This window comes from Daphnia magna, linkage group LG9 (genome assembly GCF_020631705.1).
Source record: "Daphnia magna isolate NIES linkage group LG9, ASM2063170v1.1, whole genome shotgun sequence".
NCBI classification, from domain to species: domain Eukaryota; kingdom Metazoa; phylum Arthropoda; class Branchiopoda; order Diplostraca; family Daphniidae; genus Daphnia; species Daphnia magna.
Window position 1 is genome coordinate 4,934,576 of NC_059190.1, and position 71,310 is coordinate 5,005,885.

A 71,310-nucleotide genomic window follows, 5' to 3' on the forward strand; every position below is an offset into this window, starting at 1 on the left:
ACGTTATTATTAGAAAGAAAATCTGATTCTAAGATACAATCCTCATTTAAATTTTTCATTACATAAAAGTAATGGTTAATTGTGTGATTGTTATTTATGGTGATACAAAATTCGTAGTGCCCTACTGATTGGAGTAGTTGTCCAGATACTGTTCTGAATATTGGGGCATTGTTATTTTTTGTTTGTTTCAGTTTTTGTGGTTTAAGCTACATAATATGTCAGCTGATATTAAGCTAGCAGTTGCTCCTGTGTCTACTAAAGCATTCGTTACTACATGGGATATTTTATTGGGAATACGTATAAGTTTGGGTATTGTAATTGTGGGGCTAGAAGTGTGGTTTTGGGAATTGGAAAGTGAATTGGTTACGTTGGTCGACGGAATGGACGATTGATATGTGCCATATTGGTTCAGCATTCTCTTGCTATATGGCCTTTTTTGTTGCACTTGTGGCAAATGATTTCCCTATTTCCTGGTGTCCTTTCATTTTTGGATGATTGCTGGGGTGTTGGTTGAAAGTTGTTTGCTTGATTTTGCCAGGGTGGTTGTGGTTGATTTTGATATCTGGGAGTTGCATTGGGTTGGTGGTAAGGCCTGTACGCCTAATGGTGGGTCGGGCCCTGGTTTTGTGGTCGTACACTATACCGTCTTGATCTGTCTGTGATAACTCGGTAGAGCAAGGGGTGTGACCGTATTAGATTTTCAATCTCTGAAAACATGTAAACTCTCTCGAGCACAAAATATCACCAATTCTGAGAAACAAAGAACATGTTAGAAACATGAGGAAGGGGAATAGAGTTTACGGCTTTTCCTGAGGTTAACTCAATATTGGGTGAGTCTGTCAAATCGACTAATGGGTCTCAAGTGAGATCAACGGGAACAATACTTTTTACAACCGAAATCCCTGCATAAATGCCATCGGGTCAGGAAGACACACAAAATCATGCATTATAAAGAAGAATTACCACGAGGGAAAATAAAAACAGGATCAATTGGGCTCATGCCCAGCTCACGCCACAGTTCAGATCAGTCATGGGTAAGACAATGCAAACATTCTGAATAAAATACATAGACAATAAATACAAGATCCATACACTATTCTATAATACAAGTTACCAAACGAATCACTGACGAGAAGTCGGGTAAATTCCAATTGACAATGTGAAAAAAAAGACTGACAAACGCCGGCTATTAGGCCCACAGACGACAATTAAATGAAAGGGTAATGAAAAAACACCAATTAGGACTAAACAGTAGTGATCTGCGCCACCTATATAAAATTATTGTTAATCCGACGGACCAGTCTGGGTAGGCAGTGAAATGGTTTCTTGACGTTGGGCCTTCTCGGAGGTATGGTGCGTGGTTGTAATTTCCTCCGTATGGGCTGCCGTCTCTGCTCCTTGAGAAACTAGCTTCTCGGCTACGCGAATAATTTGATTCTCTGCTGTTGTCTCGGCTTTGTTGGAATCGTACTCTTGAGTATGGTGATCTGGCTTGCCGTTCATTGCTATGTGGCTCTCTGGTTTGGTATCGGTTTGTTGCTGCTGTTGTCGCAGAATTTTCCTGGGATAGTTCACGACTTTTATTAGCGCATTCCAATTCCAAAATGTTTTTTCTTAATTTTTCTATTTCAGTCTTTTGTTAAGATAGTTCGTTGTCTTGTTGTTGTTCGTGGTGCGTGATTCCTGCTATGACGGCAGTGATTTCTTTTTCTTTGTTGTTTTCCTTGTTTGGTAAAATTTGTTCAGATATGAACAATTTTTTACAAAGAGCATCAAAGTCGTTAGGATCTTCAGGCATTCTTAAATACCGTTCAGCTTTTATCTTCGGTAGAATCCCATGCAGAAGAATTTTGATTTTTGTTCCGTCTCTCATCTTCTTTACTTTACTCAGTAGTTTGTCTTCCACGATGGTTGTTTTATCTTTTGTCTTCTTTTCCTTCGATGCTGTCGTATAGGCTATTCAATCTGGACACGAATGCTCGGCAATTCTCTTCTGGTTTTTGTTTAAGTTTCAAGAATTTTTTCTTGAGGTAGCTAAGTCGAAAGCGTACTGGAATCTTTCGATGATTGCTTCTCTCCAATCTCAACAGTTAAGTTCTTCACCTTACTCTTCACTATATTCTTCGTACCACTCAATGGCTTCTCCTTTTAGCCGATCTGAGAAAAACCGTAATTTTTGGTTGTCATCCCAGTCATTGTTCCTGGCAACGTGTTCCGCTCCTTTCCGCCATTCCGTGATGAGTTTATCTGTTCTCTTTCCTTTGAAAGGTAGGATGGATTTTTTTTCTTCTCTGGAAAAAAACTCTCACAAAACTTTAACAGTTGGTTGAGTTAGGCTAGTCACCATAGCTTGTTCGTCAGTTGTTGCTTTGCTGCTTGTCGAAGCTTCGTTCCCAGCGTTGGCGTCATCGGTCATACTGCTGGCGTCGTGAGTGATTCCCATCTTAAGATTTTGATTCAGGTTCCATTTTCCTTTTGAAGATGATCTATGTCGTTGTTTTGCAACTCTATTTGTTTTTTAGAGTATCTATCACTTGTTGTAGTTCAGAAACTTGTTCAGCTTCTAGTTAAAAATGTAAGGATTTCTCTCCCATTCCCGTTAGAGATGTTTAGTCATTAATCTGGTTTATTAGTTCCGTTACTTCTTCAATTTTTTCTTCCCGTGTTGAATCGTCTGTTCCTTCAGCCTTCAGAAAATTAAATTCTCGTTGTTTATATTCTGCTATGCGACTCTCCAGATACGATATTTTATCTTGCTGCTTGGTGGTGTATGCTTGGACTTCTAGTAGTTCTTTTTCGATGTCTCTGGTCTTCACGGTTATATCTGTCAGATTTTTTTTTCTGTCTGGGTCTCGTTAAAGGCTTTTTTCGTTTCTCTGATCTCGTTTTCTAACTGCTGGATCCTTTCTGAAGTGTTTCTAACCTCTTTCTTGGTGGCATCTAGTTTTTCTATCAGCAATTTTTTTCTTTCTCAGGCTAGTTAATGGTCTCCTGGCTCTCTTTTTCAATGTCTGCGATAACGTCTTCTTGTTTCTTCAGCAAACTTTTAAGGTAAGTTTTTGGGGTAGTACTTTCTTGATTCTCTAATTCTTTAATTAGTTTTTATTAATCTAATCTAATTGTTTCTTTATTAATCTTCTCTAATTCTTTAATTCGGGTGTAGGCTTTCTCAAGCGATTTTGTAAGGGTGTTATTGTTTTCTTGTAATTGTTCAAGGGAGCTACTTAATGTGTATTTGGAACTTTTAGCTTTCTTTTTTATATTGTCAAGCTGTTTATTCAAATTAGAATTTTCCAATTTTAATTCTGCTAATATTTTTTTTCACTAATCTGTTGGATAAGTACTTCTTTTTGTAGTACAGTAATTGTACCAGATAGAAATTCTTATTCTTTACCATGAATAAATTTTACTTGTTGTAAAAGATCATCTACTTTACTTTGTTCTCCACCACGCCGTGCTATTTCAGATTCTTAGGGTATTAGCTGTCTCAGTTACTATGTTAGGTGTGATATTGTCTGGGGTCTCCAAAGTTTTCTTTAATATAGAGTGCGTATAAAGTTGAAGTGTGTTGTTAGTTTTTCTGTGGATGTCTTGTTTTTTTTCCTCTATTTGCTTTAAGTTAAGTGTCGTTGAGATGGTTTGGTGGTGTTTACTTTTTTCGTTAAAATAATCGTACTCGCTCTACGAGCTCTTTCCAATGTGCGATAAACTGTTCTCTAATTTGGTGTGTTTCGGACTCAGGGTCTTGGGTGTCAAGGGTATCTAGAGTAGGATATAGGGAGGGTAGGTGCTGGTGAGTTAAGTCGCGGTAAAGTGGATTAGTGTTGAGAGCAGTCTCTGGTGAGTTTTTAGAAATGCTATTCATTCGCTTACCTCTGATGTTGTAGGTTCTGACGCACCTTGTAGCCTCACTAGCACATGCACTTTTCCATACTTAATACAATATCCAACAGATCTTTTTACTCACTTTACAGTCTTAAGCTTTTTCAGTCTCGTTGGGACCTCCAAATGTAAGATCTGCTTTTAATATTGTATTTTGTCCTCGGTGCATAGTACAACGTTTTACTGAGAGTACAAAACAGCTCTGGAAATACAAGAGACTGCAACGAGTTTATATACTCCTAGAAGGCAGCTTACACCGGATGAAGCATCCACCGGTAGGGGCATCCACCGGGAGTAACATCCAAAGGTAGTAACATCCGCCTGTAGAGACATCAGCCGGTGGTGAATCCTCCGGATGCAACATCAGCTGGTGCTCACGTCGACCGTGACGCACGTCAGTCGTGATATACATCAACCGTGACGTACCTTGACCATGACGTACGTCAACCGTAACAAGATGAGGTGGGAGAGGCTTAGCTGAGCGACATATACTATGCGCCACTCCAACTCCCGTTCAAGGATAATGGAAATGTAGTATAGTAGAAGCGGTTCGTTACATAATGGTACATCTTGAATATTCGTTTGATTCACAGTTTAGATCTTAAATTAAGTCATGATAATTTTATTCAAACCAATAACAAGTACTGAACATTGTGTGTTTTATTCCACTTATTCATAAAATGACAGTGACTTCAGGGATTAAGTTTGAACAGAAATATAAATCATCCAAAACAAGTTTCCGTTTGTAGTATAAGCAAGGTTGACTCTCATGTCGTAAAATGGTACCTCTTGAATTTTCTTTTGTTTCACAGTTCAGATCTTAAATTAAGTCATGATATTTTTATTCAAAACAGATAACAAGTACTGAACATTGTGTGTTTTTTTCCACTGATTTATAAAATGACAGTGATTTTCTAGTTGAAAGGTAAACAGATATATAAATCAACAAAAACAAGTTTCCGTTTGTAGTATGAGCAAGGATGACTCTCCTAGCGTTTAATGGTACCTCTTGAATTTTAGTTTGAATCACAGTTTAGATATTAAATTAGGCCATGATATTTATTTTCAAAACCAATAACAAGAACTCAACATTGTGTGTTTTATTCCACTGATTTATAAAATTACAGTGATTTTCAGGATGAAGGGTAAACATAAATATAAATCAACAAAAACAAGTTTCCGTTTGTAGTATAAGCAAGGATGACTCACATGTCGTGTAATGGTTTGTCTTGAATTTTCATTTGATTCACAGTTATGATTTTAAATTAAGTTATGATATTTTTATTCAAAACCCATATCAAGTACTGAGCATTGTGTGTTTTATTCCACTGATTCATAAAATGACAGGGATTTTCGAGTAAAAGGGTAAAAATAAATATGAATCCACAAAAATAAGTTTCCGTTTGTAGTATAAGCAAGGATGACTCTCTTGTCGTGAAATGGTACCTCTTGAATTTTCGTTTTATTCACAGTTTAGATCTTAAATTAAGTCATGATATATTCATTCAAAACCAATAAGAAGTACTGAACATTGTGTGTTTTATTCAACTGCTTCATAAAATGACAGTGATTTTTGGAATGAAGGGTAAACATCAATATAAATCAACAAAAAAAGTTTCTGTTTGTGGTATAAGCAAGGATGACGCTCCCAGCGTGTAGTGGTTCCTCTTAGTTTTCGTTTTATTCACAGTTTAGATCTTAAATTAAGTTATGATATTTTTATTCAGAACCAATAACAAGTACTGAAAATTGTGGTTTTTATTCCACTGACTCATAAAATGACAGTGATTTTCGAGTTAAAGGGTAAACATAAATATAAATCAACAAAAAAAAGTTTCCGTTTGTTGCAGAAGCAAGGATTATTCTCCTAGCGTGTAATGGTACCTTTTGAATTTTCGTTTGATTCACAATGTAAATCATAAATTAAGTCATGATATTTTTATTCAAAACCAATAAGGAGTACTGAACATTGTGTTTTTTATTCCACAGATTCATAAAATGACAGTTATTTTTGAGTTGAAGACATAAATATAAACCAAGAAAAACATGCTTCTGTTTGTAGTATAAGCAATGATGACTCTCTTGTCGTGTAATCGTACCTCTTCAATTTTTGTTTGATTCACATTTTAAATCTTAAATTATGTCGTTATATTTTTATTCAAAACGAAAAACAAGTACTGAACATTATGTGTTTTATTCGACTGATTCATAAAATGACAGTAATTTTTAGAATGAAGGTTAAACATCAATATAAATCAACAAAAACAAGTTTCCGTTTGTAGTATAAGCAAGTATGACTCTCCTAGCGTGTAATGGTACCTCTAAAATTTTCGTTTGATTCACAATTTAGATCGGAAATTAGGTCATGATTTGTTTATTCAAAACCAATTACAAGTACTTAACATTGTGGGTTTTATTCCACTGATTCATAAAATTACAGCGATTTTTGACATGAAGGGTAAATATAAATTTAAATTTAAAAACACCACTTTCCGTTTGTAGTATAAGCAAGTTTGATTTTTCTAGCGTGAAATGGTACCTCTTGAATTTTAGTTTGATTCACAGTTTAGATATTAAATTTAGTCATTATATCTTATTCAAAACCAATTACAAGTACTGAACATTCTGTGTTTTATTCCACTGACAATTAAATTGCGCGTTGCAAGACGACAATATTTGATCCAACTATTTTGCGCCGTAACAACTCTCCTAGCGTGCTATGGTACCTCTTGAATTTAAATTTGATTCACAGTTTAGATCTTAAATTAAGTCATGATATTTTTATTCAAAACCAAAAACCAAGTACTGAACATTGTTTGTTTTATTCCACTGATTCATAAAATGACAGTGATATTCGAGTTGAAAGGTAAACATAAACATAAATCAACAAAAAAAGTTTTCGTTTGTAGTATAAGCAAGGATGACTCTCCTGTCGTGTAATGGTACCTTTTAAACTTTCATTTGATTCACAGTTTAGATCTTAGTTTAAGTTAGGAAAATTCTGTTCAAAACCAATAACAAGTACTGCACATTGTGTCTTTTATTCCAGTTATTCATAAAATGACAGTGATTTTCCAGTTGAAGGGTAGACATAAATATAAATCAACAAAAACTAGATTCCGTTTGTACTTGCAGTAAGGATGACTCTCCTGTCGTGTAATGGTACCTCTTGAATTTTCGTTTGATTCACAGTTTAGATCTGAAATTAAGTCATGATAATTTTATTCAAAACCAATAACAAGTACTGAACATTGTGTATTTTATTCAACTTATTCATAAAATGACAACGATTTTCGGGAAGAAGGGTAAACAAAAATATAAATAAACAAAAACAAGTATCCGTTTGTAGTATAAGTGTAATGGCTTACACGCGCGTGGAACGTGTAAACTATCACAAGATTTTAAAGTAAAAAAGAATCGTTTTTTGACTTTACCGCATGTTGTATTTGTAAGCACAGTAGGGCTGGGACAGCCGGGACAGACAGGAACAACTAGCGAGAATACTAACAGAAGACTGAACAGGCAAGCGAATTCTAGTTCTATTTATTAGTTCTTCAGGAAGCAGTTTTTCCTTGGTTGGCGTGGGAGTCACGGTAGCGTCCTTTCCAACGGTCAACTTGACCTTCTTCTTTGTTCGAAAACAAGGTGGCTTTTTCCGCAACGGTCAACTCCCGGTATTGCATGGGGCGCCAGAGGGGTGACTTTTTAGAAAGTCGAAGGCTATTGTTTCTCTGTTGTCAGAGATCTCGATTATTTACATCACCCCCCCTCCTCAATTGTTGCGCCCCGCAACTATCACTCCCAGCTTCTGAACGCAAATCGCAAGGGAATGCGACGGAAGAGCAAGATAGAACAGGAGGAGGCACTATAGGAATGAAAAATGGAAAGTAACAGCAAAGTAACTGCGGCAATTTTATGGATACGGAAGTAGAGAGAGCAAACGCGCACATAGAAAAGACATTGTGGCAAAATTATGTGAAAAATGAATAGCGCAAACAATGGCCACACGATAAAAAAGAAAAAAATGGAAAAGAACAGAGCGATGATTACTGCTGGAAGAGTGAGAGTGAAAAGCATTACGATAAGAATTAATAAGGCACACTGTGACTAAGTTATACGTAGAATAAGAGGAGGGAAATGAAACAGCAATGGGGAAAAAAAGGAAACGACACTATGGCGACTACTAAAGGAAATGATAGTATAAGGGGACGACATTAAGAACTGAGAAAAAGGGAACACTGTGGCAAAATTATAAGGTAAAAGGAAATGTGCTAGCGATGAAAAACGACACTATGGCAATTTTATTCGACTCTTCGTGGCTGTGATCGTGGTCTCCATGGTAAGAATGCTTCGCCAATACTGACAACGCACCAAATCCCGAGACTGCTCCGAAATTCTTTACCCATCCACCGATCTTAGCGACGAAATCAATATTCGTTGCGTCGCTGTGATGAATGAGTACGTTTGATGTCAATAATTGGCGTGAGTTATCTTCTGCGTAATGCTCATGAATAGAAGCCAAGATGTCAGCCATCACCGACGCGTGACTCAACGGCCTGTTTTGCATCGCGGAATTCATTTGCAAAAAATTTTGTAGAGAATTATCAGCTTCATACGTCGCCAATCCGACCAGGCGTCTGCCGTTTCTTGGAACTGTTGTGATTACCGGAACCCACCCACCATCCGCGTGGATGTGAGTTTTCCCATTAAAGTTGACGTAGCTAGTTTCATGCCAATAACATGGGTGGTATGGAACAAGTTGCCATCCGTTATGGGCTATTGTGAAGTTCATAAAACGAGGCTGATTTCCACATTTCGTCCGCTCGGCACCGAAGGATACATTAAAAGGTGCGCAACGTGCTACCTCAACCTGCGCTCCATTAGGGTGTTTCATTTAAACAAAATGTTTGATTTTCACTGGGGCATCTTGATTCCGTGATGTAAAAGTATATGATTAGTAAGCAGATTTTTTTTTGCTATGTTTGACCCTACCGCAGCACGATTGTTAGAAAAATAGGGCAAAAAACTACACTACAAATTGTTTTTTTTTCAATTCACTAATTTTTTTTACGGCCTGTTGATTTTTTGAAAAATAAGTCTTTTTTTTCCTTACTCAATAGTTTTGAAAAAATCGGATACATCCTTGGGGTACCGCAACCGGACGCAACCGAAAAAATCTTACCCAATTAGGTTTATTCTGTGTTTTTTATGAATATCAATTAGATTGAGGATAGTACACAGGCTACATTTTATCACTTCGATTGAATGAGATTATTCATTGTTGATTTGGTAAGCTTCGGCATGTTTTGTCGGTGAGCCTCGACGACTTGAAGCACAGATTGCAATTGAATAGGGTCTTTGGTGACGTTGATGAAATCAGCTACTAATTTTACCCCTCGCTCGGCGCAGTCGTTTACAACTTCAAGGGATTTGACGAAGGCGGAAATTTTCCTGTATCCAGACATTTGATTCCAAACATCCACGGGGGCGTACATTCAGTCCAGTTATTCCTCTGTTTTCCCCAGTAGTGAAAACAGATGCCACGATCACGTTTCGATACAAGCTACTAGGCTAATAGAAAGTTCGATGGAACTTTTTTCTTTGAATACAGCCAATGGAAATTTTGGTTTGCTAGGTTTGAAGATTTGTTTCTCGTTGCGGAAGAAAAGCAGTTTTTCAATCATCGCCTTTCATGTTGGACTTGCTAGAGTGTCATCAAAAAGAGCCAAAATTACGAGCTCTTCTGTCACGTACCAGAGATGGTTGAAAACAGACTTTAAAGCTGTTTTCGCTATTTCTGAGTCCTCTTCCTTATAGTCTTGCAATAAGGAAAGATACTTAACATCAAGAGACGGGGCAGCTGAAGCAAGTCTTGAACGCAAAAATGCTTCACTATGGATTAAAGCAGCAAATTTAGAAAGACGATTCACTTGCTTTCGTTCGTTTTGGGTAAGATGGAAGCGTTCCGACATCATTTCAATTTTTATGATGTAAATTTTGTAGGCCATGAATCTAGCTGTATGGTGTGCTCCTGGCTTGTGTAGTTTAAAGCCCCTTGGTACTACTCCTCCGAGGAAAACGACGGTTATTTCAACTAGTTCACGGTAATCTTCACGTGGAAAGGTGTTGTCGGCAAGGCACAATTCTCCCCAATCCAAAACAGACTGGGCTTGTTTGCGTAGAGGCTCACTTAGTGTTGACCAGTCATAAAGGACCAAATGAGCAACAGATTGGTCCAGTGCAGGAAATTCTGTTTGAAAACAAACAAATATTCTTTCGGATGGGCCATTTCTCGAACCCAAAATTTTTTCTCCGACATGTTTTACATGCACTTCGAAGATATGATGTCTACAAGCCAGCCACAATACTGCGTAATTAAGTTTTTTTTCAATTATAGTCCCTGCCCCTTCGCAGCACCCAGTAGGGCTAGCCGTAGTGTCAAAAACTATGCCCACGACTTTCGTGATCTTCCATTCTTCTAATAAATCGAGAACAGCTTTGTAGTGAGCTTCACCAGTCGAATTGGGTATTATTGGCGCACCCAAAAATTTAGGTTGTCGCAAGCCAAATCCACTAACGAGTATTGCTACTCTTTCGCTTCCTTCACCACTATTATCCCTGTTAAATTATGTGATTTGGTTTCAGTTACGACGTTACGCGGAAATATTTTTATTTTAAATATTTTTACTCGGTGAATTTGGAGTCCCAGTGAAGGACAACATGATCCGGCTCTACCCAGTTAGATTTTATTATAGCATGTTCTTCCGTTTGAGCAGACCTATTACTTCGCCATGTTGAGGAAGTTGACAGAGTTAAGTCGTTTATATCTCCACCAGCTGTTTTAACAACAGAAGCAACCACGACAGTTGGATCTCTAACACTCAAACCTCGACTAACAGATACTTGACTGATTGCTTTAACAAGTGTTTTGGCAGGAACAGCTAGAGAAATAGTCGAGGGCCTTTTCCTTTTTCTTAGTCTAGAAAGCGTGAACTCTTTTTCTACTAGCACGTCGTCGTCGTTGCTGGAAGAACTGTCACTGATATCAATATCTTCTTCTTGCGTTATTCTTTGAATTTGAGCTCTTTTTGACTCTGCCAATTGGGCTGTCTTCTGCCTCTCAGCTCGTTTCTTCTCCTTTTCAGCAAGAGTTTTATCAACTCCGATCATATAACCAATCTGTGGGTATTGACGTTGGCCATTGAGAAACTTTAAATCTTCTTCCCAGCTTGACGAACGACGTCGACTATGGGATAGAATATTTTCTACATCAGGCGGAGAAAAGTCACTAAGCTTATTCAGTTCTGCTTGAAATTTTTCTATTTGAGCTAAACTAGCAATACTAGATCTTCTCTTTAATGGGATTTTCTTCAATGTGCTCCACTTTGTATATAGTTTCACGAGCTGGTCGATGCACGCTTTATCTGGCTTCATGGGAATATATGAACGATTCCAAAGTGGTTTTAGCTCATCAAAGAAAATCTGAGAACACAGTTCTCACGTAGCAGTGCTTTCACTGAGAGTTTGTCCGAGAGAAAACATTCGTCGTAGCACAATCGAGTTAAGTGGTAATTTGTTGGCACTCGATAAACTATCAGTGCAACCACGACCAATGAAAAAGTCATTTTTGTTGGCTTACAATTCTGATGCTTATATTGAACTGGTTTACACACTATAAAGAGGTAATAACCTAGTCTAGGGGTAAAAGGGAACTGACTAACATTTTTGAGACCAGCACGTGCGACTCCTGCGACCGTTGAACGCTCGGAGGTGACCCGTGGGACCGTAGGCACAAAAACACACAGAAAAAACAAAGATTTTTTCGGTTGCGGTACCCCGTGGATGTTTCCGTTTTCTTTCAAAATTATTGAGTAAGGAAAACAAAGACTTCTCTTTCGAAAAAATCAACATGCCGTAAAAAAAAATTAGCGAATTGAAAAAAAAAATTACATTTTAGTGTAGTTTTTTGCCCTATTTTTCTAACAATCGCGCTGCGGTAGGGTCAAACAAAGTAAAAAAAATAAACTGCTAGCTAATGCAATACTTTTACATCACGGAATCTAGAAGCCCCAGTGAAAATCAAAAATTTTGTTGAAATGTAACACCCTAGCGCTCCCTACACCGTTAATCTTGAACAACTAGGCAGTTGAAGTTGGGTAGCCGCGTACCACCCGTCGATCTTAGCACTCAAGAGGATACTAGTGCGCGTTGCTTTTCGGTTCTCACATTGGAGGCGTCTAATTTCATTCGCCAGTTGATTTACTTGGTCTAGTGCCAGATCTCCTAGTATATTGATGATGAGCCGCCTGCTTGATCTCTGCTGCTAATGACGCAGGAATCTTACGCTCTGTGGTATTCTGGGAATCGATGCTGTCGTAAGACCCGTTTTTGTGCACTTCGACTTACAACGGAGTGGCTAGTGGTTCTGTAGCGTTCCTAAGAACCCGAGGTATATAAGGTATACAGTTCCGGCGTTGGTATGATAATGACAATCAGGATTTTTCCATTCCATTAATGCTGAACAAGGTGGATTTGCCACACCGTTCTAATTCCTTCGTAACATCAACGAAGTAGTCTGTTTGACTGATCCGGTCCTGTAAGCACCGCATTTTTGGATCGTGAGTCTTGTACAACAGGCCGTCGTTTACCGATTTGCCTGCAATTTTGAGATCACAGGGTTTTTTTTCTTTGTACGCGTCTTCCCAAATAAGCGTTTGAAGATTTCTGGTTACGAAACCGTTATAGGGGAATTCGATTGTACCGACAGGGGAGTTGATAGTGCAATTGTCGCACTCACTTTCCAGCGCGACCTCCGCGATTTTACAATGGAATGTGACGGCCCAACGTTTTGTCATCCAAACCGGCTGTACCGAGGGCATCACGTCTTAGTTTTACTTGTGACTGCCTTTCGCGTACATTGTCTTGTTTTTGCATTTCCTTAGATCCCGCATCTCTTCACAGTCGGAAGTGGATACTAGAACGGCCGATTTACTTTCAGAAGTGTAATTCCAACCGAAGAAGTCGGTAAAGATAGATCGAGTGACCACCCACATGCGACAAACGTGTCCTGGGAATCGTTTAACTTCTGGTAAATGGGAGTACAGGGTGTACGTAACATTTTTTTGGGGTGCAGGATCTTCCGATCCAAGGAGGCAGTCTTCATCGTCAAAGGCGATGAACCCATCCTTTCGCTCGTTACTACAGTCACATACAGTAGTCATGATGGCCCCTGTCGTGTGTAGACTGGCGAGGAGAACTAACACGAAATAACTAGAGAAGGAGACAAATTGAGTCGGATATACCGAAATAACATGTTGAATGGGCAATCAACAACAAAAAAATTTACGGAACAAGACGAGTATAAAACGGTAGAGAAAGATGGGAGTGGGGCTGGGTGTTTATCGCTAATCTAATAGGAAGTCTCGGAACCTGTCCGGAGGACTAGTAGCTCTTTTTGGGCGTGCAATTGTGTTACTTCCTTCCAGGGGTGCTAGAGGTACTCTAAGGGGGGTTAGCGGAGGGGGGAGGTTTGACCAGTCATCTCGACTTGGCTGTCGAGAATAATTGACTCTGTTTCTATCTTGTATTAAAGAGAGAATACAGTTAGATTAAGTAGTGACGATAATGAGTGATAAGAGGGGGAGAGAGTCTGAGAGAGAGTCAGCAAGAGCTGTCTTTCGTCGTCGTGGTCTTGTTCTGCACTAGCTGCCCCGACTCGCCAAGGGCGCGAAGGGGGTAAAACGACCTAGACAAAAAGGAGGGATGGGAAAATGAACAGTGTTGACAAATTCAGGTGATAATTTTCGACATATTCTTGGCCGGAAGTATTTATTCTTGCGCTTCGTCCCTGATCCATTTTTCGGCAGTGATGGCTGCTTTTCGTCGGGGTCTCGTTGGTAGAGAAGTGTCGGAATTGGGAGAAATTTGAGCGCGTGGAGAAGAATCAATTGTTGCGGGAACTTCCAGCGGAACAATTTCGAAACAGGACGGTTTGTTTTTCCTTTTGCGGTGCGGATGTTGGCTGCTTGAATTTCTCCATCCGGGCTGGTGATGAGGCTATCAATCACAGCTAGCTTCCAGTCAATTCTGGGTCCTTCGTTATGAACTAGGACTATGTCGCCGACCTTGATGCTGGGTTTGAAACCATTCTTGCTGGTGATGTGTCGTTCCCGGAGGCTGGTTAAGTGCTCTCTTTGCCAACGGGACCAGAAGGCTTTAAGGATTCGTTGGCGACGGCTAAACATGGCAAGGAGGTGAGAAAGCTTTTTACCGAAGGTGGGGTCTAGCAGTTCCTCTTCGACGGCTAGATCGTATGGGAGTGGAGTGAGACGACCATCGTACAGTAGATGAAACGGGGTAAGAGCTTGAGGGTCGTTCAAGTCGGACGACACATACGTGAGCGGGCGGTCGTTCAAAATGGCCTCGATTTCTGTGACCATCGTGCGGAACTCATTGAATTTGAGTTTTGTACGACCAAACATCTTCTTAAGGGCTTCTTTGGTCAGGCCGACAAGTCGTTCCCAGAAGCCTCATACCAAGGTGCACGCTTTGGGATAAAACGCAACTCGATTTGACGGTCGGAAAGATATTTGGTGACTTACGAGTTGTTGAATAGGGACTTGAGGGCAGGGCGGCAAGTTCGAAGGTTGTGGCATTGTCCGAAAGAATCATTGTTGGCGTGAAGTGATTGGAGATGAAACTTCTGAAGGCTAGTATAAAGTTATCCGCCGTGAGGTCCTCTACTAATTTCAGGTGGATGGCACGAGATGTAGTGCACGTAAAAAGGCATCTGTAAGCCTTTGGATCCGGCTGGCCAGGTAGACCACGGACTGGAAATGGGCCAGCAAAGTCGATGCCAGTCACGGCGAAGGCCTTGTCCCCACGGACGCGGAAACTGGGTAATGTAGCTGGATTGGGGGCTCTGTAAGGGGCCCCGTTTACCCGGCGGCAGCGAGTGCAGAGGCGCACGATGGATTTCACTTGTTGACGAATGGATGGGATCCAGAAGCGTTGTCGAATATGACAGATCGTGTCACTGACTCCGGAATGAAGGGAAAGCTCGTGATAATAGGAAATAATGAGACGCGTGATCTCGGAGGATTTTGGCAAGAGAATAGGGTTGCGAGCGGTTTTAGGAATGTCGGCATTGAGTAACCGACCTCTGCAGCGAATGAGAGAATCACTGTCGATACATAGATCCAATTGGGTTACCAAAGGTGGCCGGCGACCCTTCATGTCATGAAGGTACTCAATTTTGGCAGTGAAATTGCGGTGCTGAAACGAACGACTCCATTGGATTTCAGCATTAAGTAGCTCCTTTGTCGTGAGAGGTCCTGTAATCCAGCTTGGTGATCCCTGTAGAAAATTGGTTGACTGGCGTAAAACACGAGCTGTTGTTCGCTTGAGCGATGTCCAATTGAAACGAGTAATATCCATGACTTTTGAAATATCAATGGGCGGAGCAGGAGCCGGAGCTGGATCAGGGTGGATAGCGGACAGATGAAGAACTTGAGTGGAGTTCAAACCGGATGCTTCCCATTGTGGCAATGCGCTGCGATCGGATAGCCATTGTTGCGGATTGTCAAAGTCCACAGGAAGAGAGATTATCTAAATTTGGAAGGCCCGTCAGACGGCCTATTGTTTTTTACTTATAATATATGTTGTAATTGTAAACTTTGTGTAGGCCGCCAGGGGCGCTGTCAAGCAGAGACTTCTTGGTGGCCGATATCGGCAATAGCCGTAGTTAGAATTTTTCCCCGTGTAAAGGCAGACGCCATTTCTTGTGTCAAAAGTTAGTTTCAATAAACCAGTGGTAGAACCTGCCTAAGTTAAATTCACAAAGGTATTCAATCGCAGGTATTAGCGTTATTATTTAGATTTAATACTTTTCAGCCATGATGGGCCACTAATCCAGATAGAGGATGCCTGAAGCTGATGAAGGGTCACACCCCTAGTGACTAGGTCTGCAGAATTTGATGTAGTTGGGCAGTAATGCCAGTTGGCCGAGTAGTCGCCGTTTAAATCTTGTAGTGTAGAAATACGATTAGCGACAAACAAATTCTTGTTCCGATCGCTCTTTGAGAGCCAACACAAAACAATTTGACTGTCCGACCACATTGTTATCGACAATGAAATACCAAGCGCTTTGAAGGCAACGATAATGGATGAAGCGACGCGAATCCCGATGATTGCGGCCATAAGCTCTAGTTGTGGGAGAGTCAGTTGTGAGCGGTCATTTTTTAAAGGCACAGCCCTGGCTTTAGACATGACAAATGGAACTCTGTTAGCCATCGATGAGGTAGGCGACCGCACCGTACGCTTGCGGACTGGCGTCTACGAAGACGTGCAAAGAATGTACACGAGATCTGGAGCCGAGGTAGGAACGAGGGATCTTTGGAGTAGCACCACTCAGAGAGGCGGCAAGGACGATCCATCGATCATAGAAGTTTGGAGGCAGTGGTTCGTCCCAGCCTAGTTTTATCTTCCATATGTCTTGAAAAAATACGCGGGCAGGAATGGGAAGTGGTAAAATAAATCCTAGTGGGTCAAAAAGGGAGGAAATCCCGCGTAACACATCACGCTTGCTAGCTCCAGGTGCGCAAAAGGGTGATAAATTGACAACGGGTAAGAGTAGGGTGTCGGTCTCGCGATTCCAGAACAAACCTAGAACCTTTGTGAGAGGGGAGGTGTCCCCGACGTCAATCGAGAATCGTACGATCTTTTATTGAGGAATCGTTTGATGCCCAAGATTGGAGGGATAACGACGCCTGTTGAAGGATGGAGCGGGATGCGGAATAATACTCCATAGCTTCAGTTGTAGAATTGCACCCAGTTAATAAGTTGTCCACATAGATATTGGACTCAATGTCGGAACTGATGGTAGACGGATGACGTTGAAGATGTTTCTTGATGACACAATTCAGAATAAAAGGGCTGCAACTGGCTCCAAAGGGAATAACTTTAAAACGGTAGATATCAAAATCAAAATCAGGGTCTGAGTCGTCGCTGAGCCACAGAAAGCGGACAAATTCACGATCGGATTCGTGAAGCAATACCCTGTGGAAGGCTTTTTCAATATCGGATGAAATACCGATATGGTGAATCCGGAAGCGAAGAAGAATGTGCAGCATATCATTTTGAAGGGGGGTCCAGTCAAAAGACAGTCGTTGAGACTGATCCCGGAACGAGTTTTACAGGAGCAGTCATACACTATGCGGATGGGAGATGTTGCTGACTCTTTTATCACTGCAAAGTGTGGGATGTAATGGCAGCCCCGAGGTGTCGGAAGAGAGTGCGGAACCTCTTCGATGAAACCAGCCGTGAGTTGATCGCGGATGATCTTGCTGTAGAGTGGAAGTATTTGTGATTTCTTCAACAGGCTTTGAACTGTGTTTCGGGTCCGTTTTTGACAGATTAAGTAATTAGAAGGCAGCTCGGGATGAGTAGGTTTCCAAGGTAGATTCACTGTGTACTGGCTGTTTTGGAAAGAAATTGAGTTGGCCTGATAAATGGATGCATCGGTATCATTCTCGTCATCTGGGAATATTCCAATCGCTTCTAGTGACCATAAATGATCAACACCTTCAGGGTGACTGGCAGAAATGTGATAGGAAGATCTTTGACTTGAAGTGACGGCTCCAGGAAGGGGACCTGAGATAAGGTAACCAATGAGGCTGTTGACGGCCGTAGGGCCTTGACCGTGCACGTTCTCGTCGTTAACGATGGTCCAGTAACAGTCAGCACCAATCAAAATTTCGACGGAAAAATTAACGTTAGACGTTGGAGGGTGTGCCAAAACAATATTCTTCAGATGGGGTAGCGATAAGAGAGCAGTACGATAAGGATCTTCCAGTGATTCTACGATTATAGGGAGGACCACCGCTTGAATTTGGACGCGATCGCCACTTAAACCATTGAGCCAAAGGTTGACTACGTCATAATAGCTTGGTTCTGGAGAAAAGGCAGGAAAACCTTTGAATCCAGAGAGACACAGCAATGCTCGTCGAATGGGATGCAAATGAAGGATGTTTGCGAGTTGAGCGGTGATGAAGGTGAGCTGTGAACCATCGTCAATCAGTAGATTAGCCGAGTGAGAGGCATGATGAGAAGAAACATTGGCTATGGCCGTTTTGAGGAAGACGAAAGGGAGTACATCTGTTGATGTGGGATTCACGGTCTTGGGCGATGTTTTGGTCTGTAGGCAACCGGTGTGAGACGAAGTGGGCTTCGGGTGAGAGCCGGAAGCAGCCTTGTCGCTGTGGATACTCGTGTGGTGAGGTTGACTACACTGCAGACAACGAAAATGACTAGGACAATCTTTTAAATTCGTGTGTCCTGTATGAAGACAGTTGGAACATAGCTTCTTCATTTTGACGATCTTTGTCCGTTCTTCCGGTGTCTTAAAATCGGTGCATTTCGTCGGGAAGTGATCTCCAGAACAAAATGCACATGTTTTCTTTCTTGTTGTTTGGGGAGAGTGTTATGAATTGAAAAGAACTTGCTTTAAGACAGGACGAAGAGGTGCATGCAAATCACAAGTGTCTCCCATGATTTCAATCTCACGCTTGATGGCCGCTCTTAACTCAAGTTCAACCCGCGGTGCCTTGATGGCGTGTTAGATTTCGACGTACGTCGATGGCAAGTTTATCAATAAGAAAACAAACTAGAAGATCGCCGTAGAAGGCAGAAGCTGTACCAAGGGCTTCGAGACCCCGAATATGAAATTCGAGTTGATCGGCCAACGCGCGTAGACTGGAACGAGTAGCATTTGCGACGGATAGATTGATGAGTGCTTTCTAGTGAGCGGTTACCACCTTCTTGGGTTGACTGTAGCATTCACGAAGAATATTGTAGCAAAGCGTTGTATTCACGGTTAACAAGATTAAGACTGAGAGACGATACACGACTACGGGGGGGCTATATACGGGGGAAACACTGACGTCACACGTCCGGTAGTATTGAATACTAACCGGATCACATAACGTGGTCATGGACCACGTGACATCCCCCCCTCTAGTTGCATTCGTCCCCGAATGCATTACCAAAGAAAAACAACAAAAAACCGCAAACAACACAAAAAGATATAAACTACGTTGACGTATATAAGTCCTACTAGGTTTTAAATTGATAACATAACCTCCCGAAAGAAAACCGGAAACATTGTTACATGATACAGGGGACCCCCCCCCCCCCAAAAAAAAACATATCATCATTAGGCTAGATGCTCAATGGACGATTCCAGATCACGCAGTGTCGTCAAGCAAGTTTTCTCATGTGCTGTCATAATGTTGTCTATTTCGGTGTGACAATGCATGGTACTCCACCGCCGCGCACGTCGCTTCTTAGCTTCTTCTTCTACGAACTCCTCCACTATCAGTAGGCGTTCCCCTAATAACGGCCCTATTAACGTCTCCTTTTCTCCCGCGGCACCACTAGATGCTAAACACAGCCACACTGGCCATAAACAACGCTGCTCCCACACCCTATAGCTCGAATGGGAATGTATGATGTTCCGCCGCTCGTTTTTCCCTCTCCGAGTCGTCTACTGAGTCGTCAACTGACCGCAGTTGAGTAGATGGGAAAAGTTCCCCCATCCGCGGTCCCAGTAGTCCTAGCAGAAGGAGAAGAGCCCCAACTGCCACCTGCGGCATTTGTCCGTATCGTACCGGTGGCATCCGGGCTCGTGCTATCGACGCACCTGATCGTCCATTCTTTCATTTCGAGCTTCTTGCACCTCCTCGTCCAGGGGTATAGTCTCTCTAGTTTCAGTCTCTCGGTCACGGATGTCCTTTCCCCCGACCTCTATTGTCTGCTCTGCTGCCGTACACAGTCCTAGTTGGTCTCCGGGTCACGAAAAATAGTCGCCATATTCCACTAACACTTCTCGGATCTTTTCTCTGTCTGTCGACATTAATCCTTCTCCAATCCTGCTTTCAAATTCATGCTCCCGACGCGCTTACTTCTCTGCCCCTGCTGTCGCGACGGCTACTGGCGTGTCTCCCTCGTTGATTTCGGTCACTGGCTCGATTATTCCTAACACCGTCCCCTCTTCGATCCATTGTTTGTGGTCCGATAGGTGGGTTATCGCCATACGTCCGATTGTTCCCACGCCGCTAACCAGGACCTTACCCGTCGACACCCTTTTCGTCCTCTGCAATGCTTGGGATGGTTCCACCAGTGCACATTCGCCAAACCCTTTCAAATCTAGTGGTTGAGTTGCGACCACTTTCCTCGATCGGGGTGGGACCCAGCATCCATTCTGGACTACCAGTTTCTGTGCTTCCTCCATCATCTCTTCCACCAGTGCTCCGATGGCAATGTCTCAGATGAAGATCTCCGGTAACGCCCCAATCTTCATCCGCGTTCCAAGTTTTTCCAACATGTCCTTCCCCAGAAGTAAGTCGATGTCACCGTCCAGAACCAAAGCCTCCCCCTCGACGGTCATCCTCTCATCTGATACTGACAGCATTGCGGCTCCTCCTAGTTGAATCTCTTTGCCGTCAACTGATACTAGACGATTTGCGCGCCATGGTGTCACTTTTATCCCTAGTTCTCTCACTAATTTGGGCGAACACACGGACACTCCCGCCCCTGTATCTATCACGGCAGCCAACTGTTTTCCCGAGCAGAACACATCCAGTACTACCATCCTCTGGATGTCGATTTTCAGAATTGGCCTTGCTAGCACCTCCGGGTCTACATACTGTGTCCCTACTAGACCAATTACTTTCCTACCCTCTCCAGCGAATCGCACCTGCTGTTGCTGTTGTTGTTGTGGTGCCCCTCCTTCTCGCTAGGAGCTCGGGCAGTCGCGACGTATGTGTCCTATCCCTTCACACCCGTAGCATACGACCTGTCCGTCCGGCGTCCGACCCCTCAGGCCTCCCTGACCGTTTGTTCTTGTTGGACACTCTCTCCCGATGTGTCCCTCCGTCTTACATCTGCTGCAGATAGGTTCCCCATCCGAAGTCCATTTCAGTATCCGACCGATACTGTTGACTCTCCGCTCTTTCTCCTTGCTGTGCGGCTGCCCCTGATGCGTTCCTCGATGCAACGGCTCCCATCAGTCCCTCTAGCAATTTTTCTATTCGATCCATTCTCTCACTTCCCGCCGTTGGTGTTTGTTTTCCGACCACGCCAATCGCCCATTCCTCGTGTCTTGCTCGGGAAGTCATTTCCTGATACCGCTTAATTTCTTGAAGGAATTCGTCACATGAGTTGGGTTTCAAACTCCAGAGTTTCTCTAGTAAACTTGGCTTGAGTCCTCTCCATAGGAGCGCCAATTTCGTAGCTTCGGTCATATTCGGGTCTACTCTGCGGCATAAATCCAGGATGTCGTAAAAATATTCGATCGTGGATTCCTCGATCCCTTGTTTGCGTTCTCTCAGTTTCGCTTCATTGAATCGATTCAGATTGACGGGCTTTAATTGCTCCAACAGCTGTGTTTTAACTCATGGTACAATTGACGGTCCTACACCATCCTCCCATTCGGCTGCTAGTTGTCCCACGGCCTCTTTGTATGAGTACCACTTCTGCGCTGCCCCGGACAGCGACAGCTCCACGTGGCCGCGAAGTTCGTCATCTCCCCATCGATTATATCTCCCGATTCTTTCGTATCCATGCATCCACTGCACGACGTCTTCCCCGTCCTTCCCACCGAAGGTGGGTGGGGATTAGAATTTTATCTGCGCGGCCATCGCGTGCCTTGTGCCCACTGGCTGTTGAGCTGCTCTGAATCCCCGGATGTAGCTACTGATATTCGATGATCTTCTTCTCAAATCCGTGAAATCCCATTCCGGCTGCTCTTCTCCGTGTTCTCCCGATCCTTCTTCCTCTTCAACGTCCTCCCACCACTCAGTTTCCTCCTCACTGAATGTTAGATGATACTCCTGCCGAACGGATACCGGTTGCTGCTCCTGTTGGGGTTCGTTAGACCCGTCCTCTATTTCTCCTCGCTCTTCCGTTACGCTTTTCCTCAACGGTCGACTGCGCGTCCTCGCCCGCCCCTGGGATGCACTCCCGATCTCGGGTATCCCCCAACTACCCCGTGCCACGAACCGTCCCCGAGCGTCTCGGATTCTCTCCCCGCTCCTTACGTCCTCCTCTCCTATCATCTACTTCCCGCAATCCTCGCACCGCTTGTTTCTTGCCGTACTCTTCGGCTCACGGTTTACTTCTCCGCTTCTTGCCGAAAACTTCGGCTCACGGTTCACTGCCTGATTCTTGCCGAACGCTTCGGCTCACGGTTCACTGTCCCGATTCTTGCCGAACACTTCGGCTCACGGTCACTTCTCCGCTTTTTGCCGAACTCTTCGGCTCACGGTTCACTGCCCCGATTCTTGCCGACCACTTCGGCTCACGGTTTCCACTATCCACGTTCCCTCAATTTACCCGTCTGCACCGCCTTAACCCTTTTCACCATTTCCCCCCCAACGTCTGTCCTTCGTTATGCTTCCCCCGATTGACCTACGGTCGGAGCCGTGACCCCGTACCCCAACAATTTCAGGTGCTAAGACCAGTTGGGTCGTCGACTCTCAGGGGTCCCTGACAGCCACCGCCTCCGCAGCACAGAATCGAACAGAAACACAACCACGAAAGAGACTTACCGGAGGTTCTGCATCTCCACCATGTAGCAACGCGTTTTATTCACGGTCAACAAGATTCGGACTGAGAGACGATACACGACTACGGGGGGGGGACTATATACTATATTTTTTTTACGAGTTGTAGCTTGAGAATTAAAACAGGAGAAGAGACGAAGATTTTATTCAACGTGTACATAGGGACCAGTTGGCTCTGACCGACCTGCACGAATGCTACGACCAAGAGTTAATGACCACAAATGTTTAAGATTGTTGATCTTCTTCAGCGATTAGTTGAATTGTGTCGTCTTCCTCTTCTTCTTGGAGATCCGGGGGAATAGGGCGACCTTGGTCAGTGAGGATCGCGCGTGCAGTTTCTCTAGCTCTTTGAATAAGCGTGGCTTTTTCGGCCGGTAAACTAGGTGGAGTCGTCTATCAGCAGGAGTTTTATCAGCTCGTTCAGCGATCTGTTTTCGATATTTGGCAGCGAAATTGCGTTGGACTCTTTCTTCCTTAAAGGCCACAGCCCGTATCTGTCGGCTTAATTGACTATTCCGTTTTCGTGGCATAGAAAGGTATCATCAAATCGTTCAGAGAAGTAATGAAAGATACGGACCAACGAATCGACGACCGACTACCGTGTGAAGGCAACGACCGGACGAGTAGGACCAAGAAGTTTGAGAAAAAAAATTTAAAAAATATGAAAGGCAACGGGAAAGGGGCGACGTGCTGAAGACGACTATGACCCTAGCCTTGCCAAAAAAATGGCTGCAGTTGGACCACGAGGGAATTGCCGTGCGCATAAGGATAAGTAGTGCCGTGCGCAGCCACGTGGTTTCTGAGGTAAGAGAGAGGGGGGGGGGCTAAGACGAAAGATTTACAAAGTTCCACAACCGAATAGTCTGAATGGATCGTCGACCAGAAGAATGATAAATCGAATAAAAACCACCAAATGAGAATAAACAAGTGAGAAGATGCTGTGTTAAGCGAGCAGTGAGAGAAAATGGCGACTGCTGTGCTACGCGAGCAGTGGGAGAAAATTTACCGAAACCGTTACGGAAGAGATTCTGGTCACGGCACCAAAATGTAGAGAATAATTGACTCTGTTTCTATCTTGTATTAAAGAGAGAATACAGTTAGATTAAGTAGTGACGATAATGAGTGATAAGAGGGGGAGAGAGTCTGAGAGAGAGTCAGCGAGAGCTGTCTTTCGTCGTCGTGGTCTTGTTCTGCACTAGCTGCTTCGACTCGCCAAGGGCGCGAAGGGGGTAAAACGACCTAGACAAAAAAGAGGGATGGGAAAATGAACAGTGTTGACAAATTGGGGTGATAATTTTCGACATTGGCTCATGACCCAGATTTGGTTCGATCTGGCGCCCGTTGGTTTTTTCTGTGGCCGTCTGGTTCAAGTGGATGAGAGGGTCGAAATCAAATAAGTGGGCGTCTCTGTCGTCATTCGGCGCGATAGTGTCCAAATCGATCAGTTCCCTGTCACCTTCGTGATCCGGGATTTTGACTTCTTCTCCTGCTTCTCCGTCGGCAAGATCCTCTTCGTTGTCAGAGTCCTCTTCTCTTAGCCTAATGGCTCTTAGTTTAGACTCTCGTAAATCGTCGAAATCGACGCATTCCTCATCTCTCCAAATCATACACTCTGTCAATGCCTTCAGGTGGTTGACGTGCGTAAGCTGGGTACCATTTCCATTGAACGCACGGATTTCTACCGTATGGTTAGGGAAGACTTTTTAAACTCAAAAGGGGCCTTGATATCGAGGGTTTAATTTCTTGCTCGTTCCTAATTGAGTGACCCTTACGTCCAGGAGGACGCGATCACCTACTTCAAAGTTCTCTTCCTTGACTCTCTTATCATACTTGATCTTCTGCTGCCTTCTAGCTTCCAATAGGTTTTCTCTGGCTAGCGCAAAACCTCTCTTAAACGTTGCATCGTTTGGCTTTTGTAATCACGAGAGGTGATTAACTCCGGTTCCGGTCTTAAAAACCTGTCGACAACCATGTTTGGGTCCCTAGCTGTAATTAAAATATACGAACTGTCCATCGTGGAAGAGTGTACTGAGTTTCTATATACTGAGGCCATTGGGCCGAGGACTTCTTCCCAGTGCTCGAAGCCGTTAGCAATTTTTTGTCCATCAGGGCCCGGCAGGTCGTTTCTGCCGTTTGATCGGGCAAGGCTACGACCTCGGTCCATTTAGAGAAAGCATCAGTCATGACGAGTACATATTTATTTCCTTTAGAGGATTCGGGTTTGATAGGCCCTATAAAATCCATGCCGGTAATTTCGAATGGAGCCGTCGCGATCTCTAACGGGTGTAAGAACGCTCTCGTTACTACCCGTCTTTGCAACGCACAAGCTTCGCACGACTTACAATAATCCTTAATATCACGCAACATGTGGGGACAATAGTATTTATCCCGTATCCGGAGATACGTTCGTAAAAAGGCGAGGTGCCCTGCTAATAGCGAAGCGTGATATTCTTTAATAATACTTTTCCTCAATGAATATGGCACGACCGTTTGCTCTTGAATGAATTGCCTCCTTTTTTTTATGGTGGGAGAAAATCCCTCCTCAAAACCCCTTGTTTAATGTGGAACAGCTCAATCTCCTTTATCCAGTCTGGGTTTTCCAATTCGTCTTGTTCGGACAATTACCTTCGTTAAGATAACGAATGATTTTTGAACAAGTTTCATCTTTTCGTTGCTCCTCGTTAATATTGTCAGTGAAATCCGTTCGTTCCACGGGAGTTACGACACGAATACGAGAGAGGAAGTCTGCATTTGCGTGCTCCTTTCCTGGTTTGTGAGTAATTTTATACTTGACTGCCGACAATTCAATCGCCCATCTACCTAGTCTGCTTTTCTCATCCTTGTGGGTTTCCAACCACTGGAGTGGTCTATGATCGCTAATGGTTTCAAATTTGTCGTCCTGTAAATAGTGACGGTATCTTTTTATTCCATAAACGATGGCCAAAGCTTCGCGCTCTATAGCTGAGTAGTTCCGTTCCGCCGCATTCAAGTGTCTACTCGAATACACAATCACGACTTCCTTCCCATCCTGAATTTGACTGAGCATCGCGCCGATTCCATAGTTACTAGCGTCGGTGAAAATAAGGAACTCTTTATCGAAATCAGGGAAGGCGGCGACAGGTGGCGTAATAAGACATTCACGCAACGTTTCGAAAGCCTTTTGTTCGGCCTCTCCCCATGTGAAGGTGGCGTCCCCAGCATCTTGTTCTCTTACAATTTTCTTAACTTTCTTGTTGTGATTATCCCTGTCCTTTTTCTTTTTGGTCAATTCTATTAACGGATGCGCGATATCCGCGAAATTTTTTATAAAACGCTGATAGTAGGATGCGAGCCCTAAGAACGATTGAATTTCTACAATGGTTGTTGGCCTTTTATAATTTTTCGATAGTGTAATTTTCTCTGGGTCCTGGGCGATTCCACTGGCTGAAATCACATGCCCTAAATATTGCACTGATTCACACATGAATTTGCATTTTGAGAGGCCGAGTTTTAAATCGGCTTCTTCTAAAAGGTTGAAGATTCATCCTAAATTTACTAAATGTTCTTCTTTCGATTTTGAGAAGACTATAATGTCATCGAGATAAACTAAACATATTTTCCCGATGGCGGAAAATAAAACATAATTCATTAACCGTTGAAATGTGCCAGGCGCATTAGTCAACCCGAACGACAACCTATTCCATTCGTACAGATTGTTATCCACTATGAACGCTGTCTTTTCTTTGGAGTTGTCGTCCATTTTTATCTGCCAATAGCCTGAAGCTAAATCTAAGGTAGTGAAATACTTTTGCCCGTGGAGTAAGTCTAGAACATCGTCTATTCTAGGCAAGGGAAAGGAATCTTTTTTTGTTATACCATTGAGTTTTCCATAATCCATACAGAGTCGGATTCCTCTGTTTTTCTTTTTTACTAATACTACGGGGGCCACCCATGTAGATACGGACGGCCTTATTATCTTGTTAACTAATAATTCCTGCATAATACTGTCAAGCTCTGGTTTTACGTTTTAGTGTATCCGATATGGGCGTAATCTAATGGGTCCTTGTCCTTCCGTATTAATGTGATGCTTTACTAGCCCCGTTTTCCCTAATTCTCCTGTAGTGGATGCAAATATTGATTTTCTATCGATTAAAAACATTGTTATGCTGGTTCTATCTACTCCTGACATATCAGGTGGCAAATTGTTGGTAAAATCTACAGTACTGGACGACAGCTCTCGCTCAGCACATGAATTGATATTATCTTTTTCTATCCGGCAGAATCCTAACGTTCCGATTATTTCATACCTTGGCAGGGAGATTGGTTTATTCGTTTCATTAACTAACGCTATTGTAAAAACGGCCTCCTCACTACTCTTATTGATGAAAGGATCAACTCGTACTCCGCTGTTCAGTCCCGGTCCTCTGTGAAAAAAAAATGCAAGATTGGGAGGTAGCTTAGCCCCATTCCCTTCCGATTCAACGACAGTGGCAATAAAGGGCTTGATCGTGATCTTCTCTCTTGCTACGATGGTGGGCGAGGAGTCCGGTATCAAGGTTTGTTTCACTCGGGAAATTCTCCTTTTGCCACCATCAATGATGAACTTGTGCTCGTACAATGCATCTAAACCTAAGATGGACTCCTCGCTGATGCTATCAACGACGATAAAATCCTGCAGAAGATTATCGCCTAAAACTTGAACTTGTAGGGTCACTAGCCCTCTTGTAACTAGTCTGGTGTTCTCTACACCGTATAAATCGACCGGAACGTCAGCAGTAAACTTCATTACACCTTCCTTCAATCTGTTCAAAACTTCTGTCTTAATTAAACTTCTACACGCCCCACTACCTAAAAGAATTTCTCATTTCCAACTTGGATGGGAAGCCGCGGTATTTTATTTTTTCTGGTTTCTTTTACTTGATTAATAATCTGCCGGTGTTTAGGACAAGGTCCACCGTTTTGCCCCACGCTAGAATTGGTGGCTTCTAGTTTTCCTGATTCCAGGGGTTGAGCTGACCAGGATTCTGAGCTGGCGACGCATATCGGGCGTCGGAACGAAGTGGTGCGGATGGTCAATCACGCGCAATGTGCCCACCTTGATGGCATTTGAAGCAGGTTGGCCCGTTTGGTCCCCACCCACCCTTGTCAGTGTTGTGAGTTGTTGGGTTCCTGCCGTTATTTGCGCAATATGCACAATAACGCTCTCCTCTTTGAGGGGGTCCATTAACCGGATTATTGTGATGATCCTTGTAAGATGGTGGTGGATTACGATGTACTGGTGGTTGATGCGGAAACCGAGCACTATTGTCTGCAACCAGGCCACTGTGACTTTGTTTATACTGTCTCATTGGTTGAGCCTGGGGGATCGCTTGGCTCATACCAGCGACCTGAAGCTGCAGATTTCTCATCATTTTCTCTGAGTCTCTGGACCGTTTCATCATATCGCTATAACTCTTATTACTAGCTGTCAAAAGGTTTTTCAATTCCTCTATTTCCTGTTTGCTTTCCGCTAATTGGGCGTTATGGCCCGTGGCGACGGCATTGATTGATTCGTGACTCTTATCTGCAAGTTGGGTGGCTTTCATTTTCTGCGAAAGCTGCTCAATGACTGATTTTAGTTCTAAAATCTCGTTTTTTGTTTCCCTAAATTCCTGGGCATTGGCATTTGCCGAAACAGTGTTGAAAAATTCGACACTCCGTTTCTCTAGTTTTGCTTCATTTAAGATAGCTGCACATTTTTCTGTTGCTTTTACCAGGTCATTTAAGTTCCTATAGTCTTTAAAACTCATTCTTTCGCGTAGGTTGGGTTTTAACCTTCCCAGAAAGTCATCCATTAACAAAGTCTCTCTTAATTTGAGGACATCTGCATCAATTGTCTTTCCTACTTCCGTTGGGTAGGCAAACGAGTAAAGCTTCTTTAACCGGCAAGCATAGTCCCTGATAGATTCCCCAGAATTACGGATGCAATTTTCAAACTCTGTAAAGTACATTTTTCTGTTATCCCCTCCGTGGAAGCATTCATGGAGATTCTGTTTAACCTTAACGAATGATTTTGCTTCCCTTGGATAATTTAGCTGGAAGGTTGTAATACATGTTGATGTAAAATATGTGCGAAATCTGTTGACATTAAATAAATATGGCAAACCCTTCTCTCCTTTCATTCTTGTGAAATTAATGCGCTTGGATATAGGGATGCTGTTTAGCACTCCCTACTCTCACTTCTCTTTCAGACAGCTTTAGACAGCTACTGACCCTGTCGCGTGCTTTTTGATTTCTCAATTAGTGGTTTGTTTCTACATCTAGTAAGTATAAAAGTAAACTATATATTGTAATTTAAATATATATATCTGCTGTTTGAACTTATTTAGTAAACTATCACTACTTGATAAACTGCTTGTCAAATATTATTCTTAACAGGTTATGGGCCCAGAATAACGTTTTTTTTTTTTCATGAGGTTTAAAAATGGCCACTCAAAATTTATCTGCTAATGAATTGAGGGATTATGCAAAGTTTAATGGAATTAATTTTCCCCAATGGCGGTATGGTGTCATGCTCAAACTCAGAAGGAAGAAGTTGGAAAAACTTGTGCTCGGACAAGATCCAAAACCAGCAGAGGTAATTACTTTAACAAAACACTTTGTTCGCATGAGTAGATGAATTTTTAGAAGCATATGATGGTATCGTTATTTAAGGTTTGATTTCCACTGAGTAGGAAATAAGATTTTCCACAGTGAATTCTGTTACGTCAATTTTTGGGATTCCACCCATAAGGTGATGTTGGTCATAGTAAATGTTCAGATTCATTTTTTTTTTGATACCACCCGTGAGGTGACGATCACATCCCAGTGATTTTCTTTTGGATTCCACCCATAAGGTGACGAGTGAATTGGTGATGAGTGACATTTTTTAAAATGCAATTTTGCTGGACTCCACCCATAAGGTGACGAGTGAATTGGTGACGAGTGAACATTTTTTTTATGCCATTTTGCTGGATTTTACCAATAAGGTGAAGAATGTTGTTGAGAAATTAATTTTTTCTTGTTGGAATTTTCAGAATAAATTGATTGTCATTGGGAATCCGAATATGAATATTATATTTTTGATTTTGACACAAGAAAAACAAAATTACTAAATCAGATGTTTTTATCTCAATACAGACGTTTAACGATGAAAATGAAGTAACGAATCAAGATGTTATCGACACTTGGATTGAAAGAGATACTGATGCCTGTTCCATTATTTACTACAATATCGAGCCAATATATCAAACTTCAATTAAAGGATCTGCCACGTCAGCTGAAATGTGGAACAGGCTGGCTCAGGAATATGCACAAGTAGCAGTGGCTAATTCAAGTCAACTCACAGCAAAATTCTTTCAGTATCTAATGGACCCTGGTAAAAAAAAAAAAAAAAAAAAAAAAAATTTATTAATATAGGGGAAGAACAAAAGTTTTATATCAATCTTTTACGTAAAATAGGACACACTGTATCAGCTCATGTCAATAGAATGAGACAGATGGCAGAAGAACTCAAGAGTGTTGAGGCTCCCGTCACCGATCAACAACTTATTGAGAGGATCCTTCAAACGCTACCTCCGAGCTACTATAACTTTATTTCGGCATGGGAAAGTGTTCCGCTTGCAGAGCGTTCGATTTCCAGTCTTACATCACGTCTAATACTTGAGGAAACAAGAATGAAAAGCAGAACCAACGGACCAAATCCGGCAGATATTGCCTTTTTGCGTCTCACCCGAACAACAAGCAACAGCAGGCAGCTGATTGTAATTCAGAGAACGCCTACGCAGCAAGCAAAAGTTATAATGGTGTTAGAGGAGGCTATCCAGGCTTAAGAGGTAATCGAGGCAGCTCTTCAGGTTATCGAGGTGGTTATCGAGGTGGTTATCGTGGCGGTAACAATGGTTTTCGTGGAAGAGGCTTTCACCGAGGCCCTAACTTTGATCAAATTTACTGCTGGGCGTGTAACCAACCAGGACATAAGTCTTTTACGTGCAGAAACAAAGGAAGAAATGAAGAACAAAGATCTTCAAGGCAGAACAAATTCGATAACAACCGCAACCTGAACAACGACAACAATGGTTTTTCTGCCTTGTCTTCCTTCTGTTTCGTAGCAAGAAAGCCGACAGACTGGTACGCTGATTCTGGCGCAACGCACCACATGTCTGAACAACGAAATTTTTTTACTACCTTCAAAGAAGTTCCTCAAGGGACATGGCACGTCAATGGTATAGGATCAGCCCAGCTGTCAGTACTTGGAGTAGGAAAGATTCAAGTGTACTCCCTTGTGGATGGCGAGAGAAAAGAAGGAGAACTCACAAATGTTCTTTTCGTCCCAGGACTTGGTACAAATTTATTTTCTATTGGTGCAGCAACAGAAGTTGGCATCACCGCACACTTCATCGACAATGATGTCTATTTCAAGAAGAACAGTAAAGACGTTATGGTGGGTCAAAGGCTTGGCCAATCCTTGTACCATTTGAAGATAGTTGCCAAAAATCCAAGCAAAGAAGTATCTACGGCTACTGCTGCAAAGGCTCAAACCTCCCTCACACTCTGGCATCAAAGATTAGCTCATTTAAACAACAAAATTATTTTGAAGATGATATCAAGTAACTCTGTCGACGGTTTGACCCTCAAGAAAGAAAATTTGGAACACGGCCTATGTGAAGTGTTGTGGACTCACCTATCCCGATCCCTCTTACACCTTTACCCCAGCAAGAAAGCGAGACAAGCAAGTCCAAATGGGATATATTCTTGTATTTTCCACGGACTAACGTCCAACCCTCCACTAGCCCAGTCGTTTGTCAAGTGTCCAAAGAGAGCTCTTCCTTGTCACCAACACACCCACGACCCCTCTGGCAAGTCACACACACACACACACACACACACAGGGAAACTGGGGGAGAGGCTAGGAGGTGGGCGGTGTACCTACCGTACACACACACGTATACACACCTAGGGAGACTCGGTACGATCGTACCGCAACACTCGGCCTTTCCTGACTCGATTTCGAACAAAAACATATAAACAAAAATAAACACACTTTTTCCATGGGAGATGAGCATTGTCTGATTTTACACCAACCCCTTTTTTTTTTAATGGGACAAAATTCTAACAACATATACGGGGAATAACTGATTGGGAATTTTGATGACTTCTTTTTCTTCTGTCGACGAAGCCGCTGACAATACGGTACTGGTTACTGAGAAGACGGATATAAAGATAAAGAAATCTACTAGGGCTTTAGTTTATGAGAAGGAGTTTGTATCCATTTAAACGGATGTAAAAAAAAAACCAAAAAAAAAAACCAAAAAAAAAACAAAGAAAAAAAAAAGTAAATAAATTTTGACGTATACTCTTGATAATTGGAGGGTGGGAATAACTTGAAGGCGGATTATTTGAAAAGAAAAAGTCAGATCACACTCACACCAAACCGATTTACCACTTACTGAGGACGAAATCTGCGAGATGCGTTGGAAGACGACGACGACGACCACTAGATGATGGGGCTAATGAAAGCTTCTCTACTTCCGGTACTACCATATCTTCCGATTCCTTATTCGATTTCTTTTCCGACGATCCTACAGGTTGAGGGACTGGTACGGGTGTCTGTTCTTCCTCCTCGTCTTCAAAAATAACTTCTCGTGGACGAAACTTTCTGATTTGCGCCACATGCGCATTAAAACGGCGGTGCTTCTTTTTAGTTCTTCTCTCTGGTGGGTCTTCGACGAGATAAGTCGTAGGACATAATTTGTCCCCTGATCCGACTTGTTTAACTACTTGGAACGGGCCGGTAAACTTTGGCAGGAACTTTTTAGTCTTTCCTTTCTTCTTTGGCTTACGCCGCACTAACACCATTTCACCTGGTTTTAACGGTTCCATGACTCGACGACGTAAATCCGCCAATGCTTTCACTTTGGACTGTTTCTCAATGACACGAATCTTTACTTCCCTTCTTAAGTCATCAACACGCGACCGAAATTCTTCAAATGACTGTGGCCGATCCGCTGGCCAGCAAAGAGCATTATCCAATGGCGTTCTTGGTTTACGGCCGAACACAACTTCAAATGGCATTTTCTCCGTCGTACTCTGCACTGATGTGTTGATGGCAAATGCTACTTCTTTCAGGTGCATGTCCCTGTTGCTGGGGTCGCCGTTGTTGCAGACCAACTGACTGGTAAAGCGGCACATGCCGTGTAAAAGGCGGCTATGTTTGCTGGAGCAGCTTGGAGAATCGATGCCTGGTTCTTCCAGTCACTCAGGCCATCAGTCATGGCCTGTACCTTCTGTTGATCGGTGAGTGTGACTGGTGACATCAACAGCAGTTTCTCCTTTGCCACTGCGTACTGCATGATGGCCTGCCGGGCTGCTGCCACGTGCCGTCATCCTGGTCGTCCACCACTCAACGGGAGCGTTGATGGGAACGCCGCCCTGAACGCTGCTGACCAGGCTGGCCAATCCAAATTGATCCTTCCAACTCGCGCATGCCATTCCACCGCTGATCCTCCTAGACGTCGAACAGCAACCAAAACTTGTTGCTGGGCAGTCCATCCTCCGTTACAGCCAATGCCTCGATTCGATCGATGAACTCGGTCGCCAACTCTTCTGCGTTACCTAAGAACTTGGGAATAGACTCAACCAAAGAATTATCAATTCTAACGGGCCCCCCGCCACCAACGCCACCACCGCCGGCTACCGGTACTGCCTGGGCTTGCAGTGCTGCAATTAAGTTATTATTGACCTGCACGGCCTGTTGTAATTGATTCTGTATACCTGCAGTTGCTGTGGCTGACGCTTGTTGCTGTGCTGCGAATGCAGCTGTCATGTCCTGAACAGCATCGACTAATGGTTGAATATTCGCCATATTGTCTGTGACACTACCGTCACTATCCGAATCAGTCCAGAATAACACTGATGGTAACGTATACTCAAGACGCCCACCTTGAGACCGATGAGGGGCTACTCGTACAGGAATTCTCGAACTTGGTAACGAATCTGGCGTGCGTGACACCTGTCGTCTACTCGTCGTTGTAAAAGGTGTCAAACCAGTCGATGGGACAACTGCCCCTCTATTGTAAACTGTACTACGAGTATTTATTTGAAAAGGAACTGCAGATGGTTTTGAATTTTTAGGTTGTTGATGACCACTAGAAAGTTTAGGTGGCATTAACTTGAATTATTACTCAGGATGGCTGAGATACATACCGATACATAATGTGACAGAACTCATTGACCGACAGGGTTCAATATCAACATACACTTACATATATGAAATATAAATTCAGAGAAAAAAAAAAATAATAATTGTACTCACACGAACATCACCAGACTACCACTTGACTGCTGGGTCTCTGTGGGGAGAAAAAACATCCCTCTTCTAGACACCAATTGTTGTGGACTCACCTATCCCGATCCCTCTTACACCTTTACCCCAGCAAGAAAGCGAGACAAGCAAGTCCAAATGGGATATATTCTTGTATTTTCCACGGACTAACGTCCAACCCTCCACTAGCCCAGTCGTTTGTCAAGTGTCCAAAGAGAGCTCTTCCTTGTCACCAACACACCCACGACCCCTCTGGCAAGTCACACACACACACACACACACACAGGGAAACTGGGGGAGAGGCTAGGAGGTGGGCGGTGTACCTACCGTACACACACACGTATACACACCTAGGGAGACTCGGTACGATCGTACCGCAACAGAAGGATGCATTTTCGGTAAAATGCATAGGTCTCCATTTCCTACAGGTCGTAGCAGAGCCAAAGAAGTAGGTGAAATCATTCACTCTGATGTCGGTTTTGTCAACGTTCCAACACCAAATGGAGAGACTTGTTTCGTTTTATTCAAAGATGACTTCAGTGGTTGGACTAAGGTTTATCTTATGAAGAACAAATCGGAAGCCGACGACTACTTCCTTAAATTTGTGGCATTTGTGGAAGCAACCACGGACAAGAAAGTAAAGATCCTGAGAACTGACCAAGGTGTGGAGTATAAGAAGAACAGAAGCTGGCGGGAAGAACGTGGCATTATTCATCAAACAACAAATCGTTATACACCCCAGCAAAACGGTGTGAGCGAGAGATTGAATCGCACTGCAGTGGAGTCTACACGCAGTGCTCTTTACATGAGCAGAAACAACCCGTCTAATTTGTTAATGAAAAGCAACAAAAGAGTATTAGAATTATGGGGAGAATTTCTGCGAAGCTCTATTTATGTCTTGAATCGTACACTCTCAAGGTCATCTACCAAGACTCCATTTGAATTATTTTACAAAAAGAAACCTAATCTAGATAATCTACGAGTGATCGGTTGTCGAGCCTATGCGCATATTCCTGACTGTTTAAGGAAGAAACTGGATCCAAAGGCAGTGCCATGCTGGTTAGTGGGCTACAACGAAGAAATAAAAGGATGGAAGTTATGGGAACCAGTGTCAAGAAAATTCATCACGAGTCGCGACGTAATATTCAATGAAGATCTACTGATTAACGACTTTGACGGTGATGAAGAAAAACTAAACGAAAACAGTCTATTTGACCCACTTCTTCTCACAACAGAAATCCTTGGCTTGGTAAAAAAAAAAAAAAAAAAAAAAAAAAAAATTTCATTGTACCAGACTTTGAATTTTTATTTTTTCTTTTCTTTTGCATGTCAGCTGGAACCCGTTCATGATGTGACGCAAGAAGTTGAAGAAATGGCTGCTGCAAACGTTCTAGATCATAATGGGGTAGATTACAATTTAATATCGATTTTTTTTGTATTCATAGTTGAGTATTCTCAATTTTTTTTTCGTTAGGTGATTCATGATGAGGTCCAGCCAGTAGTACGAAAAGATGAGGCTATTGTCGAAAATGATGCTCAAGAGATATTAAATGCTGCTCCACTACTGCATGTTGAAATGGAAGAGGAAAACTACGATCAACATTCAGGAATTATGGAAAATGATCCGCTGATCCCAATAAATGAGTTTGGTGAAGATAACGAGATTCCAGCACAACGAGTGGAGCAACCAATCGAATTCCCGCGTAGATCCTCTCGTCCAAAACAATACAACGCGAGATACAAAGAATTTCGGCAGTCTCTAGGAAGACCTCTTGCAAAAATTGGACTCATTGGTACATTAATAATTTTTCTCTATTGCTTTGTGTTTTAGAATACAATTTCTTCAAAGCAAACTCAATCGAGCAATAGACTAATTTTCTTTTTCATTTTTTTTTGCATTGTATCATTTATACAAAACAGAAACATTCATAAATAGGCACGCATCAGCCTTGTTTACTGAAGCCTTTGAACCACAGAATTATCAGCAAGCATTAGTCTCCCCAGAATCAAAAAAATGGATGGAAGCGTACAGAAAAGAGTTTAATTCCCTAATGGAAAACAAAACATGGGAACTCGTACTTCTCCCAACAGGATGCACAGCTATCAACTGTAAAATGATTGGGAAATTGAAGCCAGCATACGAAGGAGTACCTGAAGTTTATAAGGGAAGACTTGTAGCAATTGGATCGCGACAAAGATACGGCATCGATTACGACGAAACTTTTGCTCCCGTTCCACATAGTGAAGCAGTGAAAGCCACACTAGCTGAAATTGCATCACTGGACCTGGAGATGATACAATTCGACATTAAAACAGCATTTTTGTATGCTAAGCTAGACAAACCTATCTATATGAGGCAACCAGAGGGTTTTGTCGTTCCTGGAAAAGAAAACTTTGTTTGCAAACTCAACAAATCACTGTATGGCCTAAAGCAAGCACCTCGACTGTGGTTTAAGAGATTCGACGACGTTTTACTTAAATTTGGATTGAAAAACAGTGCTGCTGACCGGTGTGTTTACGTTCGCAGAACTGAGGATGAGACCACTTTTGGCGTAATTCATGTTGACGATGCCATTTTTGGTAGCAACAAACCGCAGGTTTTAATTGATATCAGGTCTCATCTTGGAGAGGAATTTCAGATTCATTCACTTCCGCCAACGCGATTTATTGGTATCAACATCAAGCGTGATCGCCAGAACAAACGCATTTTTATGTCACAACAACATGTTATTGAGAAATTGGTAGCAAGATTTGGATTCCAGTATTTAAAGCCAAGAACCGTTCCTGCAGACCCAAATGTGCGTCTCATCTCTCATTTGAAGTCGAAGAGCGAGGGAGAGAAAATTGAGAACTATCGTGAACCAGTTGGCGCTCTTCTCTACTTGGCTCTGCAAACGCGCCCAGATCTTGCATATGCTGTTGGCCAAGTGGCAAGGTATTGTCAAAACCCAAAAGTTGAGCACTGGCAAGCAGTACTTCACATTTTTGGATATCTCAATGGAACAAAAGACTACGGCATCTGGGTCGGTGGAGAAAGAACTGGACTTGTCGGATATTCGGATGCTGATTTTGCTGGAGATGTCAACGACCGTAAATCTACTTCTGGCAGCATATTTTTTTTCACGGTGGACCAGTAGCCTGGGCCAGCAAAAAGCAGCCTTGCACTGCCCTCTCGACAACAGAAGCAGAATATATATCTGCTTGTGAAGCTGCAAAAACTGCTGTTTGGCTGAGTTACCTACTTCAAGACTTCACCGGAGAGGAACAAAAGAAGGTGCCACTATATTGTGACAACCAAGGAGCTGTCAGACTGGTCTACAATGCTGAATTTCATCAGCGAACCAAGCATATTCAATTGAGATGGCATTGGATCAGGGAACAGGCAGCCAATGAGATAATAGAAGTCAAATTTGTAGGAACTGAAAATCAGCTTGCTGATATATTTACAAAAGCACTTGCAGGACCAGTTTTTCATAACATGAGAAGGAGGATCGGCGTCGGCAAGCTATCCGATTAAGTCAATTCGGGTTTGAGGGAGAGTGTTGATGTAAAATATGTGCGAAATCTGTTGACATTAAATAAATATGGCAAACCCTTCTCTCCTTTCATTCTTGTGAAATTAATGCGCTTGGGTATAGGGATGCTGTTTAGCACTCCCTACTCTCACTTCTCTTTCAGACAGCTTTAGACAGCTACTGACCCTGTCGCGTGCTTTTTGATTTCTCAATTAGTGGTTTGTTTCTACATCTAGTAAGTATAAAAGTAAACTATATATTGTAATTTAAATATATATATCTGCTGTTTGAACTTATTTAGTAAACTATCACTACTTGATAAACTGCTTGTCAAATATTATTCTTAACAATACAGTCCCTGCAGACCCAAAAAGCTTTGAGCCTAAAAGTATTATTTTTCTCCCTTCTTCAAAATCAGCGGTGTCGACTACTCTTTCAAAATGTTGTATCCAGTCCTCAAATTTGGTTGACCCCATTCAAATGAAAGCGGGTACCTGAGCTAATAACGCTATCGTTTGTTGTTGTGGGTTCTGCAATAACTTTTGGCTATTATAATAGCTCTGGTTCATAGCATTGGAGCAGTTGACCTCTTTTTCGACTTTTTCTACCGCGCGGAACTCGCATGCGCTGCAAGCTGTTTTTGTCAACGCCAAGGCGGCTTTCGCTCCTGCTGTGGCATCTTCTCTTGACGCTTCTGTCTCCCGCAGACATTTGTACAAAGTCTCATATGGGTTTGGATGCGCCATCGTTGGTCTAGATGGGTTCGTGTCGACCGTTTGCTGAGAAGGGGTCGATTTGAAATTTACGCTTTTGTACGACGTTAACTTTGTTTCTATTTGTTTTGACGAGGACGGCTGGGATTTTTGAAGGGGGGAAGGGTCGTTTGAGTGTTTACTTGTCGAGTGCACGGGTGAGGCGTCTGCGTTTCCACCATTCGGGTTGAAAAGGAGATCGCCTGTGTTCCTACTTGATTAGTAGGAGCTAGTTTCTCTGTCGTTTGTTGTGATTGGTCTGTATAAAAATTCTGATATCTGCTAATAGGCGTCGAAGAACATTTGAGGGGTGGAAGTGACTGGTCGTCGGCCGGCGTTTCTACTTTCTCTTTCCCTCTTAAATCCGCCTCGACACGTTCTCTGGTGCATTCAAGGTCTTGCTCGACTTCTAAATCGTTATGAGACTTCACGGTGCTGAAATCGTCGTTCTCATCTGCTGACTCGAAATCGCTTTCGAGTTTGAGATAGATGTCGTTAATCAGAGTGGACTCGACAGGTTTAATCGTTTCTGGCACAAGGGGCTGGAAAGCTTTGTTTCGATTACGTTCACTGACTCGGGTCGGCGGCTGGCCCTTTACTCGGATGTTGTGTGGCCCAATCGTCTTGACGCTGGCTGGACGTTTTCCCGATCAAGTTTCGAATTGGATTGAACGTTCCATGTAAACCTTTTCCTTTACTTGAAAATGCTGCATGGTCTTCTTCGAACGAGGGATTTCCGGGCAGAGGTTTAGGCTCGACAAGGTATTCGTTCTCGTCTTCGTAATAGGCGTCGACTGAGTAACAGTCGTCGTCAACGGCGGGCTGGCCTCGTTCCGCTGATTTCAGAGACAAAGTGGTCAAAATAGACTTCCCGAGTGTGTTGAAAAAGCTAGGCTTGCCTAATTTTGCTTTAGGGGCTATTGGCGTTGCGTGGGCCATTCGTTGGCGAGTAGTTTTCTGCGGTCGGGACGGTGCATGCATTCGATCCAGATGGTGCAAATTGTATCACCCCAAAAAATATCCTAAAGGAAAAAAATGAGCGTGATACTGAAACAAGGCTATAAAACTGTGGGGGTGACCATAAGATGAGATGGTAATGAAACTGTGCACTAACAATTGGCGGGGCCAGTTGATTTGGGGAGAAAATTCAATTGGGCTTCCCAAGTGGGTTTCAAAAAAGAAACCGACTTGTTTGATTTCGGTTTAAAGTTACTGACGCTGCATTGGCATTTGTTGCCGAGGGGTTTTCTGAGGTCGTAAATCGCATCACCGTAAAAAGAGAACGGTGGTGATGCTTGCGAAGAAGAAGAAAAAAAATATGGATGGTGGAAAAAATCAGTTAACGTAAGGAGGAATCAAACTCGACCTAACAATTGGCAGAGCCAGCTGTTTTGGGAGAACAAATTAAAATAGACCTTCTTGGTGAGTTGAAAAAGGCCATCGTTTCTTTGCTGTCAGAGATCTCGATTCTTTACCTAAGCAAGGATGACTCTCCTGTCGTGTAATGGTAACTATTGAATTTTCGTTTGATACACAGTTTAGATGTTAAATTAAGTCATAATATTTTTATTGAAAACCAACAAAAAGTACTGAACATTGTGTGTTTTATTCCACTGATTCATAAACTGACTGATTTTCGGGACGAAGGTTAAACATAAATACCAATCAACAAAAACAAATTTCCGTTTGTAGTATAAGCAAGGAAGGCTCTCCTAGCGTGTAATGGTACCTCTTGAATTTTAGTTTGATTCACAGTTTGGATCTTAAATTGAGTCATGATATTTTGATTCAAAACGAATAACAAGTACCGAACCTTGTGTGTTTTCTTCCACTGATTCATAAAAAAAGGGAATTTCTGGATGAAGAAATTTAATATAAATCAAAAAAAAAGTTTTCGTTTGTAGTATAGGCAAGGATGACTCTCCTGTCGTATAATGGTACCTCTTCAATTTATTGTTTGATTCACAGTTTAGATCTTAAATTAAGTCATGATATTTTTATTCAAAACAAATAAAAAGTAATGAACATTGTGCGTTTTATTCCGCTGATTTATAAAATGACATTGATTTTCGGGTTGAAAAGTAAAAATAAATATCAATCAACAAAAACAAGTTTTCGTTTGTAGTATACGAAAATATGACTCTCCAAGCGTGTAATGGTACCTCTTGAATTTTCGTTTGATTCACAGTTTTGATCTTAAATTAAGTCGTGATATTTTTATTCAAAACCAATAGCAAATACTGATCATTGTGTGTTTTATTCCATTGATTCATAAAATGACAGTGATTTTCAGGATGAAGGGTAAACATAAATATAAATAAAAAAAACAAGTTTCCGTTTGTAGTATAAGCAAGGATTGACTCTCCTAAGAAGTAATGAACGGTGTGTGTTTGATTCCACTGATTCATAAAATGACAGTGATTTTCGGGATGAAAAGTAAACATAAAGATGAATCAACAAAAACCAGGTTCCGGTTGTAGTATAAGCAAGTATTGACTCTCCTAGCGTGTAATGGTACCTTTTGAATTTTAGTTTGATTCACAGTTTAGCTCTTAAATGAAGTCATGATATTTTTATTCAAAACCAATAACAAGTACTGAACATTGTGTGTTTTATTCCACTGACTAGTAACTTTGATCCCGTCCAGGGCCGGGGGATACTTCGCGCTAGCGTATTTCGTTGCCACTGTTTCTCGTACCACTCGTAAGACAGAATATACTGGCGCGATATACGAAAAATAATTGTTCCTGATGTTAGAGCCAGCTACATCCGGTAACAGCTGGATCTCAGTTTATCGAAATCTTTCATCCTAAAACTTATAATAGATAATAATTTTGTTGCCATCTCTTAATTTGTTTTTAATTTCAAAAGAGTATTCACGGTTTAGCGCCGTCGGGAACTGCCCTCTAGGCGATGCCCGTGCTCCTTTTAGTCCGTAGACTGAGGCGGAAGTTAGTTCCTCGTTTTATGTCATAAAGTTAAAATGTTGTTATGATAACTTTAAGACAAAGCTTCTTTAAACACAATGTTTTGTGTAAAAACCCTTTCGTCTTTTAGCATTTTTCCTTGCTTTGGTCCTACCATCCATTGGACTTTCACTCCTGTGCTAGGAGTGGCACGGGAAAATGTTACATATAATTGTCCGTGGCTGAATACTGGTTCAGGAAGATGGATACCAACTTTGTCGAACGTCTGTCCTTGTGACTTATTGATGGTAATAGCAAAAGCTAAAAGCATAGCGAATTGGTTTTTTATGAGCTTGAACGGAAGATCGCAGTCACTGGGTGACATATTCATTCGTGGGATGAAGACATTGTGGCCTTTATTTTTTCCTGCTGCTATGGTTGCATGAAGGAGGTTGTCCGTTAGACTTTTGATGATCAAACGCGTGCCATTACACAGCCCTTGACGCGAATCGATGTTTTTAAGAAGGATGATTATTGCACCCAATTTTAGTTCCAAAATGTGCGGTGGTATCCCTGATACCTTTAAGGTGTAAAGAAACTCGGTTGGGAAGTTTGCAATTTCCTCTGGGTCTTCCGAATCAATTGAGTTGATGCTGGCATACCTTCGTCGGTGTCCTGGTATCTGTCTTATGATGTAATTGTTGATCTTTAAGCAGTCGTCGTTTTTAGGACACAGAATAGCCCTATTGCTAATTTGTTCTTCTGTTTCTGAATGCAGTAGATTTTCGGGGTTACTAAAAACATGATTCACCAATGACTCTTCTGAATGTTCATTAAGAAGAAAGTCCTGAGGTCGGTCCCAGACCTCATCTGGTCCCAGACCTGCAGTTCTTGAATGAGCTGAATTTCCAAGTTCAATGAGTCAGTTAGCAAATTCGAGACTATCGTCCGCGGTTCGCATATTCCGTGTCAAACGGAAGTTAAAAATTTTACTCCAAATTCCGCTACTTTTAATGGTAGATTCAACAACTTTTACCCTGTTACCGTGTTTATTACAGGAAGGAACTGACGAAAATCTCCTCCCAACAACAGAACTTTGCCACCGAAAGCGACTGACTTTTTCGTAACCTTTTTAAAAAATTTATCGATGGCGTCTAGTGCATGTACCGTCATCATAGTGACCTCGTCAATGATAATCAGACAGGTGCTCTTCTTTTTTTTATCTTGTTGTTTCCGTGATGGGAGGATAGATTTTGAAGCGAGAATGGTAAGTACTCCCGTTACACAGCAGAAGTGAAGCGATTTCAGTGGAAGTCACAGCAATCACTGATTTTCCTTGTCCTTCAAGCACAATATTGAGTGTATTGTAGATAAATGTTTTTCCAGTACGTCCTGGTCAATCCAAAAAACACTGATGGTTTGTAGAAGAACGAACGTTATCATTGACTGACGTCATGACACGGTTAAAGATTGCTTGCTGTTCCGCGTTCAGCTGAGCAACCATTAGTTCTCCTCTTCTCCTCTTTTGAGCACGCATTTCGTCTGAGCTTTCATATTCTCCATCTTCAATCAGCCGATGAATCATTTGAAAATCAGGAATTTCCAATTTAAATACTTCAAGATTGTGACCATTCTGCCTCAACATATCTTGAATACATTTCAGCTCAAGGTTTTTTGCAATTTCATCTTCATGACCACGTCTCGTAAAATCTTCCATGAGGCATGAAAGGTTGTTGTCTAACAGTAACCGAGCGTTTGTTGGAGAGCAATGAACGCAAATGTTGACAAACAATTGTCTTAATTGGACGGGCATTTCCAATTCGATTGCTTCCGCCATCACTCGTTCCCAAACGCTATAATCAGCCAAAAGGTTTCTTGCTATGGCAGCTTCTTTGAATGTTGGATGCAGGATCCCGTCGACCGTCCTCAAATATTCGAAGCTGGTTGAACCAGGTACATTGATAAGAAGCAATCGTAGACTGTGCCTTTCGACTTGCTTGACGGTAACAGAATAAATGCGGCCAATGACGTTAACCTTTTTTCTCGGTTTCTATTTCCGGGCGGTCTTGTCAAACCAAAAATGATAAGAAAACTCACGATAGAAGTAAGACCTAGCTGGCGGATGAGTGGAGTTTAATTTAAATCAAGCCATTAAAGTAGTAAATTATGAGGCAGTATTCATTACTGCTTGCTCTTCCATTCCTGGATGAAATAAAACGATTGTTCTTGAGGAAGATGGATAGCAAGTCGAATAACAGCGTCTGAACGGTAAGAAAGTGGATACTTGAAAATTCTTCAAGAGGCTTCAGGGGCACTGACATAACTAGTGTATAAGAAAGTAGTTATTTCGTCTCATACAATGCGTTTTTGACCTTCGTGATTTTCTCCTCTGCTTATCTGAATATTTGCGCAATCATGTTCTTTGTATATGTACTTGAAAATATACTTTATGCTGGTAATCCACGCGCAAAACTCAAGATTGATGTGCGAGTTGAACTTTAGTGAAAGGTAAGAGTTGTAAGGGACGACCTAGCTATTATCCACTCGATGACTCCTGCTGCTGTTGTTTAGCGAGTAGCTGCGACCGGTATTTCTCCTAAGATAAGTAGGATATGCATTTCCGTTGATAACCGTTACTTTCGCAAATGGTTTCGGAAAAGATTTTGTGCACATGTCACCATCCATGCATGAAGAATTGCGATTAATGTCTTTTCCGCATGGACCGTGAATCATGTTGCTCATTACAATTTTGTGAATTTTTGGGCTCTTAACTGGATCCGGAATCTCAGCACAAATTGTCTTGTCTATATCGTCTTCAGTCATTGGAACGTCACTCGCATCTACCCACATTAGTAGATGGACATGGGGAAGACCGCACTTTTGGAATTCAATGACATGAATCCTTGCAACAATAATCCCCAAAATTTGACCTTCTTGAATGTCCTTTATTAGTTCTTTTAGTTTCAACTGGTAAACTCTTGAAACAATATCTGGCCTATTAGATGGAATTTGATAGCTTCAATGCTGTCGGTGATCTCTGGCTATTTCGGGTTGCATGTAACAGTAAGGAAAAAAGTCGGCTTTCCCAATTTTCCGCAAATAGCCATCGCATCTTGGTACCCTTGTTTCATGGCTCTTGGACTTCCATTGACAGATGATGGTAAAATAACCGATGTTCCAACTGTCATTTTCTCACTTTCAGCACGAGTATTCAAATAATCCATAAGTCCATTGTACTGTACGACATGTAGATCTGCCTGATGAGTCTGAAGATACTTGACTCAATTAGCTTCAACTTTAACGTACGAATAAACTATCCATTGCTGAGTGAGAGGACCACAATATAAAGTTGCATTGAAGTATCCACGAATTGACATTCTACTACTATAGAACTCGCATTGGGTAATTCTTGACCGACGATTTCTTCTTCTGAGTACAGGTGCACCAGGGTCTATATCAAGGGAATCTTCCGGTTCCAGTTCCGGTTCTACAACGTCTGGTCCACTATCTTCTGCAGTATCCCTTACATCTTGAGCTTCACGATCCGTCATGTCTTCTTTTCCGCCATTGTCTTTATTACTTTGGTAGTGGTTTGAAATAGCTGGTTTACTGTGAATCATGTTTTGATCTCAGCCATTATCTCCATTGGGAAATAGGAGCGGATAGGTCATAGGATAACACATTGGTTTTTGAGTATCGATTCGAATGAATCGATTTCCTCTTTGAGGAATTAGGAGATGACCGCGTACATCTCTATTTTCCGGTGGAGCCCCATCAATGCTTTTGAAAACAACAGCTATTTCTTCCGCGTTCGGGCTATTGTAGCGCCTTTCATCCTGTGTCCGACGGTCATTATGGATAATCATTCCAATTTCCATGGGTATCCTACCCTCCATTTCAGCAAGAAGATCCTCCTCGGTTTCCATTTGTCTCATGTTTTTATACACGATAGCATAGGGATTACATTGACAAAGAAGAAAATCTAATTGCGCGATCAGAAAAGGGTCACAACGACCGTTACCAGGCTTATATGACCGAAATTCGTTCGCTTGAGTAGAATCGATGAAGTATAGTTGTGCGTACTTTGGAGCGCGATGATTTAAAGAGTCCTCGTTTTGGTATCGAACGGCTCTTGTATCATGATACAACTGTCCATGAATTCGGAAACAATACGGGCCTCGACCTGGTAAATGGTCGATTTGTGCTCCCATTGATGCAAAGGCAAGAGCATTGTTGTAATTTCTTACCATTTTAATAAAATGTGGTGATTTTGGATGATTGTTTGGTAAACAGATGGTAAAGCAATTCAGGGCAATATTTAGGAGGAGGAAGAATGATTTTTCCTTTTGAACAGCAAATGCTGAATTTTCGATCAGGCGCTTTTTCTCCTTTAAAATGTTTTGCGCCACAGTAATTACGAATTTCATCCATTTTCCCACAGTGATGAACCGGAACAGAATCTTCGTTCTACAATAGTTTCTGAGCAACCTGGTGAGTTTTAGTTATTTTATTACTTCGATTTTGTGCCAAATATTCCAAACGATGTTGTTGCTCTTCTTCTGTTTCTACAATAACAATTTCTGCATTGTTCTGAGCCTCGTTTGATTACCGTAAATTCAACATTCCTTCTTGATCTTCATAGTTTCCTAAAAGAATCTGAGCCATCCGTACTCTATTTGTTTCTTTATTTTCTTCCATTTCTTTATCATATTCAATTCGTCTATTATTAATAATTTTCTGTCTGTTAACTTCTCGCTTTCCTTCCGCTTCATTCATTATTTCATTGTCGCAAACATGTTGAAGCTCTAAGCTATGTTTCACACGCGTGTCGACTGTCAGTTCAGAAGATCCAATATTGCAGGCATTTTTTTGATCGTCCAATCGTGGTTCCTGACTATCTTGCCTTTCTGATAGGAATTTTTGCCTTTTCGCTTTACGTCGTTCTCGTAAATTCAGCAATCTCTTCTCCCTAATATCAGGTAATTCTGCAGCTCGTTTTTCACGCAGTTTAAGATTTTTTGCTGCTTTTTGTTCTTCGGTAGAAGAGGTACGAATTGGCTGCATAAATAAAAAAATCAAGAATAGCCTAAAACACTTTTATGGGGACTTAAACTTTAACACATAAATCACCAAAAACACTTTTATTAAACCTGACACAAAAAACAAAAACCTAAAACACTTTTATTACACGTAAAAAACCTTAAAGAACCTTAAAGAAATTAAAAATACCTTAGCAATGTATTATATACTAAAAGCCATTCGACCTTACGGCACTTTACGTCAGTTACCCGTATGATTACACGATGACAGAAAAAAAATAATTAACTAACACGCACGTCGCTGGACCAACACCGTTGCTATATCTCTATTAGCTGCCTTTGCTTTTACCTCACTCTGCCATTGAGCTCGCAGCCTTGGCGTACCGTATGGCTTCGTGGCAGGCCATTAAGTATCTACCCGTCGACCCACATACTGCCTGCCAAATTGCTCGCTGTAGCTTCCCGTCAACCCACTCTTTGCCTCTGCCCGTCGATCCACTTGCTGCCTTTTACCTGTCACATCACTCACAGCCTCTGTCCGTCAACACTCTCTCTGCCCGTCGACACACTCTCTGTCCGCCAAAACGCCCGCTGTAGTTGCCCGTCGACCCTATCGTTGACTTTGTCCGTTCACCCCCTCATAGTCTGTGCCCGTCAACCCAATCGCTATGTCTGCCCGTCGACTCACTCACAGTCTCTGTCCGTCGATCCAATCACTGCCGGCCAAAATTTCCGCTTTATTTTCCCGTCGAATCACTCACAGTCTCTGCCCGTCGTCCCACTCGCTGCCCACAAAAATGCCCAATGAAGTTGCCCGTCAACTTATATATTGCCTCTGGCTATCTAATCCCTAACAAAGTCCAAAGTCCTATCCCACCAATTCCTCCCAACGCCAACCAATCACAGGATGCGTGCATTGCAAAAGACTCAAAACTCCTCCCACATTTTTCCTTAGATTTTTATATAGTATAGACTAGTATACGGCGGCCCGTCCCAGGACGGTAATAGGTGAAGTCTAGTATTCAGTGTCTGCTGTGCATTTAGTTGCGTTATACTTGTTTTGTCTGCTGCACGTTAGTTGAGTTATACTTGTATTGTCTGCTGCACGTTAGTCGACTTTAACTTTAATACCCCTTATACTTTTTACACCTTAATCTACTTTAAGCCTCTTAATCCATGAAAAGCCGTATAATCCACGTTAAGTCACGTAATCCATGTTAAGCCGCGATTCTCGCCCTGCCCGCGGATCTCGCCCTGCCTGCGGGTCTCGCCCTGCCTGCGGGTCTCGCCCTGCCCGTAAGTCTACACCTGCCCGCCGTTTTCCCCAGTCCATCCTTTAACCCGCCCTGTCCACGAAAATTCGAAAGAAAAAGGTTAAGCCTAACCGGCGGCAGTTCAAACCTTTTTCAGGTGGTCGACCTTTTTCCAGGCAGAAAAAGTTACGTGAACCCTCTCGAACCAATGGAAGCACGTGCACTGAAACAAAAGGGAACAATCTCTTAATGGTGTTGGAACGCACTCAATTGAGCTGTTAAGAAGAAAAAATGCAATGATGGTTCTTTGAGGGATGAAAAAAAGAAATGGTGTCTAAAGATTGTTGGAACGCAGTCAATAGACATGTTAAGAAAACATGAATTGGTGCTTGTTTGAGGGATGCAAGAGGGAACGGTCTGTTAAGAAGTTGTAAGAACTCAATGAATTGGTGGTTGTTTGAGGGATGCAAAAGGGAAAGGTCTCTCAACCATGTTGGAGTGCAGTAAATGTATCTCTTGAGAACACAAAGAATAGGTGGTTGTTTTAGGGATGCAAAGGGAACGGTCTCTTAATAGTGTTGAAACACAGTCAATTGAGCTGTTGAGGACAAAGAATTTGTGGTTGTTTGAGGGCTGCAAAAGGGAACAGTCTCTGAAGGCTGTTCAAAAGCAGTCAAAGGAGCTGTTGAAAACACAATGAATTGGGGCTTGTTTGAGGGATTCAAAAGGGAACGGTCTCTGAAACGTGTTGGAATGCAGTCAATGGAGCTGGTGGGAATGAAATGAATTGCTGCTTGGTTTAAGGGATGCAAAAGAGAACGGGCTCTGAAATTTGTTGGAATGCAGTCAATGGAGATGTGAAGAAAACAAAGATTATGTGGTTTGTCTGAGGGGTGCAAAAGGGAACGGTCTCTTAAAAGTGTTGCAACGCAGTCAGTGGAGCTGTTGGGAACAAAATGCAATGGTGGTTGTTTGAGGGGTGCAAAAGAGAAAGGGTTCTTAAAAGTGCTGGAACGCAATATGGAGCTGTTGAGAACAGTATGCAGTAGTGGTTGTTTTAGGGCTGCAAAAGGGAACAGTCTCTTAAAGGTGTAAAAACGCAGTCAGTGGAGCTGTTGAGAACAGTATCCAATAGCTGTGGTTTGAGGACTGCAAAAGGGAACGGTCTCTTGAGAGTGTTGGAACGCAGTCAGTGGAGCTGTTGAGAACAGTATCCAATAGCTGTGGTTTGAGGACTGCAAAAAGGAATGGTCTCTTAAAAGTGTTGGAACGCAGTCAGTGGAGCTGTTGAGAACAGTATGCAATAGTGGTTGTCTGAGGGCTGCAAAAGGGAACGGTCTCTGAAGATTGCTTGAACGCAGTCAATGGAGCTGGGGAAAACACAAAGAATTGGGTCTTGTTTGAGGGATGCAAAAGGGAACAGTCTCTGAAGAGTGGTGAAACACAGTCAATTGAGCTGTTAAAAACACAATGAATTGGTACTTGTTTTAGGGATGCAAAAGGGAACAATCTCTCAAGGTTGATGGAATGCAGTCAATGGAACTGTTTAAAAACCAAAGAATATGTGGTTGTTTGAGGGATGCAAAAGGGAACGGTCTCTGAAGATTGCTTGAACGCAGTCAATGGAGCTGGTGAATACAAAATGAATTGGGGCTTGTTTGAGGGATGCAAAAGGGGACAGTCTCTCAAAGGTGTTGGAATGCAGTCAATGGACCTAATCAGAATACAATGAATTGGTGGTTGTTTGAGGGATGCAAAAGAGAACGGTCTCTAAAGGGTGTTGGAAAGCAGTCAATGTGGTTGGTGAAAACACAATGAATTGAGGCTTTTTTTAGCGATTCAAATGGGAACGGTCCCTCAAAGGTGTTGGAATGCAGTCAAGGAAGCTGTGAACAACAAAAAGAATTTATTGCTTTTTGAGGGATGCAAAAGGGAACGGAAACTGAAGATTGTTGGAACACAGTCAATGGAGCTGGAGAAAACAAAATGAATCGGGGCTTGTTTGAGGGATGCAAAAGGGAACGGTCTCTCAAAGGTGTTGGAATGCAGTCAAAGAAGCTCATCAGAATACAATGAATTGGTGAATGTCTGAGGGATGCAAAAGGGAAAGGTCTCTTAAAAGTGTTGGAACGCTGTAAATGGAGCTATTGAGAACAAAATGCAATGATGGTTGTTTGAGAGGTGAAAAAGGGAACAGTCTCTTAAAAGTGTTGGAACGCAGTCAGGGGAGCTGTTGAGAACAGTATCCAATAGCTGTTGGTTGAGGGATGCAAAAGGGAACGGTCTCTGAAAAGTGTTGGATTGTAGTCAACACAGCTGGTGCAAACACAATGAAATGTAGCCTGTTTGAAGAATGTAAAAAGTAACGGTCTCTGAAAATATTTGGAATGCAGTCAATGGAGCTGGTGAAAACACAGTGAATTGGGGCTTCTTTGAAGGAAGCTAAAATGGAACGATCTCTGAAAAGTGCTGGAATGCAGCCAACAGAGGTGTTGGAACCAAAATCAATTGGGGTTTGATTTAAGGATGCAAAAGAGAACGGTCTCTAAAAGTGTTGGAATGCAATCAATAGACCTGGTGAAAACAATGAATTGGGGCTTGTTTGGGGGGATGCAAAAGGGAACGGTCTCTGAAAAGTGTTGGATTGTAGTCAACACAGCTGGTGAAAACACAATGAAATGGGGCCTGTTTGAAGAATGTAAAAAGTAACGGTCTCTGAAAATATCTGGAATACAGTCAATGGAGCTGGTGAAAACACAGTGAATTGGGTCTTGGTAGAGGATGAAAAAGGGAACGGTCTCTGAAAAGTGTTGGAATAAAGTCAACACAGCTGGTGAAAACACAATGAAATGGGGCTTGTTTGAAGAATGTGAAAGGGAACGTTGTCTAAAGGGTGGTGGAATGCAGTACAGGGGCTGATGAAAACAAAATGAATTGGGGCTTGTTTGAAGAAGGTGAAAGGGAACGTTGTCTAAAGGGTGGTGGAATGCAGTACAGGGGCTGATGAAAACAAAATGAATTGGGGCTTGGTAGAGGATGCAAAAGGGAACGGTCTCTGAAAAGTGTTTGAAAGCAGTCAACGGAGAAGGTGGAAGCAAAATCAATTGTTGTTGGTTTAAAGGATGCAAACTGGAACGGTTTCTAAGAGTTGATGGATTGCAGTCAACTGAGTTGGTGAAAAACCAGGAATTGGGGCCTGTTTGAGGGTTGCAATAGAGAACGTTCTCTGAAGTGTGGTGAATTCAAGTCAATGGAGCTGGTGAAGACACAGTAAATTGGAGCTTGTTTGAGGGATGCAAAATGGAACGGTCTCTAAAAAGTGTTAGAATGCAATCAATAGACCTGGTGAAAATAATGAATTGGGGCTTGTTTGGGGAGATGCAAAAGGGAACGGTCTCTGAAAAGTGTTGGAATGTAGTCAACACAGCTGGTGAAATTACAATGAAATGGGGCTTGTTTGAAGAATGTGAAAGGGAACGTTGTCTAAAGAGTGTTGGAATGCAGTCCATGGAGCTGATGAAAACACAATGAATTGGGGCTTGGTAGAGGATGCAAAAGGGAACAGTCTCATAAGGTGGAGTTTGGGACACAGCAAATGGAGCTGTCAACCAAAACAGTGAATTGGTGGTTGTTTCAGGGCTGTCAAATGGAACGGTCTCTTGAGGTAGTTTTGAAACACAGACAATGACAACGACAGGCAATGAAAACAATGAATTGTTGGTTGTTTTGGGGCTGCAGTCTCTTCAAAATAGAACGTTACCAACGTACCTGTTGGAAAATAATTGTTAATTGGTGGTGTAATTGGTTATTCAGCAAGTATATAATCTTATTACCGTTGACGTGAAGGCTGTGTGCTGGGCATATGGTTGACGTCGGCCATTATGGTGGAGTCGGGGTAGATAAAATGCGGAGTGCGGTGTGGGGAATAGCTACAGTGTAGAAAAGCGGAAAGAGGGAAAAGGTTAAGCCTTGCTGGCGGCAGGTCGAACCCTTTTCAGGTAGTCGAACCTTTTCGCAGGTAGAAAAAAAGACACGTGACGGCAGTTGGACCAATGGCAAAAGGGACGGCAAAGTAAAAGGAAAAGTTAAGCCTAGCTGGCGGCAGTTTGAACCTTTTCGCAGGTAGAAAAAAAGCACGTGACGCCGTCCAACCAATGGCAGCGTGCGCACGCCGCTTTTTTCTCGGACAAACAAACAGATACACACACAAACTCCGCCCACAAATACCCCATTCGCTTTTATTAAGATAGGAGACTAGTATACGGCGGCCCGTCCCAGGACGGTAATAGGTGAAGTCTAGTATTTAGTGTTTGTGTGGAAGGTCGGACCTGTTCTTAAATCCCTGAATCCACCTAAGGCCCCTTTATCCTTTAATAGCCCCTTAATCCATCTAAAGCCCCTTAATACACCTTAATCCTCTTAATCCACCTTAATCCGCTTAATCAACTTTAAGCCTCTTAATCCATGTTTAACCGCTGAATCCAAGTAAAGACCTAATCTACTTACAACTTATGATTCCACGTTTTGTCAAGTAGTACTCATACACGTAAAAAACAATGGATGAAAAACAAATCACGGATAAGCGCACTTTGAAACTGCCTCCAAGGCCATGCCTTGCTCCTAACTTGGTCCTTTACCTGCAGATTTAGTTTCTTACCAATGCCCGTCGTTTCCAACCTGTCCGTTGTTTCCGCCCTGCCCGCAAATCTCGCGCTGCCTGCGGGTCTCGCCCTGCCCGTAGGTTTACACCTGCCGGCCGTTTACCCAAGTCCGTCCTTTCACCCGCCCTGTCCACGAAAATTCGAAAGAAAAAGGTTAAGCCTAACCGGCGACAGTTCGAACCCTTTTCAGAAGGTCGACCTTTTTCCAGGCAGATAAAGTTACGTGAACCCTCTCGAACCAATGGAACCACGTGCACTGGAACAAAAGGGAACAATCTCTTAATGGTGTTGGAACGCACTTAATTGAGCTGTTAAGAAAAAAATGCGATGGTGGTTCTTTGAGGGATGAAAAAAGGAAATGGTGTCTAAAGGTTGTTGGAACGCAGTCAATAGACATGTTAAGAAAACATGAATTGGTGCTTGTTTGAGGGATGCAACAGGAAACGGTCTCTTAATGAGTTGTAAGAACTCAATGAATTGGTGGTTGTTTGAGGGATGCAAAAGGGAAAAGTCTCTCTACCATGTTGGAGTGCAGTAAATGGATCTCTTGAGAACACAAAGAATAGGTTGTTGTTTAAGGGATGCAAAAGGGAACGGTCTATTAATTGTGTTGAAACACAGTCAATTGAGCTGTTGAGGACCAAGAATTGGTGGTTGTTTGAGAGCTGCAAAAGGGAACAGTCTCTAAAGGGTGTTCAAAAGCAGTCAAAGGAGCTGTTGAAAACACAATGAATTGGGGCTTGTTTGAGGGACTCAAAGGGGAACGGTCTCTGAAACGTGTTGGAATGCAGTCAATGGAGCTAGTGAAGACAAAAAAATTGGGGTTTGTTTGTGGGATGCAAAAGGGAACGGTCTCTGAAGGGTGGTGAAACACAGTCAAGGGAGCTGTTAAGAACCCAAAGAATAGCTGGGTGTTTGAGTGATGCAAAAAGTAACGGCCTTTCAATGGTGTTGGAAAGCAGTCAATGGAGCTGGTGAGAACACAAAGAATAGGTTGTTGTTTGAGGGAAGCAAAAGGGTACGGTCTCTGAAAGGTAATGGAATGCAATCAATGGAACTGGTGGGAATACAATGATTTGGTGCTTGGTTTAAAGGATGCAAAAGGAATCGGTCTTTTAAGGAGTTGTAAGAACTCAATAAATTGGAGGTTGTTTACGTTAGGTAAGGTTGCAAATGGGAACCGTCTCTGAAAAATGCTGGAACGCAGCCAAAGGGGCTGTTGAGAAACCAAAGAATCGGTGGTTGTTTGAGGGATGCAAAAGGGAACGGTCTCTCAAGGGTGTTGGAATGCAGTCAAAATGTCCTGTTGAGAACCAAATGCAATGGTGGTTGTTTAAAGGAAGCAAAAGGGAACACTCTCTGAAGGGTGCTGGAATGTAGTCAATGGAACTGGTGGGAATACAACGCATTAATGCTTGGTTTATAAGATGCAAAAGGGAACGGTCTCTTAATATTGATGAAACGCAGTCAAATGAGTTGTCCAGAGCACAATGTAATAGTGGTTGTTAAAGAGCTGAAAAAAGGAACGGTCTCTTAAAATTGTTGGAACTGAGTCAGGGGAGCTGTTGAGAACAGTGTGCAATAGTGGTTGTTTGAGGGATGCAAAAAGAAACGGTCTTCTAAAAGTTTTGGAACACTGTCAGTGGAGCTGTTGAGAACAAAATGCAAGGTGGTTGTTTGAGAGGTGCAAAAGGGGACGGTCTCTTAAATCAGCAGTAGTCAGGGTAGCTGTTCAGAACAGTATCTAATAATTGTGGTTTGAGGGCTGCCAAAAGTAACGGTCTTCTAAAATTGTTGGAACGCTGTCAGAGGAGCTGTTGAGAACAAAATGCAAGATGGTTGTTTGAGAGGTGCAAAAGGGAACGGTCTCTTAAATCAGCAGCAGTCGGGGTAGCTTTTGAGAACAGTATCTAATAGCTGTGGTTTGAGGGCTGCAAAAGGGAACGGTCTCTTAAAAGTCTTGGAACACAGTCAGGAGAGCTGTTGAGAATAGTATGCAATACTGGTTGTTTGAGGGGTACAAAAGGGAACGGTCTCTTAAAAGTGTTGGAACGCAGTCAGTGGTTCTGTTGAAAACACTAAGAATAGGAGGTTGTTTAAGGCATGCAAAAGGGAACGGTCTATTAAGGGTGTTGGAAAGCAGTTAATGGAGCTAATCAGAATACAATGAGTTAGTGGTTTTTTGAGGGATACAAAAAAGAACAGTCTCTTAAAAGTGCTGGAATGCAGTCAAAGGGGCCGTCAAGAACACAATGAATTGGTGGTTGGTTGAGTGACGCAAAAGGAGACAATCTCTTAGGGGTGTTGGAAAGCAGGCGATGGAGCTGGTGAAAACACAATGAATTAGGGCTTGTTTATAGGATTCAAAAGGGAACGGTCTCTGAAAAGTGCTGGAACGCAGCCAATGGGGCTGTTGAGAACCCAAGGAATTGGGTTTTGTTTGAGGGACGCAAAAGGGAACGGTATCTGAAGGGTGGTGAAACACAATCAATAGAACTGTTATGAATACAAAGTAATGGTGGGGGTTCGAGGAACGCAAAAGGGAAAGGTCTCTTAAAGGTGTTGGATTGCAGCCAAATGAGCTGTTGAATATCAATACTGTAATGGTGGATATTTGAGGAAAGGAAAAGGGAACGGTTTCTTAAGAGTTTTGGAATGCAGTCAATGGAGCTGTTAAAAAAAAATGAATTGGTACTTGTTTGAGGGATGCAAAACGGAACGGTCTCTTAATAAGCTGTTAGTACTCAAAGAATTGGTGGTTGTTTGAGGGATGCAGAATGGAATGGTATCTGAAAGGTGTTGGAATGCAGTCAATGTGACTGGTGGTAATACAATGAATTGGTGCTTTGTTTAAGGCATGCAAAAGGGAACGGTCTATTAAAAGTGTTGGAACACATTCAGGGGAGTTGTTGATAACCAAATGCAAGGTGATTGTTTTAGAGGTGCAAAAGAGAGTGGTCTCTTAAAAGTGTTGAAACACAGTCAGGGGAGCTGTTGAGAACAGAATCCAATAGAAGTGGTTTGAGGTGTACAAAAGGGAACGATCTCTGAAAAGTACTAAAATGCAGCAAAAGAAGCTGTTGAGAACCCAAGGAATTGGTGGTTGTTTGAGAGATGCAAAAGGGAACGGTCTCTGAAAAGTGCTGGAACACAGCCAAAGGGGCTGTTGAGAACCCAAGGAATTGGTGGTTATTTGAGGGATGCAAAAGGGAATAGACTTTCAAGGGGTGTTGAACCCAGTCAATTGGGCTGTAAAGAACACAATGAATGTTTGGTTGTTTGAGGGATGCAAAAGAGAACGGTCTCTTAAAAGTGTTGAAACACAGTCAAGGGAGCTGTTGAGAACAGTATCCAATAGCTGTGGTTTGAGGGCTACAATAGGGAACGGTCTCTTAAAAGTGTTGGATCACAGTCAGTGGAGCTTTTGAGAACAAAATGCAGTGGTGGTTGTTTGAGGGGTGAAAAAGGGAACAGTCTCTTAAAAGTGTTGAAACGCAGTTAGTGGAGCTGTTGGGAATACCATGAATTGTTGCTTGGTTTAAGGGATGCAAAAGGGAACGGTCTCTTAAAGGTGGTGGAACGCAGTCAATTGTGCTGTTGAGGACAAACAGTAGGTGGTTTTTGAGGGATGCAAAAGGGAACGGTCTCAAAGGTGTTGGAATTCAAAGGAGCTGTCCAAACACAATGATTGGGTGGTTGGTTTAGGGAAGCAAAAGGAAACAGTCTCTCAAAGTGTGGGAACGTAGGCAATAGAGCTGTTGAGAACAAAATGCAGCTGTGGTTGTTTGAGGGTTGCAAAAGGGAACGGTCTCTTAAAAGTGTTGGAACGCAGTCAGGAGAGCTGTTGGGAACAGTATCCAAAAGCTGTTGTTTGAGGGCTGAAAAAGGGAACGGTCTCTTAAAAGTGTTGGAACACAGTCAGAGGAGCTGTTGAGCATGAAATGAAGTGGTGGTTGTTTTAGGGGTGCAAAAGGGAACAGTCTCTGGAATGGGCTGCAATGAAGCAAAAGGGGCTGTTGAGAAACCAAGGAATTGGTGGTTGTTTGAGGGATGCAAAAGGGAACGGTCTCTCAATGGAGCTGGTGAAAACATAATGAATTGAGGCTTGTTTGAGGGATGCAAATGGGAACGGTCTCTTAAGGGTGCTGGAAAGCAGTCAAAGGAGCTGTTGAGAACTTAAAGAATGGGTGATTATTGAGTGATGCAAAAGGGAACGGTCCCTCAAAGGTGTTGGAATGCAGTCAAGGAAGCTGTGAACAACACAATGAATTGGTGGCTGTTTGAGTGATGCAAAAGGGAACGGTCTCTGAAGATTGTTGGAACAAAGTCAAGGGAGCTGGTGAAAACAAAATGAATGGGGGCTTGTTTGAGGGATGCAAAAGGGAACGGTCCCTGAAAAATTCTGGAACGCAGACAATGGGGCTGTTGACAACCCAAGGCATTGGTTGTTGTTTGAGGGATACAAAAGGGAACAGTCTCTCAATGGTGTTGGAACACAGTCAATTGAGCTGATGAGCACTTAGATCTGGTGGTTGTGTGAGGGCTGAAAAAGGGAACGGTCTCTGAAGTATGCTGGAACACAGTCAATGGGGCTTTTGAAAACTCAAAGAATAGGTAGTTGTTTGTAGGATGCAAAAGGCAACGGTCTATGAAGATTGTTGGAACACAGTCAAGGTAGCTGGTGAAAACAAAAGGAATTGGGGCTTTTTTGAGGGATGCAAAAGGCAACGGTCTCTCAAAGGTGATAGAATGCAGTCATTGGAGTCAATCAGAATACAATGAATTGGTGTTTGTGTGAGGGATGCAAAAGGGAACGGTCTTTAAAGAGTGTTGCGAAGCAGTCAATGGAGCTAATGAGAACACAATGATAAGATGGTTGTTTGAGGGATGGAAAAGGGAACGGTCTCTTAATAATTTTGGAACACAGTAAAAGGAGCTGTCCAGAACACAAAGTTATAGTGGTTGTTTGAGGGCTGCAATAGGGAACGGTCTCTTAAAAGTGTTGGAAAACAGTCAGTGGAGCTGTTGAGAACAAAATGCAGTGATGGTTGATAAAGGGGTGCAAAAGGGAACGGTCTCTGAAAAGTGTTGGAACGCAGTCAGTGTAGCTGTTGGGAATACCATAAATTGTTGCTTGGTTTAGAGGTGCAAAAGGGAACGGTCTCTTAAAAGTGTTGGAACGCAGTCAGGAGAGCTGTTGAGAACAGTCTCCAAAAGCTGTTGTTTCATGGCTGAAAAAGGGAACGGTCTCTTAAAAGTGTTGGAACACAATCAGTGGAGCTGTTGAAAACAGTATGCAGTGGTGACTGATTTAGGGGTGCAAAAGGGAACGGTCTCTTAAAAGTGTTTGAACGCAGTCAGTTGAGCTGTTGGGAACAAAATGAAGTGGTGGTTGTTTGAGGGGTGCAAAAGGGAACAGTCTCTGAAATGGGCTTGAATGCAGCAAAAGGGGCTGTTGAGAAGCCAAGGAATTGGTGGTTGTTTGAGGGATGCAATAGGGAACGGTCTCTCAATGGTGTTGGATACAGTCAATGGAGCTGGTGAAAACACAAAGAATTGAGGCTTGTTTGAGGGATGCAAATGGGAACGGTCTCTGAAGATTGTTGGAACACAGTCAATGGAGCATGTGAAAACAAAATGAATGGGGGCTTGTTTGAGGGATGGAAAAGGGAACGGTCTCTTAAAATTGTTGAAACGCAGTCAGTGGAGCTGTTGGGAACAAAATGCAGTGGTTGTTGTTTGAGGGGTGCAAAAAGCAACCGTTTATGAAATTAATTGGAATGCAGTCAATGAAGCTATAAAAAAAACAAAGAATATGTGGTTATTTGAGGGATGCAAAAGGTAACGGTCTCTGAAATTTGTTGGAACGCAGTCAGTGGAGCTGTTGGAAACAAAATTGCAGTAGTGGTTGTTTGAGGGATGAAAAAGGCAACAGTCTCTGAAATGTGTTGGAATGCATTCAATGGAGATGTTAAGAAAACAAAGATTGTGTGAATTTTTGAGTGATGCAAAAGGGAACGGGCTCTGAAATTGGTTGGAATGCAGTCAATGGAGCTGATGAGAAGACAATGAATTGGTGGCTTGAGTTAAAGGAAGCAAATAAACAGTTTATTACAGTTGGTTATTGTATACGCAATTGCTTCAAATTAGTAAATTGTAATTAGTTAGACGCGAGAAAAGTGTACGTACGGCGTAGAAAAATGTACGTATGATGTCGGCCATGTTGGAAAAGACGTGTAAATTAATTTACGGAATGCAGTGTTGTGATTGGCTGCAGCGAAAAATCACGTGACCGCCATGCAACCAATGGCAGCGTGCGCTACGGATGAAATTTCTCGGACAAACACAACAGACAGATTCACAAACAAACTCCGCCCACAAACTACCCTTGCGCTTTTATAATGGTAGGAGACTAGTATACGGCGGCCCGTCCCAGGACGGTAATAGGTGAAGTCTAGTATTTAGTCGGACCTGTCTCGTAACCCCTTAATCCACTTAAAAACGCTTAATCCACTTAAAGCCCCTTAATCCACTTAAAGCTTCTTAATCCATGTTAAGCCGCTGAATCCACGTAAAGAACCTTAATCTACTTACCAACTTAATAATCCACTTGTATTATTTTAATCTATGGTAAGCCGCTTAATCTACTTACAACTTAATAATCCACTTTAAGCCCCTTAATCCACGCATTGTCAAGTCGTACCACTCATACACGTAACAAACCATGGAGGAAAAACAAATCACGGTTAAGCGCACTTGGGAACTGCCTCCAAGCCCATGCTCCCTACTTGGTCATTTACTTGCAGTTTTAGTTCTTTACCAATGCCCGTCCCTTGCCCGTCGTTTCCAACCTGTCCGTTGTTTCCGCCCTGACCGCGAATTTCGCGCTGCCCGTAGGTCTACACCTGCCCGCGGTTTTCCCCAGTCCGTCCTTTTACCCGCCCTGTCCACGAAGGTTAAGCCTAGCCGGCGGCAGTTCGAACCCTTTTCAGGTAGTCGACCTTTTTCCAGGTAAAAAAAAGTCACGTGAACCCCCTCGAACCATTAGTAGCGCGTACACAACGAAAGTTCCCCGGAAAAAAACAGACCTATAAACAAACAAATCCCTCCCACAAATACCCTTTGCGCATTAATGGAAGTAGTAGATGATGATTGTTCCCTGTCCGTCGTTTCAAATCTGTTCTCTGTTTCTGCCTTTCCTGTGAGTCTCGCCCTGCCCGCCGTTTTCCTCCGTCCGTCCTTTTACCCTCCATGTCCGCGCCAATTAGTAAAATGTAAGGCTCAAAAGAAAACAATCTCTTAAAAGTGTTGGAAAGCAGTCAGTGAAGCTGTTGAGAACAGTATGCTATAGTGGTTGTCTGAGAACTGAAAAAGGGAACTGTCTCTTAAAAGTGTTGGAACACAGTCAGGGGAGCTGTTTAGAACAGGATCGAATAGCTGTTGTTTGAGGGCTGCAAAAAGGAACGGTCTGTGCAGGGTGGTGAAACACAGTCAAATAATGTTATGAATACATAGTAATGATGGTTGTTTCAGGGAAACAAAAGGGAACGCTCTCTTAAAAGTGTTGGAACGCTGTCAGTGGAGCTGTTGAGAACAAAATGCAGTGGTGGTTGTTTGAGGGTTGCAAAAGGTAATGGTCTCTGAAAAGTGCTGGAATGCAGTCAGTGGAGCCGTTAAGGACAAAGAATTGGTGGTTGTTGGAGGGTTGGAAAAGGGAACCGTTTCTCAATGGTGTTGGAACGCAGTCAAAGTACCTGTCCAGAACACAATGAATTGATGGTTGTTTGAGGGATGCAAAAGGGAACAGTCTCTGAAGGGTGTACAAAAGCAGTCAAAGGAGCTGTTGAAAACACAAAGAATTGGGGCTTGTTTGAGGGATTCAAATAAGAACGGTCTCTGAAAAGTGTTGGAACACAATCAGTGGAGCTGTTTAGAACAGTATGCATTAGTGGTTGTTTGAGGGGTGCAAAAGGGAAAGGTCTCTTAAAAGTGTTGGAACGCAGTCAATGCAGCTGTTGAAAACACAAAGAATAGGAGGTTGTTAGAGGGATGCGAAAGGGAACGGTCTCTGAAGATTGTTGGAACAGTCAATCGAGCTGGTGGAAAAAAAATGAATTGGGCCTTGTTTGAGGGATGCAAAATGGAACGGTCTCTGAAGATTGTTGGAACACAATCAAAGGAGGTGGTGAAAACAAAATGAATGGTGGCTTGTTTGAGGGAGGCAAAAGGGAACAGTCTCTTAAAAGTGCTGGAATGCAGTCAAAGGGGCTGTCAAGAACACAATGAATTGGTGGTTGGTTGAGTGACACAAAAGGAGACAATCTCTTAGGGTTGTTGGAAAGCAGTCAATGTAGCTGGAGAAAACACAATGAATTGGGGCTTGTTTAAAGGATTCAAAAGGGAACAGTCTCTGAAAACTGCTGGAACGCAGCCAATGGGGCTGTTGAGAACCCAAGGAATTGGTTGTTGTTTCAGGGATGCAAAAGGGAACGGTCTCTGAAGGGTTGTGAAACACAATCAATAGAGCTGTTATGAATACAAAGTAATGGTGGGGGTTCGAGGGACGTAAAAGGGAAAGGTCTCTTAAAGGTGTTGGATTGCAGCCAAATGAGCTGTTGAAAACACCATGAATTGGAGCTTGTTTTAGGGGATGCTAAAGGGAACATTCTCTGATGGGTGGTGAAACACAGTCAAGGTAGCTGTTATGAATACTGTAATGGTGGATATTGGAGAAAAGCAAAAGGGGACGGTTTCTTAAGAGTGTTGGAATGCAGTCAATGGAGCTGTAAAAAACAAATGAATTGGTACTTGTTTGAGGGATGCAAAAGGGAACGACCTCTTAATCATCTGTTAGTACTCATAGAATTGGTAGTTGTTTGAGGGATGCAGAATGGAACGGTCTCTGAAAGGTGTTGGAATGCAGTCAATGTAGCTGTTAAGGACAAAGAATATGTGGTTTTTGAGGGATTCAAAAGGGAACAGTCTCAATGGTGTTGGAATGCAGTCAAAGGAGCTGTCCAAACACAATGAATGGGTGGTTGGTTTAGGGAAGCAAAAGGAAACAGTCTCTGAAAAGTGTGGGAACGTAGGAAATGGAGCTGTTGAGAACAAAATGCAGCTGTGGTTGTTTGAGGGTTGCAAAAGGGAACGGTCTCTTAAAAATGTTGAAACACAGTCAGAAGAGGTGTTGAGAACAGTATCCAAAAGCTGTTGTTTGAGGGCTGAAAAAGGGAACGGTCTCTTAAAAGTGTTGGAACGCAGTTTGTGGAGCTGTTGAAAACAAAATGAAGTGGTGATTGTTTGAGGGGTGCAAAAGGGAACGGTCTCTGAAATGGGCTGCAATGCAGTAAAAGGGGCTGTTGAGAAGCCAAGGAATTGGTGGTTGTTTGAGGGATTCAAAAGGGAACGGTCTCTCAATTCTGTTGGATACAGTCAATGGAGCTGGTGAAAACAAAAAGAATTGAGGCATGTTTGAGGGATGCAAATGGTAACGGTCTCTTAAATTTGTTGGAATGCTGTCAATGGAGATGTTAAGAAAACAAAGATTATGTGGTTGTTTGAAGGGGGCAAGTGGGAACGGTCTCTGAAGGGTGGTGAAAAGCAGTCAAGGGAGCTGTTAGGAATACATTGTAATGTTGGTTGTTTGAGGGAAGTAAAAGGGAACGGTCTCTTAATTCGGTTGGAACACAGTCAAAGGAGCTGTTGAGAACATAAGGAATGGGTGATTGTTGAGTGATGCAAAAGGGAACGGTCCCTCAAAGGTGTTGGAATGCCCTCAAGGAAGCTGTGAACAACACAATGCATTGGGGGCTTGTTTGAGGGATGCAAAAGGGAACGGTCTCTCAAGATTGTTGGGACAAAGTCAAGGGAGCTGGGGAAAACAAAATAAATGGGAGCTTGTTTGAGGGATGCAAAAGGGAACGGTCTCTTAAAAATGTTGAAACACAGTCAGTAAAGCTGTTGAGAACAGTATACAATAGTGGTTGTTAGAAGGCTGCAAATGGGAACGGTCTCTTAAAAGTGTTGAAACGCAGTCAGGGGAGCTGTTGAGAACAAAATGCAGTGGTGGTTGTTTGAGGGGTGAAAAAGGGAACGGTCTCTTAAAAGTGTTGAAACGCTGTCAGTGGAGCTGTTGGGAATACCATGAATTGTTGCTTGGTTTAAGGGATGCAAAAGGGAACACAGTCATTTAAGTTGTTGAGGACAAAGAATAGGTGGTTTTTGAGGGATGCAAAAGGGAACGTTTTCAAAGGTGGTGGAAAGCAGTCAAAGGAGCTGTCCAAACACAATGAATAGGTGGTTGTTTGAGGGGTGCAAAAGGGAACGGTCTCTTAAAAGTGTTGGAACGCAGTCAGGAGAGCTGTTGAGAACAGTATCCAAAAGCTGTTGTTTGAGGGATGAAAAAGGGAACAGTCTCTTAAAAGTGTTGGAACGCAGTCAGTGGAGCTGTTGAATACAGTATGCAGTGGTGACTGTTTTAGGGGTGCAAAAGGGAACGGTCTCTTAAAAGTGTTGGAACACAGTCAGAGGAGCTGTTGAGAACGAAATGAAGTGGTGGTTGTTTTAGGGGTGCAAAAAGGAACAGTCTCAAATGGGCTGCAATGAAGCAAAACGGGCTGTTGAGAAACCAAGGAATTGGTGGTTGTTTGAGGGATGCAAATGGGAACGGTCTCTCAAAGGTGATGGATACAGTCAATGGAGCTGGTGAACACATAATGAATTGAGGCTTGTTTGAGGGATGCAAATGGGAACGGTCTTTTAAGGGTGCTGGAAAGCAGTCAAAGGAGCTGTTGAGAACATAAAGAATGGGTGATTGTTGAGTGATGCAAAAGGGAACGGTCCCTCAAAGGTGTTGGAATGCAGTCAAGGAAGCTGTGAACAACACAATGAATTGGTGGCTGTTTGAGTGATGCAAAAGGGAACGGTCTCTGAAGATTGTTGGAACAAAGTCAAGGGAGCTGGTGAAAACAAAATGAATGGGGGCTTGTTTGAGGGATGCAAAAGGGAACGGTCCCTGAAAAGTTCTGGAACGCAGACAATGGGGCTGTTGACAACCCAAGGCATTGGTTGTTGTTTGAGGGATACAAAAGGGAACGGTCTCTCAATGGTGTTGGAAAGCAGTCAATTGAGCTGATGAGCACTTAGATCTGGTGGTTGTGTGAGGGCTGAAAAAGGGAACGGTCTCTGAAGTATGCTGGAACACAGTCAATGGGGCTTTTGAAAACTCAAAGAATAGGTAGTTGTTTGTAGGATGCAAAAGGCAACGGTCTATGAAGATTGTTGGAACACAGTCAAGGTAGCTGGTGAAAACAAAAGGAATTGGGGCTTTTTTGAGGGATGCAAAAGGCAACGGTCTCTCAAAGGTGATAGAATGCAGTCATTGGAGTCAATCAGAATACAATGAATTGGTGTTTGTGTGAGGGATGCAAAAGGGAACGGTCTTTAAAGAGTGTTGCAAAGCAGTCAATGGAGCTAATGAGAACACAATGATAAGATGGTTGTTTGAGGGATGGAAAAGGGAACGGTCTCTTAATAATTTTGGAACACAGTAAAAGGAGCTGTCCAGAACACAAAGTTATAGTGGTTGTTTGAGGGCTGCAATAGGGAACATTCTCTTAAAAGTGTTGGAACGCAGTCAGTGGAGCTGTTGAGAACAAAATGCAGTGATGGTTGATTAAGGGGTGCAAAAGGGAACGGTCTCTTAAAAGTGTTGGAACGCAGTCAGTGTAGCTGTTGGGAATACCATGAATTGTTGCTTGGTTTAGAGGTGCAAAAGGGAACAGTCTCTTAAAAATGTTGGAACGCAGTCAGGAGAGCTGTTGAGAACAGTCTCCAAAAGCTGTTGTTTCATGGCTGAAAAAGGGAACGGTCTCTTAAAAGTGTTGGAACACAATCAGTGGAGTTGTTGAAAACAGTATGCAGTGGTGACTGATTTAGGGGTGTAAAAGGAAACAGTCTCTGAAATGGGCTTCAATGCAGCAAAAGGGGCTGTTGAGAAGCCAAGGAATTGGTGGTTGTTTGAGGGATGCAAAAGGGAACGGTCTCTCAATGGTGTTGGATACAGTCAATGGAGCTGGTGAAAACACAAAGAATTGAGGCTTGTTTGAGGGATGCAAATGGGAACGGTCTCTGAAGATTGTTGGAACACAGTCAATGGAGCATGTTAAAACAAAATGAATGGGGGCTTGTTTGAGGGATGCAAAAGGGAACGGTCTCTTAAAAATGTTGAAAAGGAAACAGTGGAGCTGTTGGGAACAAAATGCAGTGGTTGTTGTTTGAGGGGTGCAAAAGGCAATGTTTTCTGAAATTAAATCGAATGCAGTCAATGAAGCTGTAAAAAAAACAAAGAATATGTGGTTATTTGAGGGATGCAAAAGGGAACGGTCTCTGAAATTGGTTGGAATGCAGTCAATGGAGCTGATAAAAAGACAATGAAATGGTGGCTTGAGTAAAAGGAAGCAAATAAACAGTTTATTACAGTTGGTTATTGTATACGCAATTGCTTCAAATTAGTAAATTGTAATTAGTTAGACGCGAGAAAAGTGTACGTACGGCGTAGAAAAATGTACGTATGATGTCGGCCATGTTGGAAAAGACGTGTAAATTAATTTACGGAATGCAGTGTTGTGATTGGCTGCAGCGAAAAATCACGTGACCCGCATGCAACCAATGGCAGCGTGCGCACACATGAAATTTCTCGGACAAACACACAGACAGATACACAAACAAATCCCGCCCACAAATACCCCATTCGCTTTTATTAAGATAGGAGACTAGTATACGGCGGCCCGTCCCAGGACGGTAATAGGTGAAGTCTAGTATTTAGTGTTGGTGTGGAAAGTCGGACCTTTTCTTAAATCCCTGAATCCACCTAAAGCCCCTTAATCCTTTAAAAGCCCCTTAATCCATCTAAAGCCCCTTAATACACGTAAATCCTCTTAATCCACCTAAAGCCGCTTAATCCACTTTAAGCCTCTTAATCCACGTTTAACCGCTGAATCTACGTAAAGCCCTAATCTACTTACAACTTATTAATCCACGTTTTGTCAAGTAGTACTCATACACGTAAAAAACAATGGATGAAAAACAAATCACGGATAAGCGCACTTTGAAACTGCCCCCAAGGCCATGCCTTGCTCCTAACTTGGTCCTTTACCTGCAGTTTAGTGCTTTTACCAATGTCGGTCCCCTGCCCGTTGTTTCCGCCCTGCCCGTAGATCTCGCCCTGCCCGTAGGTCTACACCTGCGCGTCGTTTTCCCCATTCCGTCGTTTTACCCGCCCTGTCCGCGGAAATTGGAAAGAAAACGGTTAAGCCTAGCCGGCGTCAGTTCAAACCCTTATTAGGTAGTCGCTCTTTTTCCAGGTAGTCGACCTTTTACCAGGTAAAAAAAAGTCACGTGCACCCCCTCGAACCAATAGTACCACGCGCACAACGATAGTTCCCCGGAAAAACAGACAGACAGATACACAAAGAAATCCCTTCCACAAATACACTTTACGCATTAATAGAAGTAGTAGACGATGTCCGTCCCCTTCCCGTCGTTTTGAACCTGTTCTTGGTTTCTGCCGTTCCCACGGGTTTCGCCCTCCCCGCCGTTTTCCTCCGTCTGTCCTTTTACCCGTTCTGTCCGCGCAAATTCAAAAGAAAAAGGTTAAGCCTAACCGGTGGCAGTTCGGATCCTTTTCAGGTGGTTGACCTTTTTCCAGATAGTCAACCTTTTTCCAGGCAGACAAAAGTTACGTGAACCCTCTCGAACCGATGGAAGCGCGCGCACTGGAACAAAAGGGAACAATCTCTTAATGGTGTTGGAACGCAGTCAATTGAGCTGTTAAGAAAAAAAATGCAATGGTGGTTCTTTGAGGGATGAAAAAAGGAAATGGTGTCTAAAGGTTGTTGGAACGAAGTCAATAGACATATTAAGAAAACATGAATTGGTGCTTGTTTGAAGGATGCAAGAGAGAACAATCTCTAAAGGAGTTGTAAGAACTCAATGAATTGGTGGTTGTTTGAGGGATGCAAAAGGGAAAGGTCTCTCAAGTATGTTGGAGTGCAGTAAATGGATCTGTTGAGAACACAAAGAAAAGGTGGTTGTTTGAGGGATGCAAAAGAAAACAGTCTCAATGGTGTTGGAATGCAGTCAAAGGAGCTGTCCAAATACCATGAATTGGTACTCGTTTAGAACCGCAAAAAGGAACGATCTCTTAATTAGTTGTAAGTACTCAATGAATTGGTGGTTGTTTGAGGGATGCAAAAAGGAACAGTCTATGAAAAGTTCTGGAACGCAGTAAATGGAGCTGTTGAGAACAAAATGAATTGTTGCTTGGTTTAAGGGATGCAAAAGGGAACGGTCTCTTAATGGTGGTGGAACGCAGTCAATTGAGCTGTTGAGGACAAAGAATAGGTGGTTTTTGAGGGATGCAAAAGGGAATGGTCTCTGAAAAGTGCTGCAATGCAGCAAAAAAGGCTGTTGAGGAGCCAAGGAATTGGTGGTTGTTTGAGGGATGCAAAAGGGAACGGTCTCTTAAGGGTGTTGGATTGCAGCCAGCGGAGCTGTTGAAAAACACAATAATTGGTACTTTTTTATAGGATACAAAACAGAACGGTCTCTTAATTAGTTTTTAGTACTCAATCAATTGTTGGTTGTTTTAGGGTTGCAGAAGGGAACGGTCTCTGAAAGGTGTTGGAACACAGGCAACGTAGCTGGTGGGAATACAATGAGATGGTGCTTGTTTTAAAGAATGCAAAGGAACGGCCTCGTATGGGTATTGGAATACAGTCAAAGGTGCTGTCCAGAACACAAAGTAATAGTGGTTATTTGAGGGAAGCAAAGGTAACGGTCTCTCAAGGTTGGGGGCACACAGTCAATGGAGCTGTCAAGAACACAGAATTGATGGTTGTTTGAGGGATGGAAAAAGGAACGGTCTCTTAATATTTTTGGAACACAGTCAAAGGAGCTGTCCAGAAACCAAAGTTATAGTGGTTGTTTGAGGGATGCAAAAGGGAACAGTCTCTTAAAAGTTTTGGAACACAGTCAGGGGAGCTGTTGAGAACAAAATGCAACGGTGGTTGTTTGAGTGGTGCAAAAGGGAACGGTCTCTTAAAAGTGTTGGAACCCAGTCATTGTAGCTGTTGAGAACAGTATACAATAGTGGTTGTTGGAAGGCTGCAAATGGGAACGGTCTCTTAAAAGTGTTGAAACGCAGTCAGGGGAGCTGTTGAGAACAAAATGCAGTGGTGGTTGTTTGAGGGGTGAAAAAGGGAACGGTCTCTTAAAAGTGTTGAAACACAGTCAGTGGAGCTGTTGGGAATACCATGAATTGTTAATTGGTTTAAGGGATGCAAAAGGGAACGGTCTCTTAAAGGTGGTGGAACGCAGTCATTTGAGCTGTTGAGGACAAAGAATAGGTGGTTTTTGAGGGATGCAAAAGGGAACGTTTTCAATGGTGTTGGAATGCAATCAAAAAAGCTGTCCAAACACAATGAATGGGTAGTTGTTTGAGGGGTGCAAAAGGGAACGGTCTCTTAAAAGTGTTGGAACGCAGTCAGTGGAGCTGTTGAATACAGTATGCAGTGGTGACTGTTTTAGGGGTGCAAAAGGGAACGGTCTCTTAAAAGTGTTGGAACACAGTAAGAGGAGCTGTTGAGAACGAAATGAAGTGGTGGTTGTTTTAGGGGTGCAAAAGGGAACGGTCTCTCAAAGGTGATGGATACAGTCAATGGAGCTGGTGAACACATAATATATTGAGGCTTGTTTGAGGGATGCAAATGGGAACGATCTCTTAAGGGTGCTGGAAAGCAGTCAAAGAAGCTGTTGAGAACATAAAGAATGGGTGATTGTTGAGTGATGCAAAAGGGAATGGTCCCTCAAAGGTGTTGGAATGCAGTCAAGGAAGCTGTGAACAACACAATGAATTGGTGGCTGTTTGAGTGATGCAAAAGGGAACGGTCTCTGAAGATTGTTGGAACAAAGTCAAGGGAGCTGGTGAAAACAAAATGATTGGGGGCTTGTTTGAGGGATGCAAAAGGGAACGGTCCCTGAAAAGTTCTGGAAAGCAGACAATGGGGCTGTTGACAACCCAAGGCATTGGTTGTTGTTTGAGGGATACAAAAGGGAACGTTCTCTCAAAGGTGTTGGAATGCAGTCAATTGAGCTGATGAGCACTTAGATCTGGTGGTTGTTTGAGGGCTGAAAAAGGGAACGGTCTCTCAAGTATGCTGGAACACAGTCATTGGGGCTTTTGAAAACTCAAAGAATAGGTAGTTGTTTGTAGGAGGCAAAAGGGAACGGTCTATGAAGATTGTTGGAACACAGTCAAGGTAGCTGGTGAAAAAAAAGGGAATTGGGGCTTTTTTGAGGGATGCAAAAGGCAACGGTCTCTCAAAGGTGATAGAATGCAGTCAATGGAGCTAATCAGAAAACAATGAATTGGTGTTTGTGTGAGGGATGCAAAAGGGAACGGTCTTTAAAGAGTGTTGCAAAGCAGTCAATGGAGCTAATGAGAACACAATGATAAGATGGTTGTTTGAGGGATGGAAAAGGGAACGGTCTCTTAATAATTTTGGAACACAGTAAAAGAAGCTGTCCAGAACACAAAGTTATAGTGGTTGTTTGACGGCTGCAATAGGGAACGGTCTCTTAAAAGTGTTGGAAAACAATCAGTGGAGTTGTTGAAAACAGTATGCAGTGGTGACTGATTTAGGGGTGCAAAAGGGAACGGTCTCTTAAAAGTGTTTGAACGCAGTCAGTTGAGCTGTTGGGAACAAAATGAAGTGGTGGTTGTTTGAGGGGTGTAAAAGGAAACAGTCTCTGAAATGGGCTTCAATGCAGCAAAAGGGACTGTTGAGAAGCCAAGGAATTGGTGGTTGTTTGAGGGATGCAAAAGGGAACGGTCTCTGAAGATTGTTGGAACACAGTCAAAGGGGCTGGTGAAAACAAAATGAATGGGGGCTTATTTGAGGGATGCAAAAGGGAACGGTCTCTTAAAAATGTTGAAACGCAGTCAGTGGAGCTGTTGAGAACAAAATGCAGTGGTGGTTGTTTGAGGGGTGCAAAAGGCAATGGTTTCTGAAATTAATTGGAATGCATTCAATGAAGCTGTAAAAAAACAAAGAATATGTGGTTGTTTGAGGGATGCAAAAGGGAACGGTCTCTTAAAAATGTTGGAACGCAGTCAGTGGAGCTGTTGGGAACAAAATTGCAGTAGTGGTTGTTTGAGGGATGAAAAAGGCAACAGTCTCTGAAATGTGTTGGAATGCATTCAATGTAGATGTTAAGAAAACAAAGATTGTGTGGATTTTTGGGGGATGCAAAAGGGAACGGTCTCTGAAATTGGTTGGAATGCAGTCAATGGAGCTGATAAAAAGACAATGAATTGGTGGCTTGAGTAAAAGGAAGCAAATAAACAGTCTATTACAGTTGGTTATTGTATACGCAATTGCTTCAAATTAGTAAATTGTAATTAGTTAGACGCGAGAAAAGTGTACGTACGGCGTAGAAAAATGCAAGTATGATGTCGGCCATGTTGGAAAAGACGTGTAAATTAAATTGCGGAATGCAGGGTTGTGATTGGCTGCAGCGAAAAATCACGTGACTCGCCTGCAACCAATGGCAGCGTGCGCTCGCATGAAATTTCTCGGACAAACAAACAGACAGATACACAAACAAATCCCGCCCACAAATACCCCATTCGCTTTTATTAAGATAGGAGACTAGTATACGGCGGCCCGTCCCAGGACGGTAATAGGTGAAGTCTAGTATTTAGTCGGACCTGTCTCGTAACCCCTTAATCCACTTAAAAACGCTTAATCCACTTAAAGCCCCTTAATCCACTTAAAGCTTCTTAATCCATGTTAAGCCGCTGAATCCACGTAAAGAACCTTAATCTACTTACCAACTTAATAATCCACTTGTATTATTTTAATCTATGGTAAGCCGCTTAATCTACTTACAACTTAATAATCCACTTTAAGCCCCTTAATCCACGCATTGTCAAGTCGTACCACTCATACACGTAACAAACCATGGAGGAAAAACAAATCACGGTTAAGCGCACTTGGGAACTGCCTCCAAGCCCATGCTCCCTACTTGGTCATTTACTTGCAGTTTTAGTTCTTTACCAATGCCCGTCCCTTGCCCGTCGTTTCCAACCTGTCCGCTGTTTCCGCCATGCCCGCGGATCTCGCCCTGTCCGCGGTTCTCGCCCTGTCCGCGGGTCTACACCTGCCCGCCGTTTTCCCCAATTCGTCTTTTTACCCGCCCTGTCCACGGAAATCGGAAAGAAAAAGATTAGGCCTAGCCGGCGGCAGTTCGAACCCTTTTCAGGTGGTCGACCTGTTTCCAGGCAGATAAAGTTACGTGAACCCTCTCGAACCAATGGAACCATGTGCACTGGAACAAAAGGGAACAATCTCTTAATGGTGTTGGAACGCACTCAATTGAACTGTTAAGAAAAAAAATGCAATGGTGGTTCTTTGAGGGATGAAAAAAGGAAATGGTGTCTAAAGGTTGTTGGAACGTAGTCAATAGACATATTAAGAAAACATGAATTGGTGCTTGTTTGAAGGATGCAAGAGGGAACGGTCTCTAAGGAGTTGTAAGAACTCAATGAATTGGTGGTTGTTTGATGGATGCAAAAGGGAAAAGTCTTTCAAGTATGTTGGAGTGCAGTAAATGGATCTCTTGAGAACACAAAGAATAGGTGGTTGTTTAAGGGATGCAAAGGGGAACGGTCTATTAATAGTGTTGAAACACAGTCAATTGAGCTGTTGAGGACAAAGAATTTATGGTTGTTTGAGGGCTGCAAAAGGGAACAGTCTCTAAAGGGTGTTCAAAAGCAGTCAAAGGAGCTGTTGAAAACACAATGAATTGGGGCTTGTTTGAGGGACTCAAAGGGGAACGGTCTCTGAAACGTGTTGGAATGCAGTCAATGGAGCTGGTGAAGAAAAAAAAATTTGGGCTTGTTTGTGGGATGCAAAAGTGATCTGAAGGGTGGTGAAACACAGTCAAGGGAGCTGTTGAGAACCCAAAGAATAGCTGGGTGTTTGAGTGATGCAAAAAGTAACGGCCATTCAATGGTGTTGGAAAGCAGTCAATGGAGCTGGTGAGAACACAAAGAATAGGTGGTTGTTTGAGGGAAGCAAAAGGAAACGGTCTCTGAAAGGTGTTGGAATGCAATCAATGGAAATGGTTGGAATACAATGAATTGGTGCTTGGTTTAAAGGATGCAAAAGGAATCGGTCTCTTTAGGAGTTGTAAGAACCCAATAAATTGGAGGATGTTTACGTTAGGTTAAGTTGCAAATGGGAACGCAGTCAAAAGGGAGCTGGAACGCAGTCAAAATGTCCTGTTGAGAACCAAATG

General features: G+C 42.7%; 3 protein-coding genes and 2 pseudogenes across 3 annotated transcripts; 1 reads left to right on the forward strand and 4 right to left on the reverse strand.

Moving 5' to 3' along the window:
- Positions 1-8,131: 8,131 nt before the first annotated feature.
- On the reverse strand, positions 8,132-13,103 carry LOC116931320 (annotated as a pseudogene).
- Positions 13,104-13,583: 480 nt separating this feature from the next.
- On the reverse strand, positions 13,584-15,318 carry LOC123475959. Its single transcript, XM_045179218.1, has 2 exons — positions 14,484-15,318; positions 13,584-14,410 (listed from the first exon to the last, which is right to left on the reverse strand). Exons 1-2 carry the CDS (start codon positions 15,316-15,318, stop codon positions 13,584-13,586), a joined length of 1,662 nt encoding a protein of 553 aa, XP_045035153.1.
- Positions 15,319-27,553: 12,235 nt separating this feature from the next.
- LOC116930230 lies at positions 27,554-28,471 on the reverse strand. Its single transcript, XM_032937623.2, has one exon. It carries the CDS (start codon positions 28,469-28,471, stop codon positions 27,554-27,556), a length of 918 nt encoding a protein of 305 aa, XP_032793514.2.
- On the reverse strand, positions 28,472-38,083 carry LOC116930231 (annotated as a pseudogene).
- On the forward strand, positions 28,669-30,334 carry LOC116934903. Its single transcript, XM_045178813.1, has 4 exons — positions 28,669-28,783; positions 28,937-29,097; positions 29,640-29,877; positions 29,961-30,334. The coding sequence occupies exons 2-4, from the start codon at positions 28,945-28,947 to the stop codon at positions 30,329-30,331; spliced, it is 762 nt and encodes a 253-aa protein (XP_045034748.1). The 5' UTR covers positions 28,669-28,783; positions 28,937-28,944; the 3' UTR covers positions 30,332-30,334.
- Positions 38,084-71,310: the final 33,227 nt, after the last annotated feature.

What these genes read in the sequence shown, in the direction of transcription:
- LOC116930230 (XM_032937623.2), bottom strand. Translation starts at nt 28,471, where the DNA reads ATGTACTTTACAGAGTTTGAAAATTGCATCCGTAATTCTGGGGAATCT.
- LOC123475959 (XM_045179218.1), bottom strand. Translation starts at nt 15,318, where the DNA reads ATGGATATTACTCGTTTCAATTGGACATCGCTCAAGCGAACAACAGCT. An exon ending in AAGTCCCTATTCAACAACTC is followed by an intron (nt 14,411 to 14,483) that starts GTAAGTCACCAA and finishes CCTTGGTATGAG; the next exon opens with GCTTCTGGGAACGACTTGTC.
- LOC116934903 (XM_045178813.1), top strand. Translation starts at nt 28,945, where the DNA reads ATGGCCACTCAAAATTTATCTGCTAATGAATTGAGGGATTATGCAAAG. An exon ending in AAGATCCAAAACCAGCAGAG is followed by an intron (nt 29,098 to 29,639) that starts GTAATTACTTTA and finishes ATCTCAATACAG; the next exon opens with ACGTTTAACGATGAAAATGA. An exon ending in TCAGTATCTAATGGACCCTG is followed by an intron (nt 29,878 to 29,960) that starts GTAAAAAAAAAA and finishes TACGTAAAATAG; the next exon opens with GACACACTGTATCAGCTCAT.